This window comes from Phyllostomus discolor, chromosome 2, assembly GCF_004126475.2.
Source record: "Phyllostomus discolor isolate MPI-MPIP mPhyDis1 chromosome 2, mPhyDis1.pri.v3, whole genome shotgun sequence".
NCBI classification, from domain to species: Eukaryota; Metazoa; Chordata; class Mammalia; order Chiroptera; family Phyllostomidae; genus Phyllostomus; species Phyllostomus discolor.
Genome location: NC_040904.2, coordinates 213,142,165 through 213,210,195, shown reverse-complemented (window position 1 = coordinate 213,210,195; position 68,031 = coordinate 213,142,165). Strand labels below are relative to the sequence as shown.

The 68,031-nt window shown below is 56.8% G+C and overlaps 3 protein-coding genes and 1 non-coding gene across 5 annotated transcripts in view; 3 read left to right on the top strand and 1 right to left on the bottom strand.

The window, feature by feature from the left end:
- Window positions 1-1,877: 1,877 nt before the first annotated feature.
- On the top strand, window positions 1,878-25,144 carry LOC114513138 (NADH-cytochrome b5 reductase 3). Of its 2 annotated transcripts, none has more exons than XM_028532286.2 (9): window positions 1,878-2,029; window positions 9,391-9,522; window positions 12,156-12,228; window positions 12,578-12,684; window positions 14,415-14,544; window positions 15,036-15,119; window positions 15,341-15,426; window positions 19,335-19,434; window positions 23,958-25,144. In XM_028532286.2, the coding sequence occupies exons 1-9, from the start codon at window positions 2,009-2,011 to the stop codon at window positions 24,128-24,130; spliced, it is 906 nt and encodes a 301-aa protein (XP_028388087.1). In that variant the 5' UTR covers window positions 1,878-2,008; the 3' UTR covers window positions 24,131-25,144. The 2 variants fall into 2 exon arrangements, with proteins under 2 accessions (XP_028388087.1, XP_028388088.1); XM_028532287.2 differs by lacking the exon at window positions 1,878-2,029 and adding an exon at window positions 4,104-4,166.
- A 2,254-nt stretch (window positions 25,145-27,398) lies between these two features.
- LOC114514325 lies at window positions 27,399-27,548 on the bottom strand. The gene has a single exon (XR_003686030.1). It is a non-coding gene; the product is annotated as a U12 minor spliceosomal RNA (small nuclear RNA).
- A 307-nt stretch (window positions 27,549-27,855) lies between these two features.
- On the top strand, window positions 27,856-54,907 carry POLDIP3 (DNA polymerase delta interacting protein 3). The gene is made up of 9 exons (XM_028532390.2): window positions 27,856-27,978; window positions 38,246-38,636; window positions 39,355-39,441; window positions 40,783-40,875; window positions 42,637-42,816; window positions 43,366-43,443; window positions 45,735-45,864; window positions 51,690-51,756; window positions 52,687-54,907. Exons 1-9 carry the CDS (start codon window positions 27,920-27,922, stop codon window positions 52,862-52,864), a joined length of 1,263 nt encoding a protein of 420 aa, XP_028388191.1. The 5' UTR covers window positions 27,856-27,919; the 3' UTR covers window positions 52,865-54,907.
- Window positions 54,908-63,442: 8,535 nt separating this feature from the next.
- The window catches only part of RRP7A (ribosomal RNA processing 7 homolog A), a 9,834-nt gene continuing 5,245 nt past the window's right edge, over window positions 63,443-68,031 (top strand). Inside the window, exons 1-4 of the mRNA XM_036019703.1 lie at window positions 63,443-63,554; window positions 64,976-65,118; window positions 67,094-67,219; window positions 67,873-67,990. Of these exons, the coding sequence (XP_035875596.1) occupies window positions 63,482-63,554; window positions 64,976-65,118; window positions 67,094-67,219; window positions 67,873-67,990 (460 nt within the window). The 5' untranslated portion in view covers window positions 63,443-63,481. The remainder of the gene's footprint in view (window positions 63,555-64,975; window positions 65,119-67,093; window positions 67,220-67,872; window positions 67,991-68,031) is intronic.

Genomic DNA, 68,031 nt, shown 5'->3' with positions numbered 1-68,031 from the left:
GAGTCCACAAATACATCTAAGTTAACTGACAGTACAAGACAGGAGAACGGGTTCCCTTCTAATTCTGATGGTTCCCTCCGTGGTGACCATCAATCCCAGCGTAACAAGGAGCGTGAGGAAAACCAGAAGCCGTCCATGGCCATGAGGAGGCTCCAGGGAGAAGGGCGCCTGCACAGTGGCTGGCCCAGCCAGCACCTGGCAGTGGGAAGCTGTGGTCGGGTGTGCTGAAGTCCAGCTTTCCGATTCGATTACTTCCTTTGAAATATTCAAATTGCGTGCCCTGGCTGGAGTGGCTCGGTTGTTTAAGCATTGTCCCACAAACCGAAGAGTCACTGGTTCGATTCCCGGTCAGGGCACATGCCTGGGCTGCAGGTTTGGTGCCTGGTTGGGGCACCTACGGGAGGCAACCGATCGGCGTTTCTCTCTCACATCAATGATTCTCTCTACCTCCCTTCCCCTCTCTCTGGAATAAAATTTTTAATAGATTTTATTTACTTATTTTTAGACAGAGGGGAAGGGAGGGGGAAAGAGAGGGAGAGAAAGGTAGATAGATGTGTGGTAGATACATCATACATCAATCGGTTGCCTCTCACATGCCCCCAACCAGGGACCTGGCCCATAACCCAGGCTTGTGTCCTGACTGGGAATCAACCCGATAACATTTTGGTTCACGGGCTGGCACTCAAGCCACTGAGCCACACCAGATGGAATCAATTGAAAAAAATTTTTTTTGAATAGTGATCATGAAAAGTGAAATAAGTTCTACGGGCCTGCTGTGTCACTTACCCCTGTGTACGGTGGTAGCAGGCCCCTCCCTCCCGCCCGCCCTCCATGCACCCCCAGCTCCCTCTCAAAGCCAGGAGCCGCTCCCCACTTGCCTGAATCCTCCAGGACTTCCCGCACCCCCCCACCCCCGGGGGCCCCGCTGTCTCACCCGACCTCACCTTACATTCCCCCCCCCCCCCGCTCTGGCGTATCAGCCCCCTTGGCCTTGCCGACCCTGCGCCTGCCCACCCCATCCCCACTTCCAGGCTCTCCCAGGTCCTTCCGCCCGGCCAGCAGTCCGTTGCAGGAACACATCACCCACCGCAGGCCGGCTGGTCAGGGTACCAGCAACTGGGATTTGGATCCAGAACCATCATTCCAGGAGGGGAAGGCCAGAGAGTGCTTCTGGGGCCAACGGGTCTGCCCAGAGGAGGTGTCCACTGTCTGCTACATTTACCCATTCCACAAGTACTTATGAGCGCGCCTACTATAAGCAGGGACTTCAACGCCGAGTGGGGAGCCCATAGGTCACTGGGAGGGTGGAGGCTGGGGCCAGACATCCCCCATGGTACATGCAGGATGACTTCAGCTCACTAGTTAGTGCTAGGGAGGCCTCCGGGTCTGCCTGACTAGGGATGGGGCGCGCCTTGCGGAGAGGGAACACGGGATATGATGATACCCGCACAATAAGCCAGGGTGGTCCTGAGGCAGCTGGGAATAGGGGTCTAGAGAGGGGGAGTGGCCTGTTCAAAGGCCTGGAGGTAGGATCGAACTCAGCAGAGTCCGCACAGGAATGCCCTGAGGCCCAGCCACGTGCTCAGCGGCACCGTCTGGGGCCAGGCCAGGCAGGGCCTGCTCCTGCAAGCCTGGGAAGCTGCGGCGGAGTTTCCGGATTTCATTTCAGTTCGCATCTGGGGGGGGGGGGAGCGCCATCTTTCTCCCTTTACCGTTGTAAACGAGGCCCAGAGGAGGCCAGCGTCGCACCCGAGAACGCACAGCAGGCAGGCGCGGCCCCGGCCGCGAGCGCGCGCGGCGCGTCTCTGCCGGGGCGCCCACTCAAAGTGCACCCGGGAGCGGACGCGGATGGGGCGGGCCCGCGCTCGGCCTCCCGCCCCCGCGCCCGGACTGGACCCGGCCGGGTCCCGCCCTCCTCCGAGGGTGACGCGACCGCGGGGCGGGCCCAGGGTGCGGCGGCCCCTCTGTCTCGGCGGCGGCGGCGGAGCGAGCGCAGCGCGGCGCCACCATGGGGGCCCAGCTGAGCACGGTAGGCGGCGAGGGGCGCCGGGCGCGGGGCTCCGCGTCCCTGCGCACCGGCTGGCATCCGGACCTCAGGCTCCCGCGGCGCGGACTGCGACCTGGCCGCGAGGGGCGGGGCGGCGGGGTCCGGGCGCGGGGGCGCGGCACCCCACCCGGCCGCACCCTGGCCCGCGGCGCTCCACCCCGCCCCACCCTGGCCTGGGCGTGCCGGCGGCCGCCGTGACTCACGCCCTGGCCGCCTTTGGGGGACCCGCGCCCTGCCCCGTGGGCGTGTGAGAGGCGAGCACCCGCCGGTGGCCCTGCCTGCTGCCCTCATCCCCGCCGGTGCTGCGAATGGGGAGGAGGAGTGCGTGCGCGCGAGTGTGAGAGAGCGTCTGTGATCCAGAAGTTGGTGTGCGACTGAGTGTGACAGTGTGTGTGACATGTGACTGTGTGAATGTGACTTGTGAAAGTATGCCTGAGCAAGTGTGAATGGGATGTGAACGTGAGCGTGTGAGTGTGAGTGCACGTTAGTGTAAGTGCTCACGTGTGTGACGCTATGTAAAGGGTGGCTGGGTGTGAATTGCGAGTGTGCGTGAGTGTGTGTGTGAGGGCGTGAGACAGACTGAATGTGTGTGACTGCGTGAGCAGGTGTGTGGGTGGGGGTGTGGATGTGGATGGATCATCTGCACGTGTGAATAGTGTTAGAGTGTGAGTGTGTGTGTGTCTGAGTATTTGCAAATGTGAGCGTGAAAGAGTGTGTGTGTGAATGTGTGTGATGTCGCTAGATCGGAGGGATTTCGTGTGTCTTTTCGCAGCAGCTGCCCCGGCCCGTCTCCCGTTACCCCAGCGAAGCTCGCTGCTCACCTGGCAGGCGAGCGGCCGTGCCATTGGCCGTGGTACAGATGGAGGGCGTGCGCTCAGGCCTGGCCAGCGGCTTGTGGCAGAGTCTGACTTTGTGGGGCTCCAAAGTCCACTGTCACACTGTCACTCTGGGTCGTCCCAGGGCCTCCCTCCTCCCTCCTGCCTCCCACCAGACCCACCTCCTGTCCCCGACACCTCAAAAGCCACCGTGGAGGGGGTGGAGACTGTAGTCAGAGAGCAGCCCCCACCCAGGGTGCTGGCTGGGTGGGCGTCAGGGGCTGGTCCTGGGAGGCGTGGGCCCAGCGCCACCCCCTCCCCCTCCAGCCCAGGCGCCTTGGACTTGGAGGGCACCTGCCTCCTCCCTCTGACTCGCCCAGGCTCCTCCAGGATGAGGCCAAAGGGTGTTTGCCCAGGGATGTGCGGCCCAGCCCAGGACTCGGGGACATTCGGACAAGGGTCAGCCTCTCCTGGGGCGGACTGCGTGCCCGCACCTCAGTGTGAGGTCCTGACCGTGTTCCCAGAATTTGCCCCTCCCCCCGCCCCCCCCATAGTGCTTTCTCACCTTCTAGCCATTGTCATTGGATCTGTCACTGTTCCCAGCTTGTAGCTGTTCCCCACATGGTCAGCCAGTCAAGGCCCTCTGGCAGCTGCCACGTGAAGGGCAGAGCCCCGTCTTGGAGTCAGGAGACCTGATCGGTCCAAGCGTTGGCGGGAATTGCCCCTGCCTCATGGGCCCTGCTGGGACCCCCCACTTGGCCCAGAACCCCCACTGCAGACGCTGGCCAGGCTGCCTGGCACAGGGGTGCCACGCAGTGTGCAGGAGGCCAGCTCGGGCCGCTGCGCCAGGCACCTTATCTGGGATGTGCAGGCTCCGAAGGAGGCCTCCTCCCACACTCCAGTGGGGCTCCCCTGCGGGGTTGGCACTTGAGTCTACCCGCCACCTGGGGGGGACGTTGGCGACTGTGGCTCCCCTGCCCCCCCCCCCCCCGCCCAGCTGTGAGTGCTCCGTGGGCCCACCGCCACAGGTGGGGTGAAGGCTTTCCCGCGGGCCCCGGCAGCTCCGCCTCCGCCTTCGCCTCCTCCGTGTGCCCCGGGAAGCAGGGCCCGAGCTCCCCTGCAGAGGGCGGCTCTGCTGTCCACCTGCCCCTCCTCCAGGGTTCCCTTCTGCACTTGCAAGCAGGGAGTCCCTGCCCGCCCCTTGCAGAACTTCCTCCGCTCCCTCCCACTTCCTGAGAAGGGGACCAGGAGGGAGGTGGCCTCGCACACCCCAGAGGGACAGCTGGCAAGCAGGCAGCAGGCAGGTGAGCTTCGGCACAGGGACCCCGGCGTCTGCTCTGTCAGGTGTATGGGGAGGGCCAGACCTCACCTGGGCAGAGCGGATGCCAGGGTCCCGGTGGGGCATTCCAGGGGGTGAGCCCCTGGGCAGGATGCCCTGTGGCGGGGAGCAGGGCTACCCAGCTCCTCAGGTGTGGTGGGTGAGCCAGGGACACTCTGGGCCTCGGGCACCCCACTCCCCGCTCCCCTCCTGTGTTACCCAAGGTGAGGAACGGCAGGTTGTGGCGGGGTGGGGGGTGTTGGTTCCGTGATGGGACAGAGCCCAGCCTGCAGAGCCTCAGGCCGAGGCCTGGGGGGCCGTCGTTTCCCAGACCCCCTGGTGGCTGGGATGGGTGGGGGGTGTGTGTGTGTGTGTGTGTATGGACACATGTTTACATGTACATACTGGTGTTTACGCGTACGAGCAGCACAGTGAGGAGCAGCTGGGGGGAGGCCTTGGCCTCGGCCATCTGCCCACTGCTTGCAGGGGTGGGGGGGTGCTATGGACGGCGGGGGGGAGGGGGCTCAGAGCTGTTCCTTCCCCAAGTCGTGGGGATGGCCTCCTCACCCCTGTGAGTCTGGTAAAGCCTCTAACTTCCTGGACACCAAGCCTTCGCCCCTCCACTGCACCCTTCTCTCTGCGCACGTCCGTCTCCCCCATGAGCTTGAGTTCCTCAGGGGTGGGGTTCCCCGGGCCGGGGCCCCCCAAGTCCAGCACAGGCCCTGGCGGGCGTGCCCGCTGGTGTCGGTGGCCCAAAGGACTGAGGGAGGGCCCACAGCTGCCTGCCCAGATAGCCATGTGCAGGCATGGGAAGTCCCCCTGTGCCCCCTGGAGGGCCGAGTGGTCCCCGGGGGCACGGAGAGGCCGTGTGGATCGGGGCTTGCTGCACGGACTCAAGCCAGACGCCTGGACTCCAGTCCCGGCCCTTGGGGTGGCTGCCCAAGCCTCAGTTTCCTCCCCTGGCATAGGGGTTGTAACTGCTCTGCCTCCCAGGCTGCGGGGTAACTGGCCTTGCGGAGCCCCCCTCCCCCGCAACCCCGTTGGAGGGCGCACGGACTAACTAGAAGGCCACTGCCATTTGCCAGCTGCCCGGCAGTGGCCCCAGTGCCACCGCAGCTCGGGGTGCCGGGCGTGCCCACAGGTGAGGACACAGCCGGGAAGCCCGTGTTTTCGGGACGGCCTTGGGGTTTCGGATACACAGGATGGGTCATGCGTGCCCCACCCACGCCGGGGAGGGATCTGGCCTCTTGCCCTGGTTCCTGAACCTTCCAGGCGAGAGAGTCGGAGAGAGACTGGGGGGTGGGGCTTGTTGTCCCCTCACAGGTTTATCCACAAATAATAATTGGTGGATAGTGTGGCTGCTCTGAGTCCTGGGGGACACACTGGGGGTGAGACCCACGGGTCTGCCTGACCTCCTGGGGCTTCTCCCGCAGGGCCTGCTGCTGCGTGTTGACTGTGACCATGCGTGGGGGTTTGTGCATGCAGAAGGGCTGGCATGCAGAAGGGCTGTGTGAGGGCCGAGGCCCGTGGTCAGGGCTGGCCCTCAGAGCTCTTGAATCTCTCGTTTGAATCTCTCTCGTGGCCCAGCACGTGCCCCGGGCCAGCATTTGTGGGCTTGGGGCAGGCGAGAGATGTAGAAAATCGAGAACCAGAGCTCGGGATCCCCCCTGGGTCTTCCCGAGCCTCAGTTTCCCCGCTGGTCAAGTGAAGAACACAGGTGGCCTGTCTCCTGTTCCTGGAGGTCACGAGGAAACGCAGGCACAGGTGTGTGCAGGCCGAAGGGTCTTTAGTTAGTGAACTTGGCCTTGTGCTGAAACAGCTGTGCTGAGGGGAGAGTAAACTCACGGGGGCACCCAACACAGCCCGGCTGGCTCTCAGTGTCCTGTAAGTTCATTGCCAGGGCTCCCAACAATGGCGATTTCCTGAGAACCTGACGTCACTCAGCTTTTCCCTAAACAGTGTTCCCCGTGACGGGGCTTCTTGTATTGACCCGGGAGGGGCTCAGAGAGAGCCCCTGGTCCTCACCCCCGGGAGTGCGCAGAGACGGGCAGAGGCTGGGGAAGCCTGCTGACCGCGGGCCCGATCAGCTAGCGAGGGCCGGTCCGGGCAGAGCTGACATGTGGGCTGGGCCCCGAATGGCGAAGAGGAGTTCGCGGGTGGTTGGCTACGGGGAGAGGAAGGGCGATCTGGTATGCCAAGGCCCGAGGCCAGAAGGGCCCGGGGCTGGTGGTGTCGCCATCAGTAGGGGCCGTGAGTGTGGGCGGCGGGTGGCCCCGGGGGTGTGTGAGGAGCGGATGCAGCGGCCTGTTGGTTTGGGCAGCGGGGCCTCCCTGTGGGAGGCAGCGTATCGGGTTGTGGTGGGTGTGGTGGATGTGGGGGCTGAGGCACGGCAGGGGGGTGCAGGGGGGGCACCTGGCCCGGAAGGGGGCTCGGGAAGAGCCCTTCTCCGTGCTTGCCAGGCCTGAGGTTGGATCCTGGCTCCACCCCGACTTGTCGTGTGCCCCCGACTTGTGTGACTTGATGGGCAGGTCACTCCGTCCCTCTGAGAAACAGGGACACCATCACTTGCCATGACTGTGGTCCCCTGAGGATTGGCTTCAAGGTGTGACTGGGGACGAGTTACCGGCCCCCTCTGGGCCTCAGTCTCCTCACAGCACCTGGGGCCTGGGGCCGAAGTGCGGGTTGTCCCGTGATCTGTACCTGGAGTATTGTCACCTGGGGACATTGGCCACCTTCGCTCTGTGTGTGGCCTGTCCCTACCTCATGGCCTCCCTGGCTGTACAAGGGCGCATCCCCATGCACTTGAGGAAGTTGGGGACTGGAGTGGCAGTTTCTGTCCTGTGGTCCTGAACCGGGGGACCCCTGAGTCCAGGGCTGCCCGCCAGGGCCTTCTGTGAGGCCCGGGTGGGGTGAAGCACCCAGAACGTGGTGGGTGCTGGTCAAACGGGCAGGGGGCCCTGGGCAGGCGCCCAGCCTTCTCTCAGCCCCTTCAACAACAGAGCAGGGGCCCCGCGGGGCGCGGTCTCGGCCGCACCCAGCCCGGGAGAGACGCACATTGCCCTGAGCCCCATAAAGAGCCTGTCACCTCCGGCCACTGGAAGCCACTGGGCTGGTTCGGGGCCGGGCTGGGCGTGGGATCCTGGCGCCTCTGCCCTTCCTTCGCCTGGGTGTTCCACCTCCCCGGTGGGGGGGGCCCCGTGACGGTGGCAGGGAAAGCTCCTGTGTGTGTGCCCACAAGTCCCAGGTCATCGAGCACCCTGTGACCGGGGCCACCCCCAGCTCTTATCCCGGCTCCAGCTGCCCAGGAGGCAGGGGGAGGGGCCGTGGCTCTCACCTTCCTCCTACGGAAGGGAATGCTCAGGCTCAGAGAGGCCCCCTCAGGCGGATAGAGCTGGGGGAGGGCTCCCAGGAGGGGGAAGGGCGGTAGGGCTTGGCCTTGAGAAGTGAAGGTCGTCTCACCGAGCCCTCCATAGGGCAGGGGCCACCTCCGCACCTGTGTGCTGCACAGTACGCTACCTCCAGAGCCCCACAAAGGAAGCCGAGAGGCCCCCGTGGGAGCAAGGGCCTTAGCTGTAAGCTTCCTGGCAGCCAAGGCAAAAAGGGGACCTGGTAGGATTAAGATAAGAATGCTAACAGCTGTGTGGTGAGAGAACTGAAGTCGAGGAGGTTTCTTAGGAAGAGGGAGTGAGCATCTTGAAACAAGTTTGAGAACCAAACCTGTTCTGTGGGGACTTTTGGGTCCGGACCTCACTCTTTGATACGCCAGCCCCCACTTTGTATTTTGAGAGAATTTCAGGCTGACAGTGACACTGCAAGAATCTATGAGGGGCTCTTGCATGCTCTTCACCCGGATGGACCAAGTGCTGACACTGACTGTGTGTGTGTGTCATTGTGCGTGCGTCTTGTCTAACTGTGTGAGAGCGTCACAGACAGACTGTCCCTTTGCCCCTAAAGACATCTGTATTTTCCTAAGAACAAGGACATCCTTTTGCCTTACCACAGGGCAACGAGCAGATCATGGACGTAACATGGACACAACGTCAGTGTCTGATCGTGGGCCCGAGGTCGTGTGTCACCGCGGTCTCCGCACTGCCCTTCAAAACTGTCCCCCCCCCCCCCGCCCCACCCCAGGCCGAGGTCTAACCCAAGACCACACGTGGCCCCAGTTGTTCTGTGTCCCTGGTGGCAGCATTAGTTCCCGGGGGGCTGCCCCCACACGGTCGCAGAGGAGGCGGCACAGACAGAACCACAGAGATTTACTCTCCACGTTCTGTGGCCGAGTCTGAAGTCAGCAGGGGGTGGAGCAGGGCTGTGCTCTCCGGGGGGGGGGGGGGGGGTCGACCGGCGCCCTTCCCGCCTCTTCCCGCTCCCCTCGTGGCTTGTTTTAGGAAAACCCAGACCACCCCTTAGGGTCCTTATGAGACTGAGCTGTGGGGGGCAGGGCATGGCAAGGAGGGGCCTCTCGGGCCCTCACCAGAGGCCGATGCTGCAGCGTCGTCACAGGGGCAGGTGGCCTCAGGTGACGGCGGCGGGTTGCCTCGCGTCTCCGAACTTTTTCCTCACCTGGAAAATGCTGGTGACGCCCGTCGGGCCCTCGCAGGGTGGTCGTGAGTTAGCGCCCAGGCGGGGTTCTGCGTGGTGCCCAGCGGTGGCCCCTCAGTGCTTCAAGACCCCCGCAGGTCGCCTGGTCCAGTTCAGCTCGGAGAGGGGAAGGGACTAGTCCGAGGTCGCGCAGCCGGCCAGGAGCCCAGCTCAGTGCCGTAGCCGCCCCTCGAGGCTGAAGGCAGGACCCCAGGGCTCAGGGGGGCTGCTGGGGGAGCGCAGGTGCACAGCCCTGAAGAATACGCACGGTTCCTTGGGACCTTGACCGAGCTCTCCAGCAGCCGAGGCACGAGGAAGGGGCACGAGCCGTCGTGTGGCTCTCCTTGCCCTGTCCCTCGGGGGAGTGGGGCCTTTCTGAGGACCCCCTGAGGCACTGGTGGGCTTCACATGGGTCTGGGTTTCGTAGCCCCTCCCAGCCAGCGCCAGGACGCGTGCCAGGGTTCCCTGGAGGGGGGGGTGGCGCGCAGAGGGCGTTCCCGACAGAGGGGACAGCGGGACGGAGGCGGGACGCTGTGGACGCACTGGCGTGTTGGAGGGGAGGGCAGGGCAGGCGACGGGCCCCTCCCCGTGCCCGTGCTGACCTGGTGGGCCCGCCCCTGTCGTTGCAGTTGGGCCACGTGGTCCTCTCCCCAGTGTGGTTCCTCTACAGCCTGCTCATGAAGCTGTTCCAGCGCTCCACCCCGGCCATCACCCTCGAGAGCCCGGACGTCAAGTACCCGCTGCGGCTCATCGACAAGGAGGTGAGTGCCGGCCGAGCAGGGGTCCCGGGGCGGAGACCCCCGGGGCACCTCTTTCCTCGCCAGCATCACAGCCTTCCTGGCGCCTCCTAAGTGCTTGGGAGGTGGCTCCCCTGCGGCGGGTCCCGTGATCTGCCCCTTGAACAGGTGGGCAAGGCAAGGTGATGTCTGTTTCCGTGGCAACCAGTAAGTAACAGGGGGATGTGAACCCCGGTCTCTGACCACAGAGCACGTTCTCAGAACCATACTCGGTGTCCCATAGAGGGTCCGATGTGGATGGAGGGACCCCTCAGGACTTGCGGACCGGGCGCCCCTTTCACAGATGGGAAAACAGAGGGCGAGAGCAGAGAGGGGCGACCAGGTCACACTGTGAGGCAGAGGGAGGGAGAGTCAGGGCCCCAGCTCAGGCCCCCCAGGGGTCTTGGGGTCTTCGAATCCCACTGCCCCTTCCGCGAAGGCAAAGACTCCTCCCCTCCTCCTCCCCCCGCCCCCAGGGGCCTGTACTCAGGGCCTGGCGCTTGTCACCTCGGTGTGGTCCCCGATCTCTCCCTGGGCTCCATCTGCTCCTTCCGGAGGCTCGCCCCTGCCACCTTGTGTGACGGCGCCTTTCTCAGCCTTCGGGTCCTCAGGAAAGACCCCCCTCCCCCCTTTGCCCTGTGCCCCTTACTCTCCCGCATCAAAGCCCCTCCCTGGTGCTATTGCTGGTCACTGCAGCTGCCCCAGGAAGGGTGTCATGGGGGAAACTGAGTGATGGAGCACAGAAAGTCACCTGCCCCGGGCTCCACCGACTCTCAAGTCTGCCCCGCACAGAGCTGGGGCTTCCGCAGCCGATGGATGGTGTGTCTGTAATTGGACCAGGAGTTCCTAGGGAGTTAAGAACCAAGGAGAGGTGCAAAAAAAAAAAAAAAAAAGTCACCGCCTTCCAGATGAGACAACACTTATTTTTTGATATGTTTTATACACACTTTTTTCTTACTAAGATAAAACCATATGGGTTTTTTCTTTTAAAGATTTTATTTATTCATTTCTAGAGAGAGGGGAAGGGAGGTAGAAAGAGGGAGAGAAACATTGATTGGTTGCCTCTTGCCTGCCCCCAACTGGGGACCTGGCCCGAAACCCAGGCTTGCGCCCAGACCAGGAATCGAACCCTCAGCCTTTCACTGTGTGGGATGACGCCCCACCCACTGAGCCACACCGGTCAGTGCCGCCTTTCCATACTGCTGCTGTGCTCCGCCTCCGGCTGGGACAGGGCCCCTGCGGCCTGCCCTTCCCTCTGAGTGGGATGCGGGACCCGGTGATCGCAAGGTCCCCGAGTCACCAAGTGTCGTCCGCTCAGACTGTCATGGCCGACAGCCTCCTGGTTGGCAGCCCCGGGCTGAGCCGGGCCCAGCCTGGCCGCCGGACCCTGCTGCGCCCCGCGAGAGAGGCTGTCCAGCACGGCGATCATGGGTGTCTTTCTCTCATTTCTGTCCTTCCTCCAAAAATTGCCTGGCTTGTGGGTTTCTGACCTTGAACCCCAGGGCCGGTCGATAGTTCTGGAACCTGCTCCCAGAAGCCTCCGGGCTCTGTTGCCCAGAGTGAAAAGGCTCCCAGCGGAGGCAGCTTCAGGCCAGGGTTGCTGGGCCAGAGGGGCCCGCTGGTCACCGACAAGCCCCTGGTCCGGCCGCACGCCGGCTTTCCTGAGGTGCGGGCCACCTGCCTCCGCTCACACCCTGCAGCGGTGCTCGGAGTGACGCTCTGAGGCTTTGGAGACGTCTGTGTCCCCACAGTGCCCCCCCCCCCGAGCGAGAACTCTCTCTGTCGTGGACCTTGCCATGCCACCATGCCTTGTGTGAACAAGCGCTGGGCACGTACCCTGCCTTCCCAGCCGCCCCTCCACTCCCATCCTCCTGGCCACACCGGGTGCAGGGCAGACCCCCTGGCTGCCCGCGGGAGCCCCGGTCGGGATCAGGGTTCAGTTCCCAGCTCTGACCACAGCTCGCCTGGCCTCGGTTTGAGACCACCCGGGGGGTGGTTTCTGGGGCTTTAATCCCAGCTTCTCCCTCTGCACCAGCCTCTGCCCCGGCCTTGGCAGGGACATGGCTGCCGCTTTCCCGCCCGTGGACCTAGGCGGCAAGGCTGCCCTGCTCCTGCCGCCTGCCGCCAGCCGCTGCTGCCCCGCGCTCGGTCGGTTCTGAGTGGGGGTCCCTAGAACCCCTCTCTGGAGCGCAGGCCTGGACATGCGGGGCCTTGTCTCGGCCCCGCCCCCAGTTTGCCAGTCCAGTCCCCGAGCCCTTCCTGCCACCTCGGGGCACTGCTCAGTCTGGGGGCAGAGGCGGCTCCCTCCCTCCTGTCCCCGGGGTTTTCTGGGCCGGCCAGCAGCCCCCCTTCAGGAGCCCACCTCCTGCTCTGAGTCTTGCTGAGTGGCCCTAGGCGGGTCACCCAGGCCTTCCCATGGGCCAGCGAGGACAGAGGCCCCCCCAGCATGCACCCGACCTTCGTGCCCTCGCACACACTGGTGCAGGCTGTGTGCCCCCATGGGACAGCACCAGTGTCACTCCTCTGACAGACTTGGGGCCACTGGGGAGGGTGGGGGCTCAGAGGTCTGGTGGCCCCTCTGCCCTGGGTGCCATCCACCAGCTTGGGCCTCCTTGCAGGTCATCAACCATGACACCCGGCGGTTCCGCTTCGCCCTGCCGTCACCGCAGCATATCCTGGGCCTCCCTGTGGGTGAGTGCGGCCCCAGCCCGGCCCGAGCGGAGGCGGGTGCTAGTCAGAGGGCTGGGCACTTAGCGCTTCGACTAGGGAGAGCAGGGAAGGCTTCACGGAGGAGGTGACAGCTGCTGTGGGCCCTCAAGGGTAACCGTCAGAACAGGAGAGGAAATGCCCCCGTGTCCCTGGCAGTGGCACCAGCACAAGCAACAGGGTGGCGGCAAGAAGCTGGGACGTGGTGGGGATCCCTGAGGGGCAGTGGGAGCTGAGTCAGGGTCGGCTTGGGAACCCCAGGGCGGTGGGGGGAGAGGGCCATCAGCCCCACAGGGGTGGTCCCTGACCCAGGCCCCCTCTCCCCATCCCGCAGGCCAGCACATCTACCTCTCGGCCCGCATCGACGGAAACCTGGTCATCCGGCCCTACACGCCCGTCTCCAGTGACGACGACAAGGGCTTCGTGGACCTGGTCATCAAGGTGAGGTGCTGGGGCCACGACCACACGGGGCCAGGTGTGAGGGGGACCACTCATAGCCAAGGCCCCCAGGGGGCCCCGTCCCCGCAGCCTGGTCCCCGAGGGTCTGGTGCTTCCTGGGCCTGGTGCCTGAGTGAGTAGCCAATTGTACTTGGTCAGCAACGGCCACGTGGGGCCTCGGCAGAGGGCGGGGGCTGGGGCCCAGGATCACTGTCCTAACTGTACCGTGTGGGCCCCTGGGGCCCCTCACTGGCCACTCGTGGATGGCGGAACAGAGGCAGAGCCCGCACTCAGTCCTGGGGTGGGCACTGGGTCTGTGAGGGCGGGAAGGGAGCTTGCCCGTGAGTCCTGGCTCTGGCCTGGGCCCCTTCCCAGCTTAGGGTCATGTAGACCCTTTTCGGGGTACCCAGGCCTGGTCGAGGGCCCCGTCTTCAGCTGGAGAGTCGACAGTGAACATGGGGTCCCACAGAGATTAGGGGTGCCTCCAGCGGACAGGTGCGTGGTGCTGAGTGCCTGGAACGGCCCCAGACTCGGGGCAGGGGTGGGGCGGCGAGAGCTGCCCCCTGAGCACCCAGCAGCGAGGTGGGGGCTGGCGGCTGAGGAGGCCGCGACCCGGTGAAGGGGGAAGAAGAGGGAAGAAGAGGGCGCTGCAGGCGCGAAGGCCCTGAGATCAGAGGGGAGCACAAGGACTAAAGCAGCTGAAGGGCAGCGGGTCCTAGGTCGGCGGGGCCAGGCAGGGCCCTGGAGGCCCTGGCAGAGTCCGGGGCTCTGTCCAGAAGCACAGGGAAGGTGGTGAGGGTTCGGGCATCGCTCCGGCTGGGTGTGGCGGTGCTGGGGAGATTCGAGTGCAGGGTAGAAAGCTCACAACGACCAGGCCCCTCCTGGCGGGGAGACCGCGCTGGCCGTAGTGGGCCCTGGAGAGAGGTCAGAGTCCCGGCCGGGCACTCAGTACTCAGTGTGCTCTGACCGCCCTCCCCTGCTGCACTCCCTCCGCTGCCCCTCCCACAGGCACAGCCCTGGGCTGTGGCCACAGGAGCTCCTCTCCCTCCCCTGACGCACAGCCCTTTCAGGCCGCCTGGCTGTCCCACACCCTGCCCCTCCCCCGCCGTCTTCCCCCTTCTCTGCCCGCCACACCTGCTTGCCCTTCGAACCCCAGCAGAAATGCCCCCTGGGAGCCTTCCCAGCCCTGGGCTGGGGCAGCTGCTCCTCCCCTGTCCCCCACCCCCACCCCGTCTCTTTTCCTGAGGGTTGTGGCACTTCTTCTTTCCAAAGCTGAAATCCCCGAGGGAGGGCCCAGGGCAGGAAGTTGTTCCGGGACCCATGTTTCTGTGACAGCCCGGAGTGGGACGCACTGAACGTCCACCGGGAGGGCGTGGCCGAGCCGACTTCCCGGAGCCGTTAGCTCTGCTGTGCTGACGCCACTGGCATCTCCCCGCCAGAAGGAGTCACAGAGGCTCTTGGTGGAACACTAACACGCCAAATCAAGCCATGGGGCTGGTTGCCTTGTGTGCACCAGGCTGATGCTTTGCATTCTAAGAACACGCTAGGGGGAGGGCAGACTCCTGGGTTATGGGGCACCGATGGGTAAGTTTTGGTGGGTGGGTGGAGCGTCGTGTGAGAAGGCCACACACAGGCTGCAGAAGAACCCCTGAGGGTCACTGCCCGTTGCGGCCCCTAGCTCAGCCCGGCAACCCCGGGCACGGGGGACTGAGGACTGTGGGTGTGTCTTACAGGTTTACTTCAAAGACACCCACCCCAAGTTTCCCGCCGGAGGGAAGATGTCCCAGTACCTGGAAAGCATGAAGATTGGTGACACCATCGAGTTCCGGGGCCCGAACGGGCTGCTGGTCTACCAGGGCAAAGGTGACTCGGGTTGGAACCCCCCGAGGACCCGGCAGGCTCGTGAACGCCGGGTGTGGGGCCCGGCGCTGCTGCTGTCTGCACGGGTGCCTCTCGTTGGGCGGGCCGTCTCCTCTCCGGGGCCTCAGTTTCCCCAGCTGTCTAGGGGATGAGTTGGGTGGCGCAGGGATTGCAGACTGGCCGCCCTGGGGGGCCACCTCCGGCCCACGGACCAGCCTCGTTTGGCTGAAAGCAAGCGGAAGGCAGGGTTGCGCTACAAGCCTCCCTCGCGCCAGGCTCCGCCCCGCACCCCGCGCCCTGCACCGTCTGCACAAGGAGCCCGTCCTGTGTCCCTCTGGCACTTGTATCGGTCCTGGTATCCCACTGTCCTCTCCCTCACCCTAACCGGCTAGGCTTGTGTGGTGGGCACCTGCACCTCGGACCCTCAGGCAAGGCAGGCTCCCCAGCCCATCTGACCCCCAAACACAGGGCCTCACCCCTCCTCTGTTCCCCAGGAAAGTTCGCCATCCGTCCAGACAAGAAATCCAACCCGGCCATGAAGACGGTGAAGTGTGTGGGCATGATCGCAGGAGGGACAGGTGTGTGGACCCGGAGCCCCTGTCGGAGCCCTGGCAGGGGGTGCTGTGGGGGGAGGGGACCGGGGCGTGGGGTGGGGCACAGGTACAAGCATCTGTGAGCTGCCCGAGGCAGGGTCCCCGGCCTGGTCGTCCCGCACCCTCCCCCATCCGGGCGCCGGCCTGGCACCGGCCTGTGAGTACCCAGCAGGGGCTCACTCAGCCTGGGGGGCTGCCGTTTGCAGGCATCACCCCGATGCTACAGGTGATCCGCGCCATCATGAAGGACCCGGAGGACCACACCGTGTGCCACCTGCTCTTTGCCAACCAGGTGAGTGGGCATTCGAGAGACGCGCAGACCAGCTCCTACGGAGAGGGGACGCGGGGCCTGGTGAGGCGTTCAGGGGTCTGCACGGCTCTGTGGGGCCACTCGGGGCGGCTGACATGTGAGGGGCGCTCTGAGCACAGCGTGCACAGGCGGCCTCTCAGCGCAGAGCCCAGTGCCTGACCTCACACTGGGGGGTGGAGAGGAGCCAGGCACCTGGAGCCCCCATCTGAGGTTTGCTCCCCCGGCTGCTTCCTGCAAACCTCAGAGCTCCCTTCTCGAACAGCTCAGAGCCCACCAGTGGAGTGGGCAAAAGCCAGCCTGGGCTGGGGCTGGCCTGGAGCCAGAGGGGCTGTTCTCACAGGTGGGGTGCCGGGAGCCCCTCTGCATGAGGTTCCCTGGGCTGGGGGTGCTGGGGCAGCGTTTGCTTGGTCTCTCACTCCGGAATGCACGTCCTGCTCCCCACACCTGCAGCCTGCCCTCCCCGGCCTGCTGTGTGGCTCTGGCCGAGTCCCTTTCCCTCTCTGGGCTTTGAACCCTCAGCCGGAATGAGCAAGGTCGTCGCAGGTCTTTCTTGGTTCAGTGTCTCATGACCCACTGTGTGGATTTTACAAAGTGACGTCCCTTCAAGGGGAGGCCAAAGTGAGACATTCCTTGCCCACAGCTGTCGTGGCCGAGCCCCGGCCCCTGTGCCTCTCAGGTGCGGGTTCGCCCGGCCCAGGCTGCGCGCCGTCCATCCACGAGGACGCCGAGCCCAGAGGCACGGGGACTCGCCTGAGGTCCTCGGACTCGCGCACAGCTCCAGAAAATTGCCCAGTGGCCACTGGGGGCGGCCTTTACGAGGCTCGGGGGGTGTGACAAGAGCCAGAAATCCCCAGCTGCCTGCGGGGCCGGAGGGCAGGCGGCAGCTGGACGTGTCCGTGCGGCTTAGTTTCTGTGGAGGCCGCCGGCCCTCTGCCACCTCGACGGGGCCGGGCATCGCCCCACTTCTGTGAGCTCTGGACACGGGGGCCCAGACACCGGCGCGGCCACGTGTGTCACAGGACGTGGTGGAACCAGGACTCGAACTGGAGCACTTTTTATGGAAAAATAACCGCGTATTTTGGAGAATGTCGTTTTGTTGTACATTTGTGGGAGCCTCTGTGGTGCCTGGCTTGGTGGAGCCGCTGGTTCCGCATCTGCGTCTGTGTCCCCTCCGAGTGGTGGCTGGGGCCGCGCTGCCTGGGTGAGCTCCGCGGGCCTTCCCGGGGGAGCAAGAGTGGAGCACGCCACTAAAGTCCTGGTGTCGTATGAGAAGCGTGGGGACCTCGGGGGCCCTGTGAAGGGTCCCCAGGACCCCAGGGGTTCACAGGCGACACTCTGAGTGAAAACGGCCACTTTGCCCCCAGGCGGGTGGTTGTCCCCCCTAAGTCTCACCCCGAAGGGAACACAACTTTTCAGAAGGATGGTCTGGGAGAGGCGGGAGCAGCCAGGCAGTTCGGGGACAGAGAGAGTGACAGCCTGAAGATGTGGATTCCTGCAAAAGTAGTGCCTTCTCAGCGGGGAGCTTTTCCCCCTTTCATGGGACAGAATAATGCAGAACGGTCTGGAAGACGGTCATAGCCATGCTCACCCAAGAGAGTGTGGACAAAGGGGTAACGAGGAAGAACCTAGCACCCTCGGCGTGAAAGCGTACCAAGAAAGCATCGGCGATAAAAACGTGGTTCTGCAGCCGCACGTGAGACCTGGGCCTCCTGGACCTGCTGCATTCTGGGTAACACAGTAAGAGTCTAGACTGTGCCGGAACATGCTAGAACACGTGGCTGTTTACATTGAAATGAATCAAGATGGAGATGAAAAACTCGCTTTCAGAGTCTTACTGGCCATATCTCATGGTTCCGCAGCCACATGTGGCCAGTAGTGGCCGTCTTGGATGACATAGACCGAGAACATGCCCATCGCCGCAGAAAGCTCTGGAACTGGCCTGCCCTAGAGACGGGCCTGAGCGTGCGTGAGCCTTCGCATGGGCTGCAGGGGGTGCCGCAGACCCGAGGGGAGAGATGGAAGTGGGTGCTGGGCGCCCCTTTGGTAGCCCACGTACTAAAATGGGGACGACACAGAAGTCAGCGTGCCCCTGCTCAGGGACGCACGCACATTCCTGAAGCGTCCGTTCTGTGTTTTTCCGCAGAAGTTATGGCTCCGTGAAAGATTCCAAGGACGTGAGGAGGGCTGGTATCTTGCAGAGGATAAAGGGATCTTGGAATGTGAAGAATTTCTTTGGGGTGAATTCCATGGAAGTTTGTCATTGACCCGTGTTCCTGAACTATGGAACATGCGTATTCAAGCTCAGGAATAGCTTCCCTTGATAAGCGAACAAGGAAGAAGTACAAAAGAAAAAGAAAAAGAAAAAGAAAATGGGTGTTGGATTAGTTGCTGTGCATTTGGAAAAGACTAAATAGATTCCTGCTTTGCCTTTACAGTAAAATGAAGTTTAGGTTCAAGATACATGTTTAAAAAAACAAAAACACTGAAGCTTTAAAATTGGTGCTGAGCATTTTCACAGGAAGTGCTGTTGAATGAGTGAATGAATGAATGACGGAGGATGGGCGTCGTCAGGGGAGAGCCCGCACAGTGAAAGGCTGATGGGGCGGGTCCTCTGCTGGAAAATTAAAAACACATCCATGTTTTTGTCCTGACTGGTGTGGCTCAGTTGGTTGGAGCGTCATCCTGAAACCAAAAGGTTGCAGGTTCGACTCCCAGTCAAGGCACGTACCTAGGTTGTGGGTTCGACCAATGGATGCCCCTCTCTCACATCAATGTTTCTCTTTCCCTTCCTCTTTTTTTTAATTTTTAAAATATTTTTTAAAGATTTTATTTATTTTTAGAGAGGAAAGGGAGGGAGAAAGAGAGAGAGAGAGAAACATCAATGTGCGGTTGCTGGGGGCCATGGCCTGCAACCCAGGTATGTGCCCTGACTGGGAATTGAACTGCGACACTGGTTTGCAGCCTGAGCTCAATCCACTGAGCTACACCAGCCAGGGCTCCCTTCCTCTGTTTCTAAAAGCAGTGAAAAAAATGTCCTCAGGTGAGGATAAAAACAAACACACACGTATTTTTATACGGGAGGGGGAACATACAAGGTTGAAAGATAAATAAACAAAAAATAGATGCATCACCACTAAAAAATAATATCCTTAGTATTAAGAGGTTTGTAAACTAGTAAGAAACGATATGACTAGACCAGTGACAAACTTATTAATCATAAAAAAATAGAGTTCCTTTCCATCAGTCTGATTGGCATAGATTAAACAATCACTACCCAGTGTGGGCAGAGGTATCAGAAGATAGGCATTCTCAGTCCTCTCCCCTGGGCAGTCCAGGAAGGCTTCCTGGAGGAGATGGCAGTGGACTGAACTCTCTAGGGCTCCGTGGCTGCAAGCTGTTTGTTCCCTAATTTACAGATGTACAACCGAGGCTTGTCCGAGGGATGAGGGTAGCAAACCGTTGTTCTTTTAAGGGAACCACTCATTTTAAGTATTGTAACCAGCCCCTAGGGACCATCCCCATGAGTATTTTGGCACATTTTCCTTCCAGTCTCTTTCCTCTGTGCCGGACTTCAGCGCTCCCACCTTTCGTTTTGTTTCCCACTTTCTTGACCCCCCTCCCCCACTACATCGTGCACACTGCCCCGTGACGTGAAAAACCATTTGCAAACTGCATTTGGAGCGAACGTCTTCACCCGCAGCCTGATCGCTCCCGAGGCCAGACGAGCGGGGGTGCGCGTTTTCAGGAGTCGGGTGCGCCGAGCCAGACTGCGTTCCTGGAGCCTTGCCAATGTGTGGCCCGCGGGTGGGCGGGCGGGCGATGAGTGTCTCCTGGGGCGGTGCCCCCCAGCCGCCCGCTGCTCCTGACCGCTGCACTTGCCCCCCGCACAGACGGAGAAGGACATCCTGCTGCGCCCCGAGCTCGAGGAGCTGAGGAACGAGCATTCTGCGCGCTTCAAGCTCTGGTACACGGTGGACAAGGCCCCTGAAGGTGAGCGAGGGGAGCCCCGGATGGGCCCGAGGGGCTGGGGAGGGGGCGTGGCCCGCGGCTCCCTGTGCTGAGCCCTCCGCAGTGTAGATGGAGCCTTCTGCTCACGTGGCGTCTGAGGTGCACGCTCTCACGGTGGCCCCGGGAGGAGAGTAGGTGTGACACCACCTCACAGATGTGCAAGGAAGGATCAGAGAGGGGGAGGAAATGCCCCACATCGCACAGCTAGAAAACTCCAGAGACAGGGTTGGGACTCAACTCACTGGCTCCTCCTCCAGAGCCTCCTCCTGGCTGCACTGCCCCCTGCTGGACAAAGGAGGCTGGCCTTCCCCGCTCCGGCTGGGGCTCACTGTGGCCAGGTCTCCAGGGCCATTGCTGGGGCCGGGGCTGAGTATTCCCACTGTGTGTACCCTGGTAGGTGCTTTGCCCCCATTTTCTCTTTAGTCATCTGCTTGGGGGTGGGGGGTGAGGGGTGGGCTGGGCTGATTTATGGTCCTACCTGTCCAGGTGTTAAGCTCTTTGCCAAGGTCACCCAGTTGGTTGTGGAGGAACAAGAACCACGTAGGAGGCAGTGAATGGGGCTGTCCCCAGTGACACAAGGTTGCCCTCTGGGAGCTAAGCCCCTTCATTCCCCTGCCTTAGGTAGACGTGGATGCAAAGCAGTATCTTTGCTGGGAGAAAAGCAGCAGGTCAGGCTTCTTGGTAGATAATGCCTGTGAGGTTTGCTTCGGCGTTGGTAGACACTAGGGAGTGGTGGGGAGTGTGGCAAACTGGCAAGGGTCTTGCCTGTCCAGAGGGGGCAGCCCCTGTCAGCTGCAGGCAGTCGGTTCTGCAGGACCTCAGTTCTGTAGCCCAGGCCTTCCCACTTTTTAGGGGAAGCTGAGTCTGCATTTTTGTTGGAAGTTTCTAAATGTTAGAAATGACGTTTTTTTTTCTTTAAAAAATTTTTTTTAAAAAGTTTTATTTATTTTTAGAGAGAGGGAAAGGGAAGGAGAAAGAGGGGAGAGAAACATCAGTGTGTGGTTGCTTCCCTCGTTCTCCCTACTGAGGACCTGGCCCACAACCCAGGCATGTGCCCTGACTGAGAATCGAACTGGTGACCCTTTGGTTTGCAGGCTGGTGCTCAATCCACTTAGCCACACCAGCCAGAGCAGAAATTGTGTTTTTGAAGTACTCATATAGGCACCAGCTTGTTGTCTCGTTCACGGTCTGCCACCCTGCCCCTGCTTGGCCTCCACCCCTCACACAGCCCCACAGTTCCCCAGAGGTCAACCCCGGTGGGGGAAGGCACCACCCGCAGCTTCTCCCGGAAATGAACAGATGGGCTCTAGGGGCTGGTGCCCATCTGAAGAGCTAGGTGGTCCGGGCCCATCTCTGAGACAAGAGCCTCCTTCCCGGGGGGGTCAGTCGGGCCCTGGGCCTCCTGGCTGAGAGCCAGACCTGGGCCTGGATGGACTAGGCGGGCGGACCTGACAGCCGTATCCCGAGGCCTCTGGCTGGACCCGCTGCCCCGGGCCAGCCCATCCGAGCTCTGTGTGTGTGCACGGAGCCAGCCTGGCCCTGCGGGCCCATGTTCAAGCGGGATGGACAGAAAACAGGTTTCATCGGTTACAGAGCAGAGGAGCGGGGGGTCAGTGAGACCCAGAGAAGACACAGCGGAGGTGGGCAAGGGGCTGGGGTGGGGGCTGGGCAGGGGACACAGGTTCTGGGAGTCGGATTGGAGCTGCTCCTCTTTTCGTAAAGAAGGGAACATTTATCTTGTACCAGGTCTCAAGCAAAAGGGGGAGAAAGAAGGGTGGTTCAGCTCTGCTCTGGCTGTGGGTTCTGACCGTGTGGTGGGGCGGGCTGTTAGCCATGCGGGCCCCGCCTTGCCTGCTGCCAGCGGAAGTCCCCGCCCACAGGAAGAGGGGCCCACGCCGACCCCTGCGGGTGTCCCGTGGCAACGCCACGACCCAAGTGGGCACCTCCTAGAGACTGTTTCAATAGTAGTACCAGTTACAGGCCAAGGGAGGTACCGTGGGTTTTCTCCTGTCATTGTACACTTACGTTTATTACCCTGACCGACCCACATTTCAAGAGCCGTTAAGGTATTGCTCTGACGTGGGCTGTAAGCTGGACTTCCAGAGGCTGAGAAAGAAAATGGTAACTGGCCAGCCTGGCTGCCGTGGCGCTCAGCAAAGGAGCAGGCGGGGGCCAGCTCACGTGACACATGCAGCTGACTCACGCCTCCCCCACAGAGCCGCCTGCGGTCCACATATAAAGACAAATACACCAGCTTTAAAGATCCTTGTAAAGTGGAGGTCTGTCTTACAGACCTGCCTGTTCCGTACGTGAGCAAACACAGTCTCACTCCATGCAGTGTTTCACAGAGTCCTTTCAGATCTGTCGCCCCACTGTAAAGATGGCGTGCGTCCGTGCCCTCCCTCGTTCCAGATGGATTTTAGGCAGCTTCGCAGGACTCACGGAGTGAGTCAGAGTAGTGCAAATAGAAAGTGGGAGTGAGAGGAAAACAAGGGCAGGGCCGTCAAATGGAATGAGCAATGAGGTTTGCACAAAAACACGGACTGGGATGCACATACACTGCTGATGGGCCGTGCATATTATTCTGAGCTCCCCAGTGGCCAAAGTGAAAAGGGGGATGTGGTCCGTTACTGAGATCAGTGTCTATGACACACAGAATGCTCCGCTGTTCAGCACCCCAATCGCCAAGACCAGCCGGGACTGTCTCGGCCCCTCCCTAGGGTCCCCCATGGAGCGGACGGAGTGTGGTGCGGTGAGCATTGTCCATCTAGGCAAGGTCCCTCAGTTGCCTCCTCCTGACCTTGGGCTCACAGAGCCGTGTTTCTGTTGAAGTCAAGGACTTTAGCGAAAAACAGAGACAAGCCAGATAACCAGGTGTTCGGGGCTGGAGGCGCTCGGAGGACAAGGCCATCCCTGACCTCCTCCAGTCCGTCCTGGCGGAGCACTGGGTCCCTCTGGCACAGGCCGTATCCCTTCCTCGACCTCCTGCCCCTCCCGCCTGCTACCCACACTCCTGCTCGGTCCTGGCCCCGGGACCTCCACCTGCTGCCTCTCTCGTCATCCCCACTGCCCCTCCCCCCTCCCAGGGCCAGGCTAGAGCATTGGCCTGGGTTCCGGCACCCACAGTGGGATTAGGACGTGGCCGGCGGTGGCTCCTCAGAGGGGAGGTCGCATGCGGCTGATGGTGGGCACCCTCTGGTCCCTCCATCCATGTGTCCCTCCGGGGCCAGTTGAGAGGACCGTGGCTGCACGGCCAGCACGTGTCCTCAGTCCCCGAGTAGTTTCTCCCCACGGAACACTGAGGAACCGCGAGGGAAGGCCAGCTCCACGCGGGGCCCCTCCTCACTCACCCGGAAGAAGAGGCAACTGGAAAGAAGGCGGGAGCCCTCCTCTCACCAGACCTTATCACCCCGTGCGGCAGGGAGGACTGTGAGGACAGATGGGAAACCGAGGCACAGGGGGGTCGTTTGCCCAGCAGAGTGGAAGCCAGGGCTACAGAGGAGAGGTGGGCGTCTGCACCACTCCTCCTCCTGTCTTGTGCCCCCGACACGGCCCCCAGTCGTCAGCACCCCCTCCTCCTGTCTGAGCCCTGCTGGCCTCCATCCCCATTAACCCGCTGTGTGCCCAGGCTGGGTGGTCCCCTCTGGGGGCAGCCCCAGCAGCACATCAGTGCCTGAGGGTCCGTGCTGGACAGGAGCCCCTGCCGGCCTCACCCTGGGCACTGCGAGTCGCTAGGAGGAATGAAGAAGGTTCCAGGTCTTGGGTGAAACCTGGAGACACACTGTGTGCGCGCATGTGCGAGACGGGGAGGCAGGCGGGACCAGGGGGAGCCGGTGCTGCTGCGTCTGGCACTCTGGCGTGTGTCTGGGTCTTGCTGTTTCCAGGCTCCTCGGCTGTGGGTTTGGGATCCTTTCTTCCTTCATTATTAATTGAGCAAGTGCTGTGTACCGGGCTGTCTGGGCCCTGGGAACACAGCCATGACCCAGACAGGGCTCCTCCCAGGCCGACACTCTGCTGGGGACAAGAGTCAGACAGTGGGGGTGGGGGAGAGGCCTCCGTAGAGAATGTCACCTTGACCAGCCTGGGGCTGGACACTGGCATGGGGACAGACGTGTGGGACCTGGAGTTCAAATCCTATGGCCGAGTGCATCTCTCATTGTATGTGACCTTGGACAACTGGGTCCATGACACCCTCCCCCCGGGCCTCGGTTTCCACATCTGTAAAATGGGATCACCAGCCCTCTCCCTGTCCACCCACAGGGCAGATCTGAGGGCCACCTGCAAGGCCACGTGGAAACCGTGAAGGGCTGTGTTTGGGTCATGGGCAGGCCAGGCCAGGGCATCAGGGAGGTCTGCTTGGATTAACCTCCTCATTCTTTGAAGACTGCTGAAAGGAGGGAGGCGTTCACACTCATCGGCTGGCCGGGGGAGGGTGTCCGGCAGGTGGGCGGTCCTCCGTCCATCCCGGGGCAGCACCGGGGCTCACACCGTCTCCTGTCCCACAGGGTGGGACTACAGCGAGGGCTTCGTGAATGAGGAGATGATCCGGGACCACCTGCCGCCGCCGGAGGAGGAGCCGCTGATACTGATGTGCGGACCCCCGCCCATGATCCAGTACGCCTGCCTGCCCAACCTGGACCGCGTGGGCCACCCCAAGGAGCGCTGCTTCTCCTTCTGAGGGCCAGCACTGGCCGCCTGCGCTCCCCCCACCCCCACCCCACCACCTGCTGCTCGTCCTCACGCGCCCTGTCCGCACCCCCCCCTTCCTGCCATCTGTAAGGTCACGTCCCCCTCATCTCACAGGATGGCCCTGGGCTCAGCTTGGCCTGCCCATGCCTGGGTGGCCACTCTGCCGGGCTGGCCCCCAAGGGGCCCCTTTGGGAACGCGGTTCTGTTGTTACAGTGGGCCACCACGGCCACCTTTGGGGCAGGTTCCTGTCTGACCCTCACCAGGTCCTACCAGTGAGGCCCGGCCCCGGGTCCTGTCCCTCCCGCATCCCCGCAGCCCCCACACTACTGGGGCAAGGCCATCAGCACCGTGTACCGCCCACCCCTCCCAGAGCAGACCCCAGTCAGAAAGTAAGCGTAACGAAATGGGCAGCATGGAGTTGTAGGTGCCGAGGAACCCCCTGCCACTACCTTGGGACCCTCGCCTGCCGCCTCCCACTACACACCTCCGGGCCGGGCCAGGCCTTAGCACCTGACACTAAACACAGTTACTGCCCAAACGTCCCCTCGGCAGGGACTGCTGGGGAGGAGGGGCTGCCCCCACCTCAGGGCCCAGGGAGGAGGGGGCTGGTGGAGGGCCCCTCTGGCTGGCACATGGGCCCTCCGGGAGCCGCCACATTTGCTCCAGTACACGCAGGTGTTCCGCGGCTCTGGGAGTCCCAAGCCGTCCGCTCGGTGGTTGGCTGGACCGCTTCACCGTCCTGGGCCACCAACCCTGATGGCAGAGCTAAGACACAGCTCGTGTTTATTTATTCTTCTGCCCCAAACCTGCCCGCACCCCAGCGTGCTGCCTGCACCCCAGCGTGGGGGAGATTTCGAGCAGATCCTCTCATGTGAGCCACATTCTCAGTGGCCTTGACATTGCCTTTAGACAACAGTGGGTAGGCCTTTGCATATCGGCTTTTTCAGAGTCATTTATGAACAGAAAAAAAAACACGTTGAAATAAAACTTTGCTAATATTAACCCTCAGTGTGGCTTCTTGAGGCTATGACCCTGTGTGTCCCTCTGGGGGTGGCAGGGAGGGGGACAGGAAGGGGCTGTGCAGAGCCTGGCATTTAGAGAGTACAGAAAAATATACACAAGGAAAAAAAAATAATGCCAGACAGCCAGAGGCAAACATGACTTGAATGAAACCACAGGGTCCACTCTGTGGCCGCTGCTTTTACCCCTAATGCCAGATGAACCCTTAGCATGAACCCAAGTGTAGCGAGTCTCTCCCGGTTGGACAGTGAGGCCGCTTTTGGTGTGTGGACCTTGTAAATAACGGTGGCATCTTGACCCTCCTTCCGGGCTGTTTGTTTTAGGACGGGTTCCCAGAGGCAGAAGGCTGGGCCAGAAGCCAGGGACCCTGGGAGGCTCAGGTACCATAGTGAAAGCCCATGGCTGGAGTGGAGCGGGGAGAAGCCAGGGGATGGGGAGTTCACAGGAAGAAACCTGAGGCTGGGCTTTGGGGGCCAGGGGACCCCCTTTTTTCTCTCCTCTCACCTGTTCTGTCCCCAGTGGTCTGGAAAAGGACTGGACCTGGGAATCCCTGGCCTCAAGAGCCCTTCTTCACACCTACAGTGTGCTGGGCTCTGCTGAGCAATGGACACACAGTAGGTCTCCCCATTCCTGTCTCCACCTGGAGGATGAGAAAACAGGCCTGAGGGTTGGGCTCAGCATACACCTGCATGAGCCCACTAGGCGCTGTCTCCAGGAGCAGGGAAGAAGGGTGTGAATTGGACTTGGTTTCCCTGCTCTCTCCCGGTCTCAGTTTCCCCACCTGTAAAATGGGTGTGCAAACTAGGTCTGTGATTTTCCACCCTCTCAGACCTGATACACTTTCCAAATAACATAACAACCCCTTTACCCTCCTGAAGGGAATTCACAGGTAATATCACCAATTATACTATAAAAGAGCAAGAAAGAAAGGAATTTATAAAATGATGCACATTCCAGCCTTGGGTAGACGCTGCCCAAGTCCCCTCAGAAGGCAGGTAGAACAGGGGGTTCCCCAAATGCCGGGTCCCTGAGCTATCACAGCCCCAAATGCAGCTGGGCGCTGTCTGCTGGCAGGAAGCAGGCCAAATTTTTCCTGGCGGAGCGCAATCCTCCGTCAGTTTCCAAACATTTCCTTAGCTACCGCGCAGCTGCATTGCTGGCAGTTCGTGTTTTTTCACGCCGGACAAAAAGTCCTTCGTGTTCATACAAGAAGTGGAGTGAAGCCCGGTTCGGAATCGTAGCAGGCCGCTCAGCTCCGGGAATGTCGCCAGCGTTGGAAAACTGTCCCCACCTCCACGTGACCGAATCCCTGTCGTCCAGACAACCAAACAGGATCCCACAAAGCTCGGAAATGCCCCTGAGGAAAGGCTACCCTGCTGTGAACCCAGAATAGCTTGATCTCAGTTATTGGTCCTATTGTGCTGGCTTAAAAAAAAAAACAAACAAACACCATTGAACTGACTTTTTTACATTTCACTTAAGGGGCTACAGGGCTTTAACTCCCGCGTCCTCTGGCCCCTCCCTAATTCTGCCACACCTGACTGCAGCTTTCCAGCCGGCCCCGGGCTGAGGCCAAACCTGGTCGCTCCTCCCGCACCCCTGTGGATGGCGGGCTTGGTGGTTGCTGTTCCCAGTTGAGAAAAGGAGGGCCGGCCAGCCAGCCAGCACCCATTCACGCCGCCCAGTTGAGACCTGGGTTCTCTTCCTCTGGTGCCCAACCTCAGATCTTATGGCTTTACCACTGCCCCAGTCTTTCCATGGAGCTCCTGGTGCCAGATTTTTTACTGTAGCGTGATATCCTGTCAAGAATACATGACTCCTTATTAACCACTTTCACCCTAATTAAAAAACAAAACAGTACCTAACTCCATGCGCAGTGTTGGACTAAGAAAATAATAACAGCAACATAAAATTCATAGACCAGTGAGTTCGTACTGGGCGCTTTTCTAAAGACGTTGTTTGCATTTATCCATTCGACGAGTACGTCAAGTTCGGCGCTGGAGTCACATTAGGGCAATTCTACGTATAAAACACTTCTCTGAACCAGTCTATCTAATCTTCGTAAAGACCTGTGATGACTTATCCAACTTCACAGATCAGTAGCACGGGTCATTGGCTAACTGTGCGCGGCCGGAAACCACCCTTACTTGCACCTTCAAAATAACGTTTTTGATTTTCGGAGCTGAACTTTGTTTTCTTTTTTACAAATCCGTCTGCTTTTTAAGCATTAAAGGGACGGGCAGATCGCGACACCCAGGCATCCCGCAAAGTAGGCGGGTCACCTTAGGGGCAACCTTTACCCGCTCAAAAATTCGTCTCACATTAGCAGTGAGGATTCGGGCGTCACCCCGAATCGTTATTTTCCTTACTCATAAGTTTAAGGCATAAAGGCACCTTTTTGTCACTTTCCACATAATGAATCTTAATCCTATTAGTCCTACGGTGAGTATCAAGTTTGATCGTTGAACTGAGACTCCCGTTCCTTTGAAGTTGGCCTTAATACTAGTTAATGTTTTATGTCGCTTTTCATATTATTTGCCTAGGGTAGAATACAGAACGATAATCCCCCGACCCTCCGTATGCAGATAAGCAGATTGTGTCGCTAAGGCTCCTGGAGAACGTTCCGCCCCTTCCGGTTCTTGCCTCATTTGAGCTGTCGCGAGAGTTCGTCGACCGAACGCCGGAAACAGTCGCACCGTAGTGGCCGAAGGGGCGGGACCTAGGCGTGAGGGAATCTAAGCTGCTCTGTGGTGCAAGATGGCGGACATCTCTTTGGACGAGCTTATCCGGAAGCGCGGGGCTGCGGCAAAGGGACGGTGAGCGGCGTTTTTTCCCTTCGGGGTTTAGGGTACGCGGCCTAGCGGGGCTCGGGGCTGGGGAGAGAGGGGCCCCGGCGCGACGCGGAGGTCCGCCTGCTCCCGCCCCCTGCCGTAGCCGCGCCGCTCATTGGCCCGGCCGCCGCCACCGCCGCAGGCCTGGACATCCGGCTGCCTACTGGCTGCGGGCACCGTCGCTCCGGCGGGCCGGCGGGGGCTGGCGGGGCCGCCGGCGGCAGCGGCGGCGGGACCGGGGTGCCCTAGGGTCCCCAGGGCCTCCCCGGCTCAGCCCCCTGCCCTGAGAAGACGGGCGCTCGGGCTGCGCCGCTCCGTGCCCTGAGCGCGGCGCCGAGCGAGGGCCCCTGAACTTCAGCGGGGAAGCCTCTCGCTCTGCCTCCGCCGGGACCTTTCGTGGGCACACCCCGCGCCCGGTTCCCCGCTCGGAGCCGCTGCCGTTAGCGCTCGCCCCCGCGCTCGTGTACACTCGGTGGCGTTGGCTCGTTCGCAGCCCTGTCGGCCCGTTACGAGCGGGGCCCCCGGTTTCCAGACGCGGAGCCCGAGGCTCGGGTCTGAGCGCGCCGGGGCGCGGGCGGAGGCGGCCTCGGGCGTGGGCAGGAAAACGGGCTGGGCTGGAGGTTGGCCGTTTCTGCCTCTTTTGTTTCTTTTAATTGAATGTACTGGGATGACAGTGGTTCATAAAGTCACCGAGGTTTCAGGGCTGCCACTCTAACGCGTCATCTGCGTGTTGTATCGTGGGCTCGCCGCCGAGTCGAGCCTCCCTCCATCCCGGCTTCGCCCCCCGTGCGCGCTCCTGCCCGCCCCGCCCGCCCCCTTTGGCCGCGTCCTGGGGGTCGTAGCTCGGTTCTCGGAGAAAACTCGGCTGGGCCAGGAGCTTCGGACTCCCTCGGACCCCTCCGGTGTTGTCGGTCGCCTCCAGCCCGTGCAAGCCCCGGCTCACCTGTGCGAGTGAGCGGGCGTGAGCTGCTGGTGGTTTTCCAGCACACGCCAAATTAGTTCAAATGTGTACAGCTGGCTGTAAAGATGTTACATATTGTTTTCCTAGTCAGTCATTCACTCAGCAGATGCTTGTTAATACCGCCCCGTGCTTGTGGCTGAAGAAGAGGTTCTGCCCTTGCTGTCGGAAGTGTACCCCCCCCCCGCCCCCCCGGCACAGTTTACTGGCCGGCGCTTCACCTGGCTTCTGGCTCACGACAGTTTCTCAGTACTCATTCCCTCGGCCATTCCTCGAGACTAGTTCTCTCCTAGGTCTTTCCTCTAGTAAAGGGCGAGGAATCGGTGCTGCGTCCTCCGGCCACTTCTACACTGTCCCGGTTTCGGAGGTTTGCTCAACATTTGCTGAGTGACCGGGCATTGCAGGACAGGCTCCCCGCAGGCCCTGACTGCAGGTGGTCTCCGTCCGCTGGGCCTGTACGGTTTTGGTGTGGATGTGGGCAGAGGCTCGGGTGGGGCAGTGGGTGGGACTGCGGGAAAGCCGGCTGTGTGCGCGTGGGGTGAAGAGTAGGGACTGTGCCTGCAGCCTGGCAGGCCGGGTTGTGGGGTTCGGTGCCTCCCGGGCTAGAGAACTTCTGAGCCGGGCAGTTTCCTCCTTCGTGATGATGGTTGCTGGTAGGTCACTGAGAGGATCGAATATAAGAGCATCAGAATGTATATTTTATCCCGATAGAGCAAGGTTTTGGGTCTGATCCCCAGTCAGGGCACATACAAGAAACAACCAATGGATGTGTCAATAAGTGAAGCAACAAATCGATGTCTCTCTCCCCCTTCTCCCTCTCCCTCTCTCTCTTTCAAAATCAATAAATAAAGAATCATTTAAAAGAGAATGTATACTTTAAAGTTTGTATCAGGCAGTAAGTGTTCAGCAGGTGGAGGTAATTACCACGGGCCTCTCCTGAGAGGAGTAGAGGCCCGCCCTGGCGGGTGTGGCTCAGCGGGCTGGAGCGTCGTCACCCATAACCGAGAGGTGGTGTGTTTGACCCCTGGTCTGGTTGCACACGGGAGGCAACCAGTCAGTGTTTCTCCCTTGCTCTCTCTCTCAAAGCAGTGCAGCCCTGGCTGGCGTGGCTCAGTGGATTGGGCCTCGTCCTGCAAGCCAAAGGGTCCCAGTTTGAGTCCCGGTCAGGGCACACGTCTGGGTTGCGGGCAGGTCTCTGGGTGGGGTCGTGCGAGAGGCAACCGACCACTGTTTCTTTTGCACATCCATGTTTCTTTCCCTCTCTCTAAAAGTAAATTTAAAAATCTTTTTTAAAAAAATGTCCTCAGGTGAGGATAAAAACAATAAGTAGAAGCCAGACCCCTCCTGAGGACACGCTGGGTAAGCACTGGGGCCCTACAGTCAGGCGGCCCCGGTTCAGTCCCCTGCTGCTCCCACTTTCATATCACCTTTTGCAAGTTACTTAACTGTTTCCTTACGTGTGAAACGTAGGCAGCACTTGTTTCATTAGGCTGTTGTAAGGACTAAGTGAATTAAAACATCTGAAGTACTTAAGTGAGCACAAAGTGCTCGATGGATCTTAGCTTTTTTTTTTTTTATTGAAAGTGTTTGAGTAAAGATGACAAGCAGTTTTCAGTGTGAGGATATTGCTTTACTATTATGTGCAGATCGGGTTGGGAGCGAGTACGGGCGAGAGGCAGGTGTGGGGGAAGCTGGACTGCTCGCTCTGATTGAGTTAAACCTGCCGGAAGCTCCGTTTCTAGTTTACTTCACAGCCAATGAGGAGGAAAACTAGATCTCGAGGTCCCTGTCAAGAAATGTAGCCCTGGCTGGCGTAGCTCAGTAGATTGAGCTCGGGCTGCGAACCAAAGCATTGCAGGTTCGATTCCCAGTCAGGGCACATGCCTGGGTTGCAGGCCACGGCCCCCAGCAACCACACATTGATGTCTCTGTCTCTCTGTCTCTCTCTCTCTCCTTCCCTTCCCTCTCTAAAAATAAATAAATAAAATCTTTAAAAAAAAAGAAATGTACGAAGTCTGAACCAGTGTCATTTCCTACAGTAAATGTAGTCTGTTCTTCATATTTTTTAGAATATTCCTCCCTGGGAACTTGGGTTGAACATTGCTTGGATGTCTGAGGAACTTTGATCTTAATAACTTAGGAAGAACCTGTGTTTATCTCAGAGAAGTGAAAGCACCAAGAGACTGAGCCTGTGGAGGTGTAAAGAACCCTTTTCCACACAGGCACAGAATGCGCTTGCACTTTAGAGTAGACGTTCTGTTTCCGTGTTCATTGCGCCTTGTAAGTCAGGAAACGGGTCATTGTTATTATTATTATGTGGCCCCAGTTAATTGAGTACTGCTGCATCCAGGCCACGGTGAGGCATTGCTTTCCCACGCACAGCACACCCGTAGTGACCGCAGTCGCCCCAGACGCACGGATGAGTCTCCTCGGGACAGTGCTGGACACCAGCCGCTGTCCAGGCCTGTCCCTCCCACCAGTTTCTTCCTTCGGATGTGCGGGCATCACTGATTAGGTTAGTTAAGAACTCTCTGGTTTGATTAGTTTGATCCTCAGCGGGCAGCTCTCTGTGTACGGCATCCGTGTGGTTGGATGGAGGTGGCAGGCAGCCTCGGTGGGAAAGTCGGGCTGGAGTTATCAGTCCTGGGCCGCGTGCCCTGTCTGCGGGCGGGGGTGCGGGGGGAGTTGGAGAGCTTTTCAGTGCAGGCCAGGGCCCTGGTCTGGGTCCTCACTGCTTTTTTCCCTGTTGGAATAAGATAAAGGAGATATATAACTAAAGCAAAGAAGAGGGAACGTAGTTATTACATAACTGGGTGGGGAGAATTAAAATTTAAAATGAAACATCTCCACAAGACGAGATCTCTTAGAAGGTAGGAGGATAATGTGCTGTTTTTCTTAATGTGTCTAAAGTACTAATTGTGAATTGACCCCCAGTCTCAGAGCCAGACTGTGTTTTCCCCTATAAAGATGACCTCGACACACACATACTCTAACCCAGAGACCCCAGGATTAAAATCCACTTTATAATAACCTAGACCACAGTGGTCGGCCTGCAGCCTTCGGACCGGACATACGTCCAGAGCCCGCTGCCGCTCCGCCCTCCACAGGCAGAGCTGAGACACCGAGGCGCCCCCTCACCCCGCCCAGACCCTGTCCAGTCATTCATTCCTCGTGTTCAGGCTCCAGGGGGCGCTGGCGCTGTCACGCACAGCACCCTGCCCAGGACCGCGGGGTACTGGCGAGTGGAAGCAGCACAGTGTCGCACTGTTTGGGGTACGACAGGGTGGGGCAGTCAGGAGACTTGCTCAAAACGTCCCTCTCCCCTCCTCCCAAACATTGCCTGCGGCCAGAAGTGCAGAGTGTTTGGGGATCATCGGGTGGTCTGCAGGCAGAAGTTGGGGCCACACCAGGGGCTGCACTGAGGGGTTGAGCTTTGTTAGGGAACCCACAACAGTTCTTAGGGCAGCAGGGTAACATAATTGACTCTCTGTTTTAGAGACCTGCTTCTAGCAGGAATGTTTATTTGAGAAATTCTTGATGACTAATGCTCGCCTTATAACCAGACCTGCTGGGATGAATAGCCGTCTCTTCGTGCAGGAACAGGAGCAGTGGTTGTGGAAAGCCTGAGCACTGCACCCCGCTAAAGCTGTTCTTGCGAGCAGTCGGAAAGAGCTGGAAGAGAGCTGGGGTGGCCAGGGAACTAAATGCATGGAACTGAGGGAAGTTAGCTTGCTCACCGTAGCACATCACCTCCCCTTCCCAAGTGCACCCTTTGCACTGTTCCAGTGGGTGAAACACTGCAGCCCACGGCTGGACTGTCTGGTGGTCTTTCTTGCCCGACAGACAGTACGGGGCGTGGGTCCCAAGTGCGTGGACATCCTCTCAGTGTGCGCTGACTTACTACCCTCTGGCCACTTGCGAGTGGGCTTTTCCCCTGGGCGTGACTGGAGTCCTAAGATTTCCCTTAACCTGTGGACGGTACTCACCCTTCAAGTTGTGGTCCTTTCTTTTTTTCCTGCCCTAAAGATTTTATTTATTTATATTTAGGAAGAGGGAGGGAGAAAGAGGGGAAGAAACAGCGATGTGAGAGAGAAACATTGATTTGTTGCCCCTCACATGCCCCCAACTGGGGACCTGGCCCACAACCTGGGCATGTGCCCTGACTGAGGATTGAACCAGTGACCCTTTGGTTTGCAGGACAAGGCCCAGCCCACTGAGCCACACCAGCCATGGCTAGCTTTAGTTTTTGAACGCATAATTGATGCCATGGGGCCTAGATTTGTTGTATTTCATGTATTGTAAAAATCACATGGAGTATCACGTGATCATGAAACCAGAAAAGTCAGCATTCATGCTGCCTGTTACTACCAGAACCAATAAGCAGAGACAGAGATTGAATCTTTATGGGTGCTTTATTCAGATGGCTGGTGATCTCAGAAGATGGCAGGTTACATTTCCTTTCAAGCCATCCTTTTATAAGGAGGAAAAGTGTAGGGAAGGGATTCGGAATTCAGGAAAGAGGTTAATCAGATAAAAGCTGCAGTCTGGCAGTTTGTCTGCCATCCTTTCTCCTGTTTACTGGGGATTTTCTGTCTGTGCCCTGTGTCCTGGGTGATTTTCTTCGGCGGTGGGATGTTTCTCTCTGGAACACAGTGGCTCAGATACCATCTTGATTGCCTGTGGTCTCTTCTGGGACACAAAGGTTGAAGTGCTTACGGTCTCCTGGAGTCAAGGTAGGCCGTACCTTCAGCTCCTGAAACAGTAGCTTTTTACATGCATTCACTACTAATGCTTATTAACTATTACCTAAAACTAAAATTTTCCAGCTCCCACATCAATAAAAGCATCTTACCTCCTTTAGTTGCAAGTGTCAGGAAGCTGTGGTAATGAGCATACCCTGGTGACGGGAGGAGGTGGGGTTTGGGGAAGACAGACGAAGACAGGAGAACTTCAGGACAGGCTCAGGTTTGGATTAGGGTGTGTCTGATCCCTCCCCCCCCCCCCCCCCCCCCCCCCCCGGTGGACATGCTCATCAGTTAAGTCTTCCGCTGTTGATGTTTCTGCAGCCTGGCTCCATTGGTAATACCCTTTCCTAAAGTTCCTGCAAAAGTTAGGATCTTACCCTACTTGGGGCCGGCAAGATCCTGGTGGGTCGCCTTTTAGGGTCAGGGCCAGGGTCACCCTATATGCCCTGGCTCCGTGACTAGGCGCTGGAGAAGTGACGGGTGGCCAGGATCCTAGCAGGGCGCTACGCTGGGCGGTGGGGGCTGGGTGGAGGCTGCCTTTGCCGAGGCTGTCTTCTCCAGGAGAAGCCCGTTCAGGGGCTGCCAGTACTTCTCTCTCGCCGCCCCTGGGGCTTGGGGTAGGGAAGAGGGAAGCATAGAGCCTGTTCTAATGGAAAGGTTGTGGGCTCTGTGGTCCGGTCCCAGCCATGCACTAGCCCTATGATGTGATTCCTAACACAGAGGAGGTAGAAGTGGTAGCAACTAACAGAGCACAAGCTTGGAAGAATAATGATTCATAGGAGCCCCTAGGGGCCTTAGCACTTAGCAGGAGCTCTGGATCAGAAAGCTCCTTGAGCCTTATCATTCTCCTGGTGCCTGCTTGACACTGGAGAGGAGCTACAGGGTGCGCCCCTGAGGAGCTCTGAGTCCTGCAGGAGATGCAGGCTTGTAAATAGATCGTTGTGATGCAGCATGCTAAGTGCCTTAATGGAAACTTGTCCAGAACTTGCATGCGCCTGGGAGAGAGCCTCTGGCTGTGGAGGCGATAGGGGAGAAGTGCAAGAATGCTGGAGGTGGAGCTGCGGTGGGGGTGCTCCGTGCCTCCTGCTGCCAGTGCCGCGGGAGCCGGAAGCCTCAGGCTGGGCTGCGGTGGGCGTTTTCCACAGTCGGCCTAGAACGCGCTTTGTCCCTGATGGTGCCTCAGAATACCTGGTCCAGGAAGCAAACGCTTTTTAAAAATATTTATTTTTTACAGAGAGGGGAAGGGAGAAAGAGAAGGAGAGCAATATTGATCAGTCGCCTCTTGCACACCCCCAGCTGGGGACTGGCCAGCAACCTAGGCATGTGCCCCCACTGGGAAAGGAATCAATGACCTTTCAGTCTATGGGACAGTGCCCAACCCACTGAGCCAAACCAGTCAGGGCAGGAGCAAAACACTTTTACCGAGTGATACAAATGCCAGTCCCTCCTTCATAATTTTGTTTCCAATGCAAAGTTAGAAGCCATAAAACTGGGAAGGCAGTCTCTATTAATTATTGGATTGGCCAAAGAGTTTGTTTGTCCCCCCCACCCCCGCCCTGTAAGATGGCTCTAGTAGCTCTCAGTTGTCTTTTAACACCATTCGAAAGAAACAATTTTGTTAGATTGTATTGTATTGTGACAGCTGTAATGTCCGTGTGCATTTAAAATAAAAAGCTTATTTTTATGTAACCATTTTAATTTTGAAGATAGAAGAAAGTAACATTTTTGACATACTATACCTTACTATTTCAAGAAAGACTTCTGGCCAAGATGGAGGCATAGGTGGATACACTTTGCCTCCTCACACATCCAAAAGAAGGACAACAATAAATTTAAAAACAAGAAACAGCCCTGGCTGGTGTGGCTCAGGAGATTGAACTCTGGCCTGCCAACCAAAGGGTCTCCGGTTCCGTTCCCAGTCAGGGCACATGCCTGGGTTTTAGTCCAGGTCCCCAGTGGGGGGTGCTCGAGAGGCAATCACACATTGATATTTCTCTCCCACTCTTTATCCCTCTATTCCCTTCTCTAAAAATAGATAAATAAATAAAATCTTAAAAAAAAAAAAAAGAACGGCCTGGAAATCAAACTGCATGGAAGTCCAACAGCCAAGGAGTTGCAGAAGAAACATTCATCCAGACTGCAGGAAGGGCGGAGATGGGCAGCTGGGAGGGGGACCCGGAGGGTGAAGTGACAGCTGGCAGACAACACATTCGTGTCCCACGAGCGTCCCACGTTCGTGTGTGGAACAGCTGGGGGGTGAGACAGACCTTGCAACACAGGGTTCCGGCAGATGGGAAAGAAAGCCTCAAAACCACTGGCTGTAAGAACCTATGGGGGCTGCGGTGGTGAGAGAAACTCCCAGGCTCCCAGGAGAGTCCACTGGAGAGACCCACAGGGTCCTAGAACGTACACAGGCGCACGCACCTGGAGTCAGCCCCAGAAGGGCCCAGTTTGCTTGTGGGGAGCGGGGGGAGTGACTGAAAGCTGGTCCAGAGCCGAGCAGGCAGCCCTGTTTCCTCTGGGACCCCTCCCCCCCACATAGTGCCACAACCCAGCCACCTGGGTTGCTCTGCCCCTGACAACCTAACAGGCCAGCCCAGACAAAGAAATTTGGCCCAAATGAAAGAACAGATCAAAGCTCCAAAAATACAACAACTAAGGGATGAGGAGATCGCCAGCCTGTCAGATGCAGAGTTCAAATCACTGGTAATCAGGATGCTCACGGAAATGATTGAGTGTGTTCGCAAAAGAGAGGAAGAGGTGGAGGCTATGCAAAGTGAAATAAAGAAAAATGCACAGGGAGCCAACAGTGAAGGGAAGGAAACCGGGACTCAAATCAATGATTTGGAGCACAAGGAAGAATAAACATTCAACCAGAGCAGAATGAAGAAAGAATTCAAAAGAATGAGGAGAGGCTTAGGGACCTCTGGGACAACTTGAAACATTCCAATGTCCAAATCATCGGGGTACCAGAAGGAGGAGAAGAAGAAGAGCAAGACATTGAAAACTTATTTGAACAAATAATGAAGGAGAACTTCCCCAATCTGGCAAAGGAAATAGACTCCCAGGAAGTCCAGGAAGCTCAGAGAGTCCCAAAGAAGTTGGACCCAAGGAGGACACACCAAGACACATCATAATTACATTACCCAAGATGAAAGATGAGAGAATCCTAAAAGCAGCAAGAGAGAAGGGGACAGTTACCTACAAGGGAGTTCCCATAAGACTCTCAGCTGATTTCTCAAAAGAAACTTTGCAGGCAAGAAGGGGCTGGAAAGAAGTACTCAAAGTCATGAAAGGCAAGGACCGACATCCAAGATTAATCTATCCAGCAAAGCTCTCATTTAGAACAAAGAGCAGATAAAGTGCTTCCCAGGTAAGGTCAAGTTAAAGGAGTTCATCATCACCAAGCCCTTATTACATGAAATGTTAAAGGGACTTATCCAAGGAAAAGAAGAAAACCAAAACTATGAGCAGTAAAATGACAACAAACTCACAACTATCAACAACTGAACCTAAAAACAAAAACAAAAACAATGAACTAAGCAAACAACTAGAACAGGCACAGAATCACAGAAATGGAGATCACATGGAGTGTTACCAGCAGGGGAGGGGCAGGAGGAAGAATGGGGGGAGGCACAGGGAATAAGCATAAATGGTGGGTACACAATAGACAGGGGAAGGTTAATAATAGTATAGGAAGCCCTGGCTGGTGGCTCCGTGGATTGAACACCAGCTTGTGAACCATAGGGTTGCTGGTTCGATTCTCAGTCATGTCACATGCCTGGGTTGCAGGCCAGGTCCCCAGTAGGGTCCCCTGAGGAGCAACCACACATTGATGTTTCTTTCCCTTTCTTTCTCCTTCCCTTTCCCTCTGTCTAAAATAAATAAATAAAATAGTAAAAAAAAAATAGTATGGGAAATGGAGAAGCCAAAGAACTTTTATGAATGACCCATGGACATGAGCTAAGGTGGGGGGTAATGCTGGTGGGAGGGGAGGTGCAGGGCAGTGGAGAATGAAGGGGAGGAAAAAAATGGGACAGCTGTAATAGCATAATCAATAAAATATACTTAAAAAATAAAACCACCTGTCTGAGAAAAAATACAAATAAAATCTTTTTAAAAAAGAAGGATAATTCAACTGAAATGCCTAAAAAGATTTGTGCAGCATGTGGAGAAGGCACTGTGACTGATCAAATGTGTCAAGAGTGGTTTGAGGAGTTGCGTGCTAAAGATTTCTTGCTGGGTGAAGCTCCACAATTGGGCAGTTCAGCTGAAGTTGACGGTGATCAAATCATGATGTTAATTGAGAACAATCAGTGTTATTCTCCGTGGAAATAACTGACCTACTGAAAATATCTAAATTAATTTATTGGTGAAAATGAAAAATGTGTATTTTATTTTATAGAAGAAAACCACACGAACCTTTTGGCCAACCCAATACTTATTTCCTCAGATAGGGAGCAGCTTTCTGGTTTCTCCAGCCTTCTCTGTTCTCAGTATCATTGCTGTCGATATCCAGATCCCTTCACATTGCCCCTTTTGTTTGCAGGCTCAGTGTCAGGCCAGGAGTTGGAGGCGTCCGGTCTCACGTTGGGGTCCAGCAGAGCTTTCTCAGCCAGCCAGCCCGCACAGCCACCTTCCAGCAGAGGTTTGATGCTCGGCAGAAGATCGGCCTTTCGGATGCCCGGCTCAAGCTGGGGGTCAAAGATGCCCGGGAAAAGCTCTTGCAGAAAGATGCCCGTTTCCGGATCAAAGGGAAAGTGCAGGATGCCAGAGAGATGCTGAACTCCCGCAAGCAGCAGGGCACGGTGCCCCCGAAGCCCCATCAGGTGGCTGATGCCCGGGAGAAGCTCAGCTTGAAGCGGAGTGCCCCTGCTACCTTCATGAGCCCCCCCGTCGGGACAGTGACCCCGGCTCTGAAGCTCACTAAAACCATCCAGGTATGTGTGGCTCTTGTCATGAGTTCCTGGAAGCCAGTAATAACTAGGTTCTGGCAGGGAGCAGGGGTCGGGAGTTTTTGGGTGAAGTGACAGCACCCCCAAGTCTTTGTATAGTAACCATATGAGGAAGACAAGGTACTAACCCAGTTTTATATAAAAGAGGGGGCGTCTAGAGAAACGAAGTGACATTCTCAAGTGAGGTGGTTGGGGAGGGGAGGGAAGGGAAGGGAAAGGACAAAACACTTGTTGAGCATGTGCTAGGTAGCAGGCCCTTAACACAGATGACCTTATGTAGTCCTCACTGCCCCCTGGGGTTGGTATCCCGGTTTTATTAAAGAACGTCAGCCTCAGGGATGTGAATTACTATGGCCAGAGTCACACAGCTAGTCGTTGGGAGGACCTGGCTCCTCGTCCTTTGCCCTGGCCCACCACCCCAAAGGGAATGGAGACAGTATCAACACCGTTTAATCTTCACAGCAGCATTGGTAACAGGAGTAGCAGCAGGGAAGGCTTATTGAGCCAGGTTCATTGAGCCCTACTCATGCATAGTCACGTGGTCTCTGAGACAACAGATCGTCGTGTCACTCCCCTACTTGGGCATGAGGCACTCTGTAGGGCCTTTTACCAAGGACCCAAACCGAGTGTCCCTTGTGTTTCAAGTTCAGTGATCATGCGCGTGGATCCTGTGGGATGAGTTATGACCAGCGGGTGTTTCTAGGTTCCACAGCAGAAGGCCGTGACCCCGCCCCATGCCCATTCTGCTGGAATGAGGATTAATGTCGTCAATCACCACCAGTCCAAACAGGTAGAGTGTGAGTGTGTGTCCGGTGTGGACGTGTGCGGACGTGTGCGCAGGCATGTGTTTGACGGGGCCTGCTGGGGGGTTCCCTGATGCCGAGCCCAAGGTTCACAATTTGAAGAATTGGGGTGGAGTTGCATTTGACTTTCTGTGTTTTATGTGTTTTAAGAAGTTTCGCGCCCTGCTGGTGTAGCTCAGTGGATTGAGCGTGGGCTGTGAGTCAAAGGGTCACCGGTTCAATTCCCAGCCAGGGCACATGCTTGGATTGTGGGCCAGGTCCCCAGTGGGGGCCACGTGAGAGATGACCACACATTGATGTTTCTCTCCCCCTCTTTCTTCCTCCCTCCTCTTCCCTCTAAAAATAAATAAGTAAATCTTGAAAAAAAAAGGAGGAGCTTCATAACTGAAGAGGGGCAGAGAGGCAAATTGAAAATATATACTGCATTTTTTGGACTATAAGATGCACCTCCCAAATTTGGGGAAAGGGGGTGCGTCTTATAGTCCGAATGTACCTTTACATTTACATTGGTGAAATATTATTTATGTTGTTTATTCTTCTCTTTTACCGCATTTTTTTTGCTTCAAAGTTTTTTTTTTCTATTTTCCTCTAAAACGCACCCCCTGCACCTAGGTGCATCTTATGGTCCAAAAAATATGATATATTTTTCATGAATATGTGCTTAATACAAAAAATTACAAAATAGAGAAAAATTTAGAAGAAGATTCTTGTGCTCCTGCTCTCCAAAGCCAACTGTTGCTGAAATTCAAGGCTCCTTCTTGACTTTTTAATGCTGTTATTGGTTAATTGACATGTAGTTGTCAATTATAGTTGTGATTATATTCTTAATTCCATTTTGTGTCATTCTTTTTTCACTTTGTCACTCAAGCGTTTGTGATTCACAGTTACTGTGAACAGCATTTGTAATAACTATGTAGTCCACTGAGTTGACGTTCAGTTGATTTGTACCATTTTACTGTACTTTTCACTGTTACAAGTTCTCTGAACATCTTTGTGGATAGTGCCCTTCTAGGGTTTGGGCTTATTTCTGTAGATCCGATTGCCTGCGGTGGGCTTCCCAAGCCAAAGGATATAAGTAGACGTCTCGGGGACTCGTCCTAACCATTGTCCATGTGTAGAAAGATGCTTCCGATGTACCTGGGAGCTGCAGCCCTTCATCAGGCCCCTGTGGGTGGGGAGCCGCCCGTTGGGGCCTGAGCCCAGCCTCAGAGGCAGCCTGCATGTGCCCCTCCGCCTCAGTCACTCCAGCAGTCTCTCCCTGCTGTCCTTGCTCCAAACCTTGGTTGGCAGCCCGTGTGCCCCAGTAGCTTGCGTTTCTTTATTTTCAGAATGTATATGACCTGGATGAAGACGATGACCTTGCAGCTCCCATTCCGAGTAAGATGAAATTTGCCGTCTCGGGCAGCTTTCTCCACCACATGGTAGGGCTCTTCACCTTTCTCACGTACTCGCTGTGTGTGTCTGATCGGGTGGGTGGTAGAGTGGTGGGAAGCGGGCTTTTCGGCTCGGGAATATTTCTTCATCTGGGCCTTAAGATTTTCAGCACGAACTAGTTCAACCCCTCATTTTATAAATCCTGAGACCAGGGGTCTCGTGATTTGTTTAAGGTCCCACGACTAGTGAGGTTTGAGACCCCTTGGGAGAAATGTTGGTGGCCCCACAGGGGTCTTTAGTTCTGGCAGAACATGCTGTGTGTGCCCCTTTCCTCCACGGTCAGCAGCTCTGACCCCACTCTTGAATCTGGATTCCCTCGGTTAGCGTGGTGGCGGAGTACCCGAGCCTTCCCGGTGGGTTCTGCCCGGTGCAGCCTGCCCGCAAGGAAAGCTTGATGACTGGGGTGCTGGTCAGACACCAGGCAGGGGAGGAGAGCGCAGCGCCGGGGACCCGAGGGAGGTCTGTGCGGCTCAGCCCCGTGGTGGTAGCCGAATGACAGGCAGGGGGGCCAGGGGGTGTCCAAACCGGCGCCTTTGTTTTGTTGTCGGGCCCAGAGGTTCAGTTTCGGTCACCGCACTGAGTGTGCGGACCCATTTCCCGGGTGTCAGTGAGCCTTTGTAAGTGGTGTGTGAAGGTGAATATGCCAGTATCTTACGGGGGGGCTGGCCTTTCCGATAATTAGACTGCTGGGCCTGCTGTGGAGGGATCTGGCTCAGTAACTAACTGTAACTGAGATCCCTAAAGTGCTGTGTTTCTCTTAACTCATTTAAGACTCCCCCGCCCTCCGCTGCTGTGAGATAGGTGCCATTGTTGCCCCTGTGCTACTGATGAGGAGTCAGGCACAACCAGGTTCCGTAAACCTGCTCACTGTCACCCAACTTGTAAGGGGTGAGTCTAGGAATTCGGGCGTGAACAGTTCTGCTCCAGGGCCGTGAGTGTGACCACCGCGCTGCACTGGCCCTCGAAACTGAGAGAGTGGCTTGAGGAGAGTGGGGCCCAGCTGGGGAGCACGGTTCCTCTACAGCCGGAGAAGCTGGCGAAGCGACCCTGTGCCACAGCCTTCCTGGCCGCTGCGCTCCTCTTCCCCCCCCGACTCCGTGCCTGCCGGACGCCACCCTCAGTCACCAAGGCCACCTGCCACTTCTGCCCGTGCCCCTTCTCCCTCGGACACGTTGATACCGGGGACTTGACTGCTTTCTATTCCCGAGGGAACGCGTCCCGGCTAGGGGCTGCGGGGGAGGGAGGGAACTGTGCCTGCCGGTCTCTGTGTGCAGACTCGCCAGCGTGACTTTGACAGTGTGGAGGCTGCCAGGGCCAGGCCAGTGTGCGGTGCCTCTGTGCGGCCAGACAAGGACCAGGACGCTGGGCCTCATGCCTGGAGCTGATGATCAGTCCATTGCGATAGAAGCACATGTGGGAACACACTTGGCCCCAAGCTTCGGCCTTCTCACCAGCCCCAAGTTGTTGGGTTTTTATAGAGGCTAACCGGCGTGAGCGAGCCTGTGGGTCCTGGGGAGGGCTGCACGGAAGCCTTTTGCCGAGGGCTTCTGCTCTGGGACGGGGCTCTGTGGGCCTGGTGCAGGTTGTGTTTCCCCTCCCGCCCCTTCCCCGTGCGGTGTCACTGGCAGCCCTCTGCTGTAGGCCACGGGTAGAGTTGGGAAACGGGGAGGCCTCAGGTGGGGCTTGCCAGCCCCCGCCGGGCATCCAGGTTGCCAGCCTCTCAGGCTGCTGTCTGCCTCTTTGTTTAGGCCGGGCTGAGCAGCTCCAAGCTGTCCATATCCAAGGCCCCGCCCCTCACCAAAGTGGTTCAGAACGATGCCTACACAGCGCCTGCTCTCCCTTCTTCGGTGCGAACAAAAGCCTTGACCAGCATGTCCCGGACACTAGTGAACAAGGAGGACCCCCCCAAAGAGCTGCCGCCCGCTGAGGTGAGGTGGAGGTGCAGGTGCAGGGGAGGGGGGGCCCACAGCAGCGGGCGGCCCGCGCTGGGTGGGCAGTGCGCTCTGTTTGCCCTGCTGTGCTCGCGGCGCCCCCTTACACATGAGCAAAACGAAGGCTCAGCGGCCCCTGCACGCACAGAGCTTGCCGGCGAGGGGGGAAAGCGGAGGCTTGGACAGAGCTCTGTGTCTCGTGACACAACAGTTGTGCCCAGAGGAGAGCTACTGGGAACACTGAGGACAGAGCGGCTAGCTCCACTGGGCACGTCCGGGAAGGCGTTAGGGAGAGGGTCCTGTCTGGGCCGGGTGGGCCTTGAAATGGGGGTGGCATTCCGGGCGGAGAGGCTCAGAGGCCTGAAAGGTGGCCCAGAACGTTTGAGAAACGAGAGGCTCTGTCCCTTTGCGTTGGGGTGTGGGGACGTGCTGGGTGCTGGGGCCTCTAGTGGGTGGTGGGCCCTCCGGGCCACGGGCCAGGCTGAGGTCTGCGGTTGGAGCGCACAGCCTTTCTCTGCCTCCCGGTAACACACGTGTCTGCGGCAGCCCGTCCTCAGCCCCTTGGAAGGCACCAAGATGACTGTGAACAACCTGCACCCGAGAGTCACTGAGGAAGACATTGTCGTGAGTATTGTGCCCTGCCGGAGTTTGACTTCTGTGCCAGGCGTCCCCGAGACCGCCCCAGGCTCCCTGAGTCTGACAGGACTCGTCGGCACAGAGCCGCAGCAGGACTGAGATTTATTGTAGGGCACAGAGCAACATCGGCAAAGGGAAAGGACGCACGGGCCGGGCCAGGCGACACTGGGCACAAACTTCTCGAGTCCTGTCCCAGCGGAGTCACACGGGTGCACTTCGTTCCCCCAGCAGTGGGTCGTGGTGACGTGTGTGTGTCAGGGAAGCCCCTTGGAGACTCTGCGCCCGGGCTCTCCGTCGGGGACTGGCCGGGCAGGCACCCTCTGCCGAAACCCCAGACTCCCAGGGGGAAAGCAGGCGTTCCCCACGGACCCCCGTCGGGCCCCGTGAGCCGCTCTGGTCGGTCAGGGTGGTGGGAGCCCTCCCAGAACCCCAGTCCCCGGACACCAGCCAGGGGCCAGCCTTGGGGGCAGGCCTTCCGGAGGGCAGCAGTCATACGGGGCTGTGTTAGCGCTTCGCGCCGCTTCTGCACCGGGGCCGGGGCTCGTGCTGGGGTGTGTCCTGGGCGGGCTCCTTTGGTCCTGCGGCACGTCAGCCAGTCAGTGGCTCCTATTCTCCCGTGAGTCTTCAGAACTTTTGCTACCTCCAGGGATTTCACATGATGATTCCAGAGGAAAAGAAGTGAGACGGGCTGCTGTTACCTGGTGGTTGACCCCTCTGGCTTGCCCTCCTGGCCCGCCCTTGGCAGTCACGAGCAGAACCCAGTTCAGGTGCCTGGTGAGCAGGGGCCTGGATCCAGCCAGGATTTCTTTTCAAGCCCATTTTCATGCAGGCGCCCAAAGAAGCTGTTAGTTTAGAAATCCAGGCACCCTTTTGACTCGGACCTGGCAGATGACAAAAGGAGTGCGCTGCAGACTTCCGCCTCTCCCCGCAGCCGAACCCCAGGGTCGGGAACGGGCCACACCGGCCCCTGTGTGCGTGCGTGGTTTCACGGAGCGCACAGGTGCTGTGCGCTTGCTCTTAGAGCTCAGCAGGCTCTCCGGTGAGCAGGCACATGAGATTGGAAATTGTAGCCCGTTTTGTGTAATACTTGATGGGTGATAAAGAGCTAAAGCAATTTTTCCCTGATTGTAAAAGTAATAATAGCTGCCACCTATTGAGTACGTACCGTGTACCAGGCACTTTGTATGCAGGGTCTTTGAAAGCACGGAACAGTGGGGACACCACTTGCCTCTCATGAGCACTCAGTGGGAACCGCCGGTGATAGTCACCCTCGCTTCGCTTCTGCCCGCACAGGTCGCGCTGAAGGAAAGGCAGTAATAACACAGGGATCATACCTAGTGTTCAGTTCCGTATGTTGGTTTAGATGTCTGATATTCTCTCCTTTATCATTAAAAACAAACTGAGCCTCTGTCCCCCTAACAGCCTTGCGAAGGGCGGTTGCAGTGAAGGAGCGGCTCGGGCGTTAGCCCGCCCCTGGGGCCTGCCTGCACATTGGGCCCCTCTCTGGCCTCCATCCCCTGGGCTGCGAAGTGAAGAGGGGTTGGAGTGAAGAGGAGGACAATGTGTTTACAAAGCGCTCCCTTAGCAGTGGTCTCAGTTCAGCTTTCTGGCAACCCTGGGAGGCCAGACCGTCCTCTTCAGGAGAGGGAACGTCGTCGCAGAAGTGAAGAGCGTGCTGGAGCCGCAGGTTGCCCAGCCGAGGAGAGGCAGGGTCCCGGGGGTCAGACGCGGCTCGGCCTGCCTGAGGGTGCCCGGCGGGCCTGCTTTCCCTGTCCCCTTGCTGGCACTGCAAGCCCTCTGTCCCAGGACGCCCTCAAGCTGGACAGTTGATCCCTCTGTGTAGGACTGCAAAACTCATCTCCAACAGGTTGCTGTGCATCGCCCTGGCCACTGCCTTTGATAAGCCTCCACACCCAGTCTCATGACGGCGTCCTCTGAGAGACGCGCCGTGACTGTTAGCCCGTGGAGGAGGGAAGTGGGCACTGGGGTGGGAGGACTCGGGGGTGACTTACTGAAGGTCACAGGGACGCCACGGCGTGTCAGCTCAGGCCCATTTCTCGCCGCCAGCATAGTTTCTCCCCTCTTGTGGTCCGTGCTGAGGCCTGTGGGTGTCCCAGGAAGACCACCTAAAGGGAAGCCTCCCCGAAATCCTGGGCACTGGGTGTATTTGGTGCAGTGTGGACACCAGTCAACTCGGGGCCCTCGGAGTGTAGGGCGGGGACGCAGGCAGGGTGCCGGCCCGACACTCTCCCCAAAACTAACTTCTTTGCTCTTTGCAGGAGCTTTTCTGTGTCTGTGGCGCCCTGAAGCGGGCTCGGCTCGTCCACCCCGGGGTAGCGGAGGTGGTCTTTGTAAAGAAGGATGACGCCGTCACTGCGTACAAGAAATACAACAACCGGTGTCTGGACGGTAAGTCTGGGAGCGGGCGGCTGCCTCACCTTCCCACTCCTCATTGCTGCCTGTCAGGCGGCAGCCTTCCGAACAGGCCCTCCTTTGAGGTGGGTGGGAGGGCGTCCGGGCGCAGCTGCCCCGCTGGGGCCCCCTGTGCACCGAGGCCGGGCAGGGAGGCGCAGTCTCCGGGTGGTGCTGAGCTGCCGCCGCCTGCCCCAGGGGTGCTCACCCGGACCCGGCACTGGAGCCGGCCGGCAGGGGAGCGCCGTTTCCCTGTGGACGGCTCTCTCACTGAGTCTTGGCAAGCACACCGAGTGCCACAGCCTCCCGCTTCCACGTACTGGTTTGCTCACTGCGAGGGCACGGGCTCCTGAATGGGCTAGAGCCTCAGCTGAATGTTGGCGCCTGGGTGCGCTGTGCTTGGTGAGTGAACTTAATGAGTCCAGACTCCGTTACTCGCCTCAGGAGCCTGTACAGAGGAGCCTGTGTGCCGTGCTCCTTCTGTCCATCGCTGGTTCTTTCCGTGTCTGCTGGGCGCCTGCTGTGGGGCGAGGCCCTGCGGCAGCGACGGCGGGACAGAAACTGATGCAACACAGCAGGTTTTGCTTTGCACCTCCCTGGTGGCTAATGGTGTTGAGCATTGTTTCATGTGCTTTTTGACCGTTTGTGTATCTACTACATTTTTTCTTTCTTTTAGAGAATAAAGGTTTTTAAAAATATATATTTTATCGATTATGCTATTACAGTTGTCCCACTTTTTCCCTCCCTTTCATTCCCTTCTGCCCAGCACCCCCCTCACCAGCATTACCCCACCCTCCCTAGTTCATTTATGTCCACGGGTCATTCATATAAGTTTTTTGGCTTCTCCATTTCTGATACTAGTCTTAAACTCCCCCTGTCTATTGTGTACCCACCATTTATGCTTCTTATTCCCTGTGCCTCCCCCCATCCTCCCTCCTGCCCCTCCCCTGCTGGTAACACTCCATGTGATCTCCATTTCTGTGATGCTGTGCCTGTTCTAGTTGTTTGCTTAGTTCGTTGTTTTTGTTTTTAGGTTCAGTTGTTGATAGTTGTGAGTTTGTTGTCATTTTACTGCTCATAGTTTTGGTTTTCTTCTTTTCCTTGGATAAGTCCCTTTAACATTTCATGTAATAAGGGCTTGGTGATGATGAACTCCTTTAACTTGACTTTACCTGGGAAGCACTTTATCTGCCCTTCGTTCTAAATGACAGCTTTGCTGGATAGATTAATCTTGGATGTAGGTCCTTGTCTTTCATGACTTTGAGTACTTCTTTCCAGCCCCTTCTTGCCTGCAAAGTTTCTTTTGAGAAATCAGCTGAGAGTCTTATGGGAACTCCTTTGTATGTAACTGTCCCCTTCTCTCTTGCTGCTTTTAAGGTTCTCCTGCTTATCTTTCATCTTGGGTGATGTAATTATGATGTGCCTTGGTGTGGTCCTCCTTGGGCCCAACTTCTTTGGGACTCTCTGAGCTTCCTGGACTTCCTGGAAGTCTATTTCCTTTGCCAGATTGGGGATGTTCTTCATTATTTGTTCAAATAAGTTTTCAATGTCTTGCTCTTCTTCTTCTCCTCCTTCTGGTACCCCGATGATTTGGACATTGGAATGTTTCAAGTTGTCCCAGAGGTCCCTAAGCCTCTCCTCATTCTCTTGAATTCTTTCTTCATTCTGCTCTGGTCGAATGTTTATTCTTCCTTGTGCTCCAAATCATTGATTTGAGTCCCGGTTTCCTTCCCTTCACTGTTGGCTCCCTGTGCATTTTTCTTTATTTCACTTTGCATAGCCTTCACCTCTTCCTCTCTTTTGCGAACACACTCAATCATTTCCGTGAGCATCCTGATTACCAGTGATTTGAACTCTGCATCTGACAGGCTGGCGATCTCCTCATCCCTTAGTTGTATTTTTGGAGCTTTGATCTGTCTTTTCACTTGGGCCAAATTTCTTTGCCTGGGCTGGCCTGTTAGGTTGTCAGGGGCAGAGCAACCCAGGTGGCTGGGGTGTGGCACTATGTGTGGGGGAGGGGTCCCAGAGGAAACAGGGCTGCCTGCTCGGCTCTGGACCAGCTTTCAGTCACTCCCCCCGCTCCCCACAAGCAAACTGGGCCCTTCTGGGGCTGACTCCAGGTGCGTGCGCCTGTGTACCTTCTAGGACCCTGTGGGTCTCTCCAGTGGACTCTCCTGGGAGCCTGGGAGTTTCTCTCACCACCGCAGCCCCCATAAGTTCTTACAGCCCGTGGTTTTGAGGCTTTCTTTCCCATCTGCCGGAACCCTGTGTTGCAAGGTCTGTCTCACCCCCCAGCTGTTCCACACACGAACGTGGGACGCCCGTGGGACACGAATGTGTTGTCTGCCAGCTGTCACTTCACCCTCCGGGTCCCCCTCCCAGCTGCCCATCTCCGCCCTTCCTGCAGTCTGGATGAATGTTTCTTCTGCAACTCCTTGGCTGTTGGACTCCCATGCAGTTTGATTTTCTGGCAGTTCTGGTTGAATATTATTTATTTATTCGATATTATATTATTTATAAATATTTATTTTTAGAGAGGGAAGAGAGGCAGATAGAGAGAGAAACATCAATGTGCGGTTGCTGGGGGTCATGGCCTGCAACCCAGGCATGTACCCTGACTGGGAATCAAACCTGCGACACTTTGGTTCGCAGCCTGCGCTCAATCCACTGAGCTACGCCAGCCAGGTCCCTTTTTTTTTTTTTAATTCTTGTCCTATCTTTGGTTGTGCAAGGAGATGGAGTACAGAGTCTCTACCTATGCTTCCATCTTGGCCAGAAGTAGCTATTTATTTATTTTTAAAGAAAGAGGAAAGGAGGGAATAAGAGAGAGAGAAACATCAATGTGCAAGAGAGAAAACATCGGTTGGTTGTCTCTCGCATGCCCCAAACTGGGGACCTGGCCCGAAACCTTGGCATGTGCCCTGACTAGGAATTGAACCAGCGACCTTTTGGTTTGCAGGCTAGTGCTCAGTCCACTGAGCCACACCAGCCAAGGCATTTGTGTGTCTTCTTTAGAGAAATGTCTATTCAGAATCTTTGCTCACTTTTTAAAAAAATTTTGTTTTTATTATTATTATTTTCTTTTATTGATTCCGGAGAGAAAGGAAGGTAGGGAGAAAGGGAGTGAGAAGAATATTGATGTGAGAGAGAAACATCAATCAGTTGCTTCCTACACATTCCCCAGTTGGGGGCTGAACCTGCAACCAGGGAAGAGAGTATGCCCTGCCTGGGAATAGAACCTGTCGCCTTTGGTTTGCGGATGACGCCCAGTGAACTGAGCCACGCTGGCCAGGGCTCTTTGCTCACTTCTTTAGTGGTTTTTTTTTCTTGAGTTATCAGAATTTTTTATATATTCTTTTTTAAAAAAAACTTATTGATTGATTGATTTCAGAGAGGAGAAGGCAGTGGGGGGAGAGAGAGACATTAATTTGTTGTTCCACTTACATTTGCATTCATTGGATGATTCTTGTATGTGAGCTAACGTAGGACTGGACCCACAGCCTTCGCATATCGGGAGTTCTTTTTTTTTTTTTTTTAAGATTTTATTTTATTTATCTTCAGAGAGGGAAGGGAGGGAGATAGAGAGAGAGCGAGAGAGAGAGAGAAAGAGAAACACCGATGTGCAGTTGCTGGGGGTCATGGCCTGCAACCCAGGCATGTACCCTGGCTGGGAATCGAACCTGGGACACTTTGGTTCCCAGCCCTCGCTCAATCCACTGAGCTACGCCAGCCAGGGCTTGGGAGTTCTTTACATAGTCTTCACGTGAGTCTCCTCGATAAATGGCTTGTCAGGATGTCCTCCGGTGATGCAGTTTGTCTCTTCACGCCTCTTCCTAAAGTATGCATTCAGGGCGATGTGTTTCCCTCCAGGCGCTGCACCTGCCGCATCCCGTAAGATCTGATACGGTTATTTAGGACTGTTTTGTTTGATTTCCATGTGTTTGTGAGTTTCCCAAATTTTCTTCTGAGCATTTGGGACAATATATATTTTGCTCCTGTTGGGTAGATGTCTGCTGGGTCTAGTTGGTTTATAACGTTGTTCAAGTCTTCTGTTTCTTTGCTGCTCTCCTGCCCGGAGGTTCTGCCCGTTACTGAACACGGAGCGCTGGGACCTCAACTCGCGCGTGTTTACCCTCCTCTCGCTTCTGCTGGCTTTTGCTCTGCGTGTTTGAGGCCGTTATTGGTTGTGCGTCTGTTTATAATTGTTCCCGTTGTTTTCTTCCTGGTGGATTCACCCTTTCATCAGTTATAAAATGTTCTTCTCTATGTCTTAGGAACATTTTTGGTTTTAAACTGTATTTTATTTTCTATTAATGTAGCACTTGAGGTTTCCTTAGGGTTGCTATCAGGGTGCTATATCTTCCTTCACTCTCAACCTTTTTGTGTTTTGTGAATCCGAAGTGTATCTTCTATAGATAGAATATATCAGAATCTATTTCAGATTAATACTAACTTCGTTCCAGTGAGAGATAGGAATGTTACTTCTTTATGGTTCTATTCCCTCTTTTTGTGCTGCTGTTTCATTTGGGAAGGGGTTGTTTGTTTAAGAGAGTAAAGTTTTTATTCACTCTCCAAGAAAGGAGAGGGGCATGGTGTGGAGAGATACACCAGCATTGAGGGGTTGGAGCTTTGAGCTTTTACTGGATTGGAATTTGATCTAAAAAGGGTGGGGGGTGTTCTTGTGTGGCCCCTGGGCTGCTGGGGTGTTGTGACAGGAGGCTGCAGTTTGGTTCAGTGTTGTTTTCTGCCTGTGGCTGTAGGGAGAGGTAAGGTCTGTTCTTGTTTCCAGTAAGTCCCAGTCCGATCGCTGGCTGTGAAGATAGGGGAGGAGGAGGCTGTCCGCAGAGTCCGGAGAGACCGAGGAGCGTCGAGTCCTGTCTCCGAACCTCACAGAGACAGGCCTCGGGGGTTAGAGTGTTTGAGCTTCCGCAGCCCACTGCTCCCCTAGTCCAAGTCTCAGGGGACAGAGGAGAGGGAGAAATAGAGAATGCCCCTTTGTGGGCCCCCAAAATGTTAGGGTAGGTGGTGAAGAGGGCTTGAAAGAATTCACAAAGAGAAGAAAGCACAGAGAGTAAAGGTTTTATTCACTCTCCAAGAAAGGAGAAGGACATGGTGTGAAGAGATATACCAGCCTGTTGGGTTTTTTTCAATGTTCGAAAATTTTCCGAAAAAAGCCCTGGCTGGTGTGGCTCAGTGGATTGAGCTCCGGCCTGCGAACCAAAGGGTCGCCGGTTCGATTCCCTTTCATGAATCCCTAGGGGGCACATGAGAAGCAACCACGCACTGATGTTTCGTACCCTCTCCTCTCTCCCTCCCCCTCTCTCTAAAAATAAATACATAAAATGTTTAAAAAATTTTATCTTGTTATTCTCCTGATCACATTTTATATACCGTGGGAGTGCGGTACTCAGTACGATTAGTCTTTCGTGGCCAAAGTGGAAGTCTAGACATACACTTTTGAATCCTCTTTTCACTTAATTTCCTACATAAACATTCCCCTTACTGATTGCTCCACAAACAAGGTTGGATGCCTTTACACTGAGTCCGCTTTCTCCCCCCCCCCCCCCCCCCCCCCCCCCCCCCCACTCCCCTCCTGTGTGAAGCAAGGTCTGTTGCCACTTTGCTCCTCAGTGCTGTCATTGCCAAGGTGTCACGGACCTCACACCCCGGGGTGTTGTGCTGGGACCTGGCAGCCGCGTCCCATCGTGGAGCCAGGGCTGCCCGTGGTGGGCGTGTTGACTCCGGTGCTGACGGGGCAGCTCGTCCTTTTGTGCGAGGAGCTGTGTGGTCTCGTGGCAGAGCCTTTTCTCTTGGTTTTCCAGGGCAGCCCATGAAGTGCAACCTTCACATGAACGGGAACGTCATCACCTCGGACCAGCCCATCCTGCTGTAAGTTCTGGAGGCAGCGGGGCTGGGAGCGGGCTTCCCCCCCCCCCCCACTCGCTCTGCGGGACCGCCTCTTCGCCCCAAGGGGCGGGCTGCCCGCATCTCGGCCCCACACCGTCCAGCTCCTGTGCTCCGAGGGCGGGCGGTCAGCCGGGGTGCTCAGATTCGTACAGAGTGGCTTGTCTCCTATCACCGCAGGGGTGGCCGCACAGGGGTCAACATTAAGACCGGTTCCCAGCCCAGTAATCTAGAAACCCCTGAGAAGACAGTGGGGGGCAAGCCAGATGTGTCCCTCTTTGTGAAACTGGGTGCACTGGGTGCAGGGGAACGGAGAACTCCACCTCCTGTGACTGGCTCTGCCGGAGCCGGTGCTGGTGGCTGCCGCTCGTTTTGTTTCTGTCGGCTGGGTGCACGGCCAGGCACCCTTTGTAAGGGGACGGAGACCTAGGGAGGGTGTTGGACGAGCCGAGGGGGTGGGGTAGTGCGGTGCGGGCCTGAACGAGACTGCGGCTTAGAAAGACCAGAGTGGGAACCCTGGGTATTGAATTGTGTGATTTGGACAAGTTTCTTAAACTTGTATTCCAGAACTAAGTCGTACCCTGAAAAGGGTGTCTCCTGTGGCTTAGTAAGCTCGGGAACCACAGGGGTAGGCAGAGTTGAATTGGCTTCCTCGCCTCAGGACTCCTCAGAATGCTCAGCGCGCTGTGCGCGTGCGGCCCGCCCTGGGGGACACGCGCTGGTTTCTAACCCTGGACCCCGGCCCCCAGCAGGCGCCTCTCAGTTTCTCACTGGCGAGTCGGAGAGGTTTGTGGGCTTGCACAGATGGAGTGAGGTGAAGGGGTGCAGAGGGCTTGTAACGGATGCTCGGGAAGTGGGGTCCCTCCCTGCTCGGGGGAGACTGACAGGGGTTTGGACTCTCCCTGCCCCCCGCAGACGGCTGAGCGACGGCCCCTCGGTGAGAAAGGAGAGCGAGCTTCCCCGCAGGGTGAACTCGGCCGCCGCATCCCACCCCCCCGCCGAAGTGGACCCGGACACCATCCTGAAGGCGCTCTTCAAGTCCTCGGGGGCCTCCACGGCCCCCCAGCCCACAGAGTTCAAGATCAAACTGTGAGGAGGGAGTGAGGCGGCCAGAGCAGGGGCAGAGGAGAGCGACTCCGCGGCCCGAAGTGACGCTGCTGCCCGGCGGGCCGCGGGGCGGGAGCCCCGGCAGGGGGTGGAGCCTCCTCGCCGCCCGGGACTGCCTTTCTGCGCTGTGTTCTGCCCTGTGCCCCTGTGCGTTAACGTGTCCTGTAGTGTGTTTCTCTCCCTCCGCCTTCTCGCAAGGTAGGTTCGTGTTGCCCAGGGTGTCTCTCCCCTCACCTCCGCCCCACACTGGTTTCTTACCTGGAAATACGTCCTGAATTCTCCATGTGGCTTCCTTGTGGCTCTGTGGCGCACGGGGCAGGGCTGTTTGAAGGGCACCCCTTTCCCCGGGGGCAAGGGGCCGCCTCCCATTCTGCTTTCCAGCTTTGCAAACGAAACGGAGAATGGAAGCCTCTGCCGTCCTGACGGGGCGGGGCAGCTCCAGAGCTGTGCCGCCCACCTGCCTGCTCAGTGGGGCGGTGGCTGGGCATCGGCTCACAGGCCTCTGGGCCTTTCAGCACACCGTGGTCTGGGGAGGGCCCTGCTGGTGCGGGTGGTCGGGTGGGGGTGCTGCCGCTCTGCTGGGAAGAGGGCACCCCAGCTCTTGGCCTTAGGGCCCGTGCTGCCTCAGGCCCTGCAGAGTAAATCCCTGGTCACGTTTCCCTTTCCCACTGGGGTACGTCCGGGAGGGCCCCCATCCCCACCAGCTCTCGTGGCCTCTGGTTATCCCTGTGGGGAGGGTTTGCATTGCTGGTTCCTCAAGTTTCACTAGCCTAGCGCTAATCACGTCCTGATTTTGCTTTCCCCTGGTTCTGTGACGTGGGGTTTGGAGGGTTACTGAAAGGGAGGGGGGATGTTGGCTTGCACCTGGCGCTTTCTCTCTGGCCTCAGATGTCTATAGGACCATAGTTAGGGGTGCCGGGAGCAAATGTGATTGTGACCACCAGGGGGCACGATCTCCATTATTGTAAGTGACCCGTCCGTCGGTGACCAGAGAGAGATCTTCCTGCCTTGGCAGTAGGGGAGCGGAGTGGTGGGTGGTGCAGAGGGGCTGAGAGAGCAGAGCAGCCCTTCCAGGCGGGCAGTGGGTTGGTCCCTCGGCGTGGTGCCCGGGAGCCGGGCAAACCTGTACAGCCCGGGGCAGCTCCGACAGCGTTGTTCCAGAGGCACTGTCCGTGTCCCACCAGTTTTGGGGCTGTGCAGGGAGTCCAGGCTGACACAGCCAGAGGGAGCGGGGGAGCGGGACTCTGGGAGCTCTGCTGGGTCAGCAGCAAGGTCCGTGAAAGGCACGGGCCTAGCACGGAGAGGGGGCTGAGGCACTAAGGACCCCCGTTGGGGCCGGCCCAGTGAAGAAGAGCCTGCACGATCACGTTTCCTCAGAGTTGGGTCTGTCAGGCAGGAAGGACCCAGGGTTTGAGCCCACCCTTCAGCTCCGAGGTTGCCCAGGCCAGCCCAAGGGATGTGCCTGGTGGTGCTCCACCTCCCCGTTCTTAAAGAGTGCAGGTTTTGGTCCCTTCTTCCCCTCTGAACGGGTGCGGCTTTGATTCTCAGCAGCTGGAAGACATTCCTCCGACACTTTCCCGAAACTTCTTGGCCCGGGAGAGCACCCAAGGCAGTAGGACCTGGCTTCTCGGGTCCTGAGCCCCGTCTGGCCACTGCCCAGCCTTGGCCGTGCACGGGGATGGGAAGCACCCTGCCCACCGGTTCTGCCCTCCCCCTCCCTCCAGTCCCACGCCAGCTGCTCTGCGGCCGGAGTTGGCTGAGCCAGCTGCCGCCCCGGCCGTCTGGACCCGTCCCTGGGACCGCCGCGCGGCACGTGGTGGGATGAAGCCTGTTCGCCTCCCGGGTGTGCATGGCGCCATGGAAAGGAGGGACGAGAAGGCAGTGGGCCGATCCTTGTGTCCTCAACTTGCTACTTCCCCACCTTTCTCCATCTCGTGTCTCTTCTGTTCAAAAGAAGAGGAAAAGGCATTAAGGGATGGAGAAGACTCTGTTACTTAATACATTTCTGAATAAATGTTTGTTATTCCTACCTCTGAGCTGTCATTTCTTCAAAGGTTTTACTGAGTGGCCTTGTAGGAACCAGAAACAGGGATGGCCTTTGCTTTACATTCACCTGCTCTGAGCTTGCCGTTCCTCACAGCAGGCTCCGCCCCCCGAGTCTGTGCAGCTGAGAAAAGGGGAGCGTCACTGTGGGGGCGCTGGGTACGGGGGCTCATAGCCTCCAGGGCCCAGGGCCCCGCTGGGTGTTGGGCATGGTTGGCTCCGGCAGAGTCCTGGGCCTGGTCTAACTGATGGTTTTTGTCTTGGTTTAAAGAAGTTAAACTCAGAAATTTAACCTCTTAGAGCAACTATGCATTGGGGAAAATTAATCTTTTTATTGTAGTAAAATACATATGCGTTGTATCGACCTAACCGTTCTTTAGTGTGCAGTTCATCGGTGTTAAACACACGCACACTGTTGCGCAAGCCGCACCCCATCCACCCCTGTAGTGCTTTCATCTCGTGGCGCTGCAGCTCTGCCCCCACTCGGTGCTAACGCCCCTTCCTCCTTCCACCAGCCCCCGGCAGTCACCACCCTACTTTCTGTCTTCGTGATTCTGACTCCTCGGAAAGTGCGGCCACACGTATTCGTATTTTCCTGATGCCTTCTTTCACTCGACATGTCTTCGGGGTTCGTCTGTGTTGTAGCATGTGAATTTTCTGTGTTGTAGCATGTCAGAATTTTCTTTTCAAGGCCGAGTAATATTTCGTGGTGCATATGCACCACATTTTGCTTATCTAGCCGTCCACCGAGGGACCTTGGGTTGCTTCTGCATTGTAGCCATTGTGACCAATGCTGCTGTGCCCGCGGTTTACAAATGGCTCCTTCAGACCCTGCTTCCAATTTTGGGGGGCATTTACCCAGAAGTGGAGTTGCTGTATCTTATGTCGATTTTATTTTTAAAGTTCTGAGGAATCATTACTCTAATTTCCACAGCAGCTGCACCATTTGACGTTGCCAAAATGAAACAACCCACTTTTGGGAAGAGGAAAGTGATCAGGGACCTTAGAACCCAAGGAGTGACTCCCCCTGGGTTTTCTGGGTCTTAGTTTTGCCTCACGTATCCCAGATTGTGTGCTGGAGAAGCAAACGAGCAAACAAACAAACAAACAGCCCAAGGGCCTGAAAGGGATAGCGGACTGAGAACCAGCCCCAAGCTTCACCAGCAAAGGCCGAGTTGGGAGCCTTGACTTCCAGCCTCGCTGTGCTGTATGGGGAGGCCCCAAATCTCTTGGTGGTGGTGCCAGGCCAAGTGGGGGACTGGAATGTGGAGTTCATACCAGTGGAGGCCACGTGGGGAGCGGTGAGGCACCCCAGCCCCTTCCAGCCCAGGTGCTAACAGCGGACGGGTACTGGGGTGATGGCCCTCCCCCCCCCCGGAAGTCGCTAGGAGACACTACTACCCTGGGTGTCCGCACCCTTCGCGAGGAGCCCGAACTCCCCGCACCTGGCAGTCAGGACGTGGTGCCGCCCCGTCCCCGCCAGAGGAGGTGTGCCGCGACCTGAAGTAGATCCGGAGTGCTCGTGGTACTCAGGATGTCCGCATTCAGTTGGAAATCGCTCGTACCGAGGACCAGGGAGGTGTCCACTTGAAGGAGAAGAGACAGCTGACTCCATGCGAAAATGTCAGAGATGGTAACAAGCACAAGGATTTAAAAGCAATAATTATAAAAGTCAATGATTATGAACACATTTTAAACAAGTAAAAACATAAAAATCTCAGCAAAGAAATAGAAAATATAAAGAATAATTTCAAGTTGAAAAATACAGTAAGAAGAAAAACAATGGAGAAAAAAAATAGTGAACTGAGGTCAAACTATAGAAATTACACGAGCTGAACAACAGAAATAAAGGACTTCAGGGACCTCTAACAAAAAACCCAAAATCTGTCATCAGTCCCAGTAGGAGAGAAAAAAGGGAGTGCTGAAACAGGTGAAGAGATTACAGCTGTAAACCCCCTGGGAACAGCAAGAGATGAAAAGCCTGCGGACTGAAGAAGCTCAGGGGACCCGTATAAGATAAAGCTAAAGAAAGTCCCACCAGGACACATCGTAATCAAACTTCTGAAAACTAAAGACAAAATTTCAAAAGCAGCAAGAGAAATGTTGCCTTACGTGTAGGGAACAACAATTTGAGTGACAGCTGATTCCTCATTAGGAACCACGGGTCCAGAAGGAATGGCATGCTTTTTGAGTACTGGAAGAAAAGTATTGACTAAAAATCCACTTCCAGCAAAAATATCCTTGAGGAATTAGGGTGAATGTAGACATTATCAGATGAAGGAAATCTAGGAGAATTTGTTGCCAGCAGACCTATCCTGAAAGAATGGCCCAGAAAGTTCTCCAAGAGCTCTGGCTGGCATAGCTCAGTGGATTGAGCGCGGGCTGCAAACCAAAATGTCGCAGGTTCGATTCCCAGTCAGGGTACATGCCTGGGTTGCAGGCCATGACCCCCAGCAACCACACATTGATGTTTCTCTCTATCTCCCTTTCCTCTCTAAAAATAAATAAATAAAATTTTTTAAAAAACCCACACAAATCTTTTTAAAAGTTCTCCAAGAGACAGACTCATGGATAGATAGCAGTCTGACAGCTGTGTGTGTGTGTGGGGGGGGGGTGGTTTGTGAGGTAGAGGGACTGAGCAAAAAAGAAAAAGCCCCGCTGGGGCGGTTCGGTGGGTTAGAGTGTCATCCCCACGCACCAAGTTTTCGGTTTTCTCTCCCATCAGGTCACATGCAGGAATCAACGGAGGAATGTAATATCAGTAAGTAAAACAACAAATCCTTATTTCTCTTCTTTCTGTCTCTTCCTTCCTATCTCTCTCTAAAATAATCAATTAAAAAATTTAAACCTCGATTCCCAGTCAGGGCACATGCCTGGGTTGTAGGCCACAGCCCCCAGCAACCGCATATCGATGTTTCTCTCTCTCTCTTTCTCCCTCCCTTCCCTCTCTAAAAATAATAAATAAATAAAATCTTTAAAAAATTTTAAACCCATTTGCAGATTAATGGGGTAGAGTGGACAGTCCGGACACAGAGCCTCACCTGTCTGGTCATTTAAGTGTCAACACGGGTGCCAGGACGATGGAGTGACAGATACTCTGTTCAGTAAATGGTTCAAAGATAAACTGGATACCCACGAAAAATTCTTCATCAAAATTAAACATGTCTTTGCTTTTGTGGATGAGTTTAGTGAAGTGAAGAGACAACCTACAGAATAGAAGGAAATACTTGCAAATCATAAACCTGTTGAAGGAAATTAAATCCAGAAAAAAACTCTTACCTCTCAATGATAAAAAGACAAGCTACATGGGCAAAGGATTTGAGTAGACGTTTCCAGGGAGGGAGGGAGGAGGAAGTAGACAAGTGGCCACTGAAAATCTGCAAGGAGGTTCAGTATCTTTTGGTCATCCAGGAAATGCAAATCAAAATGCCACGAGGCACCACGGCAACTAGGATGGTGATAATTAAAAAGGTGGACACTAATGTGTGGGTCACTGCCAGCAGTGACCACGGAACACTGTGGATAGCTCGTTGAAAAACACGCGAGAAAAAACATGCAGAGAGACAGACTAGTTTCTGTGCAGAAGTAGGGACGGAATGGCCACCCCGTCTAGTGGGGAGCGCACCGATTTACCATCCAAACCTGCTTTTATTGGGCTCGTTTTGCATAATAATTCAGGTAAAGTACAGTACTCATTAGGGGAAGTAAGGAACAATAGATAACAAGGAACTCTGTGGGTCTATTTTGAGTCGGTGTCAAAGAACTGTAAGACTTTGAGGAACAAACTAACTTCCTCCTTGGACCCTTCCCATTCCACTGAGAGCATTCTAAACAAAGAAGGTTTCACAGGAATTTACATGTTCTTTCTTAGGCCTGATCACTCGGGGAATCTGCCCTTTTCAGCACAGAGCTGCACCACCCTGTCATTGTTTCAGGCTTAGGTGGAGCAAGGGAACTAAGGCAACCAAGAGATAAGGAGATTTTCTTCCAGACAATGAGAACTCAGGCTATATCAAAGCCGAGGAGCAAGGGTCCACCCCCCGATTTTGCTGCAGCCCCCAAAGCCTTCTTTGAGGGGCCTCCCACGTGATTGTGCCTGTTTTAGGTCGTTCCCCCCTTGGGGAATCTTACCCATCTTTGACCAAGCTTTGGGGTTCAGTTATGAATGAAGCAGCAAAAGCAGCGTTCCTGCTTGGGAGATAAGCTTTTGTCTCCTTGCTGGCTTACGGTTCCAAGGGTGTTCCCTTAGCCTTAGCCTAGGTGGGGGTTACAGTGTCTGATACCAGTCAGGGGGGTTCCCAACAGGACACTAAAGCCCTGGCTGGCGTAGCTCAGTAGATTGAGCGCGGGCTGCGAACCAAAGTGTCGCAGGTTCAATTCCCAGCCAGGGGACATGCCTGGGTTGCGGGCCATGGCCCCTGGCAACCGCACATTGATGTTTCTGTCTCTCTCTCTCTCTCCCTCCCTTCCCTCTCTAAAAATAAATAAATATTTTAAAAAGTTGGGCACTAACAAGCATTGATGAGGATGTGGAGAAGGTGGGACCCTCAGGCATTGCTGGTGGACATATAAAATGGTACAGCCACTTTGGAAAACATTTTGGCAGTTTTCAAAAAAAAATTAATTACCATATGACCCAGAAATTCCACTCCTACTCAATACCCACGGAAACGTAAAACATGCCTGCACAAAATTTTACACAAATGTTTATAGCAACGTTATTCATCACAGCCAAAATTAGCAACAACCCAAACGTCCTTCGCAGATCAATGGAAAAATGCAGTGTGGGCCATACCTCTGTGGACATAGGGACCTCTGAGCCTACAGGAAACTTCATGAGTTTATTCGAGGTATTTGGGCCAGCTGAGGATATGCCCAGGAGTAAGCTTGGCATGGATGGAGAAAATGCTCCAGAAAAGGGCAGTCTGGCGGTTCTTTTTATGCATTCACGGTCAAAGGAGGAAACAGGGAAGATGACAAGTCCATGGACCGTCGATTAAGGAGAGGGAGAAAGCAAAGCAGGAACCCTCTAGAATTGGGTAAAAAGTCAAACGAAGAGCACATAGTGACTACGGATGATGTACCAATAACACAATGACACGCTCCCCCGAGGGGCCTGAAGGAGAGGATTGCTGTGACATTTCGGAATTGCGTTGACCTAGATGCACAAAAGCAGAGCTTGCTTAGGGCAAAGGGGAACGTTTTACCAAGGAAGCCTCGGGCCTGGGCACTGACTACCCACGGCCCGCCCAGTGAGGGGTGTGTGACAAATCACCCTGTGTGGCCCGTTTCGGTCACTGAGCTTGTCGGATTCACTTCATAGCTCCTCCTCTCATTCGCTGCACAGGCATGCTCCCCAACAGAATCGAGTTGGCCACCTGTGTGTGGGTTTGCAGGGTGACACCTGACCCAGCGAGGCACACCAGTCATGGCACGTGTACTATAAAACAATTACTGGTCTGTGTGTATTCTGTCTCAATAAACATAAAAAAAATAGTGACTGAAACAGCAAAGACACGTTCTCACTGTGCTGCAGTTTCAGCAGGACTTGGCACAGAGGACCGGTGTGTCCTCCACGTGTTCACCACTGCGGCTTCATGTCACCACTTGCGCTGCGGTGACAACACCTGGTGCCCCGTAACTCAGGTGGCCGCCACCTCTGCTGCAGCGTCTCTTGCCGTGTGTGGTCTCACACTCAGAACTACATACAGAACGGGCTTCTTCACGTGCCTGGACCCCAAGGGGATGGACGCTATGAGCATCCACCCTGCGCTTCGAAACCCCAGTATAGGACTTCCATCCCATCCTGTCGGCAAAGCGATTCACAAGATTAGCCACACTTAAAAGGGCACATAGATTGCACCCGCTGATGCGAGGAATGGCCGTCTCCGTTAAAAAAAATCTCCCACAGCCCTGGCTGGCGTAGCTCAGTGGATTGAGCGCGGGCTGGGAACCAAAGTGTCCCAGGTTCGATTCCCAGCCAGGGTACATACATTCCTGGGTTGCAGGCCAGAACCCCCGGCAACCGCACATTGATGTTTCTCTCCCTCTTCTCTCTCTCTCTCCCCCCACCTTCCCTCTCTAAAAATAAATAAAATCTTTAAAAAAAAAATCTCCCACAGCCCTGGCTGGTGTGGCTCAGTGGATGGAGTGCCGACCTTTGAAGTAAAGGGTTGGTGGTTCAATTCCCAGGCAGGGCACATGCCTGGGTTGCAGGCCGGGTCCCCGGTATGGGGTGCATGAGAGACAACCACACATTGATGTTTCTCTTCCTCTCTCTCTCTCCCTTCCTAAATAAAATCTTTTAAAAAAAATTTCCCACAGACCATTTGGAGCTGAAATTATTGGGCCTTTGCTTCCAACAACAAGCAGAACCAGGTAATAAGGGAAAGCCTCCCCTTGCAAAACACCTAGAAACTCTTCACATAACAGCCTTCCTCCCGTGGCTGTGCACCCATGAGAAGAAGGGCGCTCCGGGTACAAAATGAAGACTCTGCACACTGGAATGTTAAGTTAGATGGAAGCTATGGCTGCCGTAAAAATATCCGTTGGTCACCAGGACTTAACTACTGGCTTTCAAAGGCCGAAGTGGGGACAGGGGACAAGGCTATCGGCCCACACCAAGGTGCTACTGGCACTTGTAGTCTTGCATCAGATTCCCTTCGCGGTGTCTGCTGGGATCACCTACCAAATAAACTCCTTGTGCCCAAATCCCTGTCCCCAGGGCTGCCTGCCGGTGGGGGGGACCCACTCTAAAGCAGCTGGCCCCAGAAGGGAGCCTAAGCGATCCTCAGAATTCAAGTCCGAATCGGGAAGATCTCACCAACCCGATGGTAACAAAGACCCAGTAGCAGCCGATGGTACGGGGGCGGTGCGGTGGGTGAAGATGGCTGCGGGCGAGAGGACATTCTCTGCTGTGAGAGGGGGGGTCTGTGCCCCTCTGCGTCTGGGTGGGCTCTGCTGCTGCTTTGAGCAGATGGGACTCAGCCAGCTTCTGGGCCCGGACTTTGGAACCCTGGCGGTATCCCCACTTCCTGCCCCTGCAGACTCTCTGGGGTCCCGGGGCCACCAGGGAGAATGACTGCCTCCTGAGCCCACATTCCGGGAAAGCCGTGGGTAGGTGCTCCAGCTGACAGTCCCACACAGGCCCAGCCTTCCAGCCACCCAGCTAAGGTGGCAGCCTTGCGAGTGAGGCTGACTTGGACCCTGCAGACCAGCCCACGTGCCAGTTGAATACCTTGTGGAGCAAAGGAATCGCCTAGTTGAGCCCTGCCCAAATCCCTAACCTGCAAGGTCCCAAGATATAAGATAATGGCTATCGTTTCTCCCAGTTCGGTTCTGAAGCACCAGCTGGCCGTGCAAACCCCTGTGCTGAGCCATCGCAGTGACTGGGGCATCTCTTCCGCACTGCGCTGGGACACGGAGGGCAAGGCGGAGCGCTGCGAGTGACAGCCCCATCCTTCTAGTTCCAAGGACACCGGAGCTAGCACTAGCCCCCGATTTCTCCATTCCCCTCACATTGCCTGTCCAGTCTGTCAGCAAATCCTGTTGGAATTCACCAGACATGCCCGGAACCTGACCACTTCTCATCACCCCGACGGGCAGCACCCTAGTGACCAAGCCGCCACCTTGCCTCTGGATGGTTGCAGTGGTGTCCTACACGATCCTGCTGCCGCCCTTGCCCTCCAAGTCTAATTGCAATGTGACAGCCAGAGTGACTGCTACACGTCACCCCTTGCTGCTGAAAACCCCACAGGGACCCCAAGCTGCACAGGCAGAGTAACCAAGAGCTTCTGGTGGTCTACTGACCCCCCCCCACCCCCCCCCCGCCGACCCAGGTCAGCCAGACTCTGCCCCTCAGATTGTCCTCTGGCTCACTGTGCTCCAGCCACGCAGTCTCCTTGCTGTTTGTCTAGCACGCCAGGGAGGCTCCAGGCTCCGGGCCTCTGCTCTTGCCGTGCCCTCTGCTCAGAATGTATTTCCCCAACACCTGAGTGAATGAATGCCTTGCTCCCTCACCTCCTTCAAATACTTGCCCGATTATCACTTCAGTGAAGCTTTTACCTTATTGAAAGTTGCAACACCGCCCCTCACCACACTCCCCTCTTGCTTCATTTTTCTGTTTAGCCCTTTGCATTGATGCCTATATTCTGTATTTTGTTATTTGAGTACTTATTGTTCTTCTCCCCCCCGATACAATATAAATTCCAGGAAGGCTGGGTTTTATTTCACCTCCGTATCCCCAGCGCTTAGGACAGTGCCTGGAACATTCACTGGTATTTGTGGAATGCATGCATGAATGGATGGATGGATGGATGGATGGATGGAAGGTGAGTTTGCACCTGAGAGCGGCCCCCATCACGCCTTCAGTTACTTGCAACTTTACCCGTTTACTTTATTCTGGGCAAACGAAGGCTGGGAGCTGGGGTGACCCGGGCCAGAGAAGGCAGCCCAAAACCCAGAGGGTGGGAACGCCAGGGGGCGCCATAGTCTGGATAACGCGCAGCTACCAGCCTCCAACTCCAACTCCCAGCAGCCCGCGCGGCTTCCGGTCGGCAAGATGGTGGCGCGCAGGAGGAAGCGTGCGCCGCGGGGCTCTGAGGACGGGATCCCGGGCCCCCTCGGCTACTCAGGTGAGGGGCTGCGGGACACGGGGCGGAGTACGGCCAGGCTTTGCCCAGAGGCGTCTCGCGCGGGTCGGCGGTGGCTCGGCATTTTGAGAGGCCCCGGGTCCGCCGAGACCCCCGCGGCGCCTTGCTCTGGTCTAGCTTAGTCCCCCGGGACGAGCCCGTTTGGCCAGCGCTGCCCGTGGGAGAAGTCGCCTCTGTCCGCGCTCTCGCGCAGGCGTGCCCTTCTCCACCTTCCCCCTCGGTGAGCACCTGTCCCCTCGTCGCCTCTCTGCGGTCCCCTGCCCGCCCCCCCCCCCCCCGGCTGTGCCCGTGGCGGGGCGTGCCCTTCTCATCGCTTGTGCGGCTTGTGTTCCTGCCCCTGCTTCTGTTCTCCGTGTGCCCGAAGGTTCTTTCTGGAGTGAGGGTGAAACCAGGTCTTGCCTGCCACGCGCACCTCTGCCCCCCAGCCCACCCCGCTGAGCTGCCCGCGGCGGCCTCCGTTAGCACCTACCCTCAACCCGAACGGGTCGCCGCTGACCCGCCTGGCGCCACTCGTCCCGCCGGTGCCCTCTTCCCCCGAGTCCCTGCCGCAGCGGCGCCCTGGCTGTTGGACGCCTCGTGTCCCAGCTCCCCTGGAAGGGGCCTTCCGCACGCTCAGCTCCGCGGCTGCTGCGCGCCTTGTCGTTCGTAGTTGATGCACTGTGGTTCCCTGCCTCCTTGCTCGCTGGCGTCCCCACTGCCCCCTGAAGAAGGTGGTGAGAGAAACGGAAAACCGCCCGCAGTTTTATGAGGATTAAAATGTACGGGGGCCTGGCCCGTGGGGCTCAGCTGGTGGGCGTGGCCTCCCGTGCACTGGAGGGTCATGTGTGGGACCTAGCAGGGCGGAAGCCTGGGTTACGGGCTTGTCTTCAGCTGCGGCGGCATACAGGCGTCAAGCGACTGGTGTTTCTCTCATTGATGTTTCTCTCCCTCTCTCCCTCCTTCCCCCTCTCTCTTAAAAAAAAAAAAGAAAATATGAAAGATTATCCGTATAATCTTAAGATTAGGACCATTAGAGAATGTGGAAGGCTTAGAGCTGGTGGGTCTAACCTGGCACGTGTGCCGAGTGATGGGGGCGGATGGTGCCCTGGGCCCGCTGGGCCTCCAGCGACGGGAAGGGCTTTGGCGTTTGCCCCTCTAGCCGCAGGGGTGACCTTTCCCCTGGTTTCACTGCCCACCTGTAATAATTGCCCGGTTGCCTTCTGCCTCCTCCACCAGCTTGGGGGCCCCTCCTGAGAGACTCTTTGCTCTTTCACTCTCCTAGGCTGTATAGCACCCTGCACAGGCCTTGCCTAGAGGAAGGACTTGGTGAAGGATGGGTGGGTGGGTGAGTGGGCGGACAGACAGACAGGGACAGCCTGAACCTAACCTTCATGTCATCCCTCCCTGCCCCTTTTCTTTGCCAGCGGTCCCAATCAAGTTCTCTGAAAAGCAGCAGGCTTCTCACTACCTGTATATGAGAGAGCACAGAGTTCGAGAAGGCACCAAGTCTTCCTGGCCTCAGAAGAGGACCCTTTTTGTCCTCAATGTGCCCCCGTACTGCACAGAGGTGAGCTGGTATCTGGGAGGGAGTCTGTGAGCTCAGGTGGGGCTTTAGGCAGAATGGGCCCCCACTGTTCCCCACCAAGTCCTTCGTGGGGACAGAGGCCGATAAATGAAGCCCCAAGGGAAGGTGCCTAGAGGGCAGTCTCTCCCCCGTGACAGGGAATTTGCTTTCTGCACATGTCCTTTTAGGCCCTGGCTGGTAGATTGAGCACCTGCCTGTGAATCAGAGGGTTGCTGGTTCAATTCCCAATCAGGGCATATGTCTGGGTTGTGGGCCAGGTCTCCAGTAGGGGGCGCATGAAAGGCAACCACACATTGATGTTTCTCTCCCTCTCTTTTTCCTCCCTTTCCACCTGTCTAAAAATAAAATAAACAAAATCATTTTTTAAAAAAAAACACACCAAAAGATGTACTTTTAAAAATACATCTGCCCTGGCTGGTGTGGCTCTGTGTATTGAGTGGTGGCTTGGGAACCAAAAGGTCGCCAGTTCGATTCCCAGTCAGGGCACATGCCTGGGTTGCAGGTCTGGTCCTCACTAGGGGGCGGGGGAAAGGCAACCACACACTGATACTTCTCTCTCTCTGTTTCTGCCTCCCTTCCCCTCTCTGTAGAAATAAATACATGAAATCTTTTTTAAAAATGCAGTTGTAAGGAACGCAAGGCACAAGGCTTTTTATGATCATCTAGAAGTGTTTCAATTGCATGTTGTTTTTTCCCTGGTTATAAAAGTGGTGTGTGTCCATAGTAAAGAATAGGAGAAGTCCCCTGGCTGGTGCGCTGAATGGATTGAATGCCGGCCTGTGAACCAAAGGGTCGCCAGTTCGATTCCCAGCCTGATCACATGCCTGGGTTGTGGGCCAGGTCCCCACTGGGAGGCGTGCTAGAGGCAACCACACACTGAGGCTTCTCTCCCTCTCTCTCCTCCTCTTCCCCTCTCTTGAAAAAAGAATAGGCAAAATATGAGAAAATAAAATTACTTCTAAATCTATCCAGATATATCAACTATTTTTCACAAAACTGTTAAATTTAGTATTATGTAAATTAACAGAAAAGCTATTATTTTTCAAAAAATAAATACCAGTTTCTCAAAGATGAGAGTTAAAACACTTTAAAATAGAGGATGGTAGCTCAGTAGATGAAACCATTGAGAGGAGAGGGTGTCATTTGAGCCGTCACTCCAGAGTAGCGTGTGCGGGGAGAAGGGCCTGGGCCGTGGGTGTGCAGCCCGAGCGTGTCACAGACCGGGTGATTTCCTGTGATTGGCGGCGCCCAGATGGAGAAACAGCACCCCCTGCACCCCAGGTTCCCCGAGCCCCCTCCCCGCAGCGAGGCTGAGCTGCATGCTGATGCCCGCGCCACAGATTTCACCTGCTGATCTGTAAATGGCTGGTTCAGGCAGAGAAACTTACTCGGTTGCTTTATAAAGTGAGAATACTCAGAATAACCCCCCAGGTGTCCCCGTCTGTTCTGGTAGTAATGTTTTATTTATTAAACATTATGGTAATAATGTTTAAAAATTGAGGACCTACTCCTACTTTTGGAATCATTTACCCGGAGAAATTGGTAGGAAAGGAATCTTTCAGATGGGTGTGCTTTCAGAGAGAGAGAGACAGAGAGACAGACCCCTTCGCTGGGGCGAGAGAGAACTGACCACAGCCCGGGCGCGTGCTTCCCGCAGGCCGAGTCAAAGCCAGACCTGGTGCCCGCGTTCTGCCGCTCGCTCGGTCCTCCTGAGCGCCCTGGCCGGCAGCAGGATAGTTTTTTTACCCAGTGTTTATCGTGCCGATTGACAAGGTTTTGCCCCGGGAACCGGGTAGGGTAGGACTTTAACCTCCACGTTGAGGAGGCTGCGGGTTGCTCAGGCCTCCCCCGCACGCCCCTGACTTGGGCCTGGATGTGGGGTCCCAGACCTGCAGGGTGGAGGGAGGCTCCTGCAAGGCCCCGGGCCACTCACGCTGGGCTTCCTGGGCCACGGCAGGAGTGCCTGTCCCGCCTCCTCTCCCCGTGTGGCCCCGTCCAGTCTGTGGAGCTGCATGGGAAGCCCGAGCTCGCCGAGAGCCCAAAGGAGCCGAAGTCGAAGTTTTTCCACCCCAAGCCCGTCCCGGTAAGCCTGCGAGTGCTGGGGTCTTCAAGGATGGGGGCGTTGGGTGGGGCTGGGGCGGTGTCCCCAGCATGGGGGGAGGCGGTGCCCAGTGGCAGTGGGACATTCCGAGTATTCCCTGTGTGGTCGGGGGGGCGCTGGCAGGTGAAGAGCCTCCACCCTCGCCCCAGACTCGCCGCATCCTCCAGCTTCCCACTGGCTGTTTCCCTTATCCTGGGCAGGAGCTCAGAGACCCTCCCTCAGCCCTGCCCTGAGGGCCCTCCCTGAGCGCCCCCTCTGCAGCCGCCTCTTCTCAGGCCCCACGGCCCCACAGTCCTTGCCCTGTGTCCCTCGAGCCCACGCCTTCTCCCGGGACGGCGTGAGCGTCCACCCTGGGCCTAGGGTGCGCGCAGTTTTCCTGAGCCCCTCCCGTAACTGCAGGGCAGGCCCCTGCTGCTGGGCTCTTCCGGCACAGGGCAGGTGACGGGGAGTGCAGCCATCCCACCTCGGGACGGGGGCAGCCTCCTGGTCCCCTTCACAGCTCAGGGACAGCCCAGCCCACCTCCCTGGTCCCGGGACAAGTCAGGCTGGGGCCAGGTAGCGCCCCTTGGGCCGGACGTGGGTGGCTGGGAGAACGGGAGGGCTGCCGGCGTGGTGACGGCACTCGCTCCCCGCAGGGGTTCCAGGTGGCCTACGTGGTGTTCCGGAAGCCCAGTGGGGTGGCGGCCGCCGTGGCCCTGAAGGGCCCTTTGCTGGTGTCGACAGAGAGTCACCCCGTGCAGAGCGGCGTGCACAGTCAGTACTGCGGGAGGCGTGGGTGCCCCGTCCTGGGCCCT

Coding starts and splice junctions, on each gene's coding strand:
- LOC114513138 (XM_028532286.2), top strand. CDS start 2,009: ATGGGGGCCCAGCTGAGCACG. Junction 2,030..9,390: donor TGGGGGCCCAGCTGAGCACG/GTAGGCGGCGAG, acceptor CTGTCGTTGCAG/TTGGGCCACGTGGTCCTCTC. Junction 12,229..12,577: donor TATCCTGGGCCTCCCTGTGG/GTGAGTGCGGCC, acceptor CCCATCCCGCAG/GCCAGCACATCTACCTCTCG.
- POLDIP3 (XM_028532390.2), top strand. CDS start 27,920: ATGGCGGACATCTCTTTGGACGAGCTTATCCGGAAGCGCGGGGCTGCG. Junction 42,817..43,365: donor AAGAGCTGCCGCCCGCTGAG/GTGAGGTGGAGG, acceptor TGTCTGCGGCAG/CCCGTCCTCAGCCCCTTGGA. Junction 51,757..52,686: donor TCGGACCAGCCCATCCTGCT/GTAAGTTCTGGA, acceptor TGCCCCCCGCAG/ACGGCTGAGCGACGGCCCCT.